Source organism: Eupeodes corollae, chromosome 1 (genome assembly GCF_945859685.1).
Source record: "Eupeodes corollae chromosome 1, idEupCoro1.1, whole genome shotgun sequence".
In the NCBI taxonomy this organism is placed as follows: domain Eukaryota; kingdom Metazoa; phylum Arthropoda; class Insecta; order Diptera; family Syrphidae; genus Eupeodes; species Eupeodes corollae.
This window is the reverse complement of record NC_079147.1, coordinates 1,327,704-1,399,792: the sequence shown is the minus strand read 5'-3', so window position 1 is coordinate 1,399,792 and position 72,089 is coordinate 1,327,704. Positions and strand designations below refer to the sequence as shown.

Here is a 72,089-nt window from a genome sequence, read left to right as displayed (position 1 = left end):
TCATCCATTCAGACTTTGATGCACGTTGACTGCCACTTGGTTCAGTGACTTTATTAACTGTTTGTGCTGGCAAGCAACTCATATCATTTTATCGGTTTTCGACAACTTCTTCCTCTACTGAGTAAAACGTTTCAGTGTGTCGTGTGATTCTTTAATGGTGCTATCATCTTCACAGTCACCAACATCCCGCACTGAATTCGACTCATCTGAGAATATATAAAAATACAAACTTTTATCTAGTTGACAATTCTCGAAAAACACAACATCTCTACTAGTTATGATTTTATCTTTCTCGGCCTGGTATAATTGATAACCTTTCGTATTTTCAGATTAACCGAAAAAAAATGCAGCATATTCTGACTTTGAATCAATTCCCTTACACCCAAACATCGAACATGACTGAGATTTGTAACTCGTCCAGATAAATTTTTCTCAGATGTAACACCAGTTTTTGTTTTTGCAGATCTGTTGATGATGAAAACAGTAATAGAGACTGCCTCAGCCCAAAACTTAAATTCAAGTCCAGCATCAAATAACATGCTGTGTGCCTTTCCGATAATCGATTGATTGGTTCTCTCCGCTAAACCGTTCTGCTCTGAAGTATACGGTGTTGTCGTCTGTAGTTGAATTCCGTTTTCTTTCATCAGCTTTCCTAATAAAGGGTTGCAAAATTTAGTGCCGTTATCGGTGCGTAAATCTTCCACAAATCTTCAGACCTTTCTTTCAAAAAATTAACTAAGATTTTTTTACTAAAATCATCGACTGTTACTGATGTAACATGATATTCTGTTGAGTGAGTCCCCTTTTCCTTAAAACAGTTTGCTTGATGCCCTTCACACAAACTTCACAGTTTTTCTTGTTGACTTTGTTAAAGTTAACCCCAGAAACACAATTCTTCATCTTTATCAAACTATATCGAAGTTAAGGTGACCCATGCGACGATGTCACAACTCACTGTCCTCTGCTTTTGCGTCTTTGACGTTACCATTTGCCATCATACTCACGTTAATATTCTGTTACACTTTTTGTTGCTCTTATTATTAGTAATAATTATTTGAAATTAATTATTACCACACAAAACAAAATCGACGACGGCGGCTGCGTAGCGACGAACCTGCACTCAAATGAGTACGAACGCGACACAAAGGAGAGAACAAAAAAAGTGCAACAATACAGCTCGTTGACGAAGCTGTAACCGCGACTGCTCAGCTGGGCTGGGTTCGTTTAGAAGAATTTGTTTTTATATAAATTATAACAATATTGATCGATTTATAAGAATTAATCAAATTGCTATAATTTGGAAATATATTATTACAAGTACCTACAGTGGGGTACGTTGCAATAAAAATGGGCGCCAGGAATTTTTTTTTTTTGAACCGAAAAAGAAAATTCCAAAACTCTTTGTGGTTAGTGAAGCGAATAAAAAAATAACAAACGTTTGACTTTAAAAATTTATTTCTTTGGGAAACCGTGGGATTGAAGATCCCTGGACTAAAACCCAAAATGTTTTCCAAATAAAACTTTAAGAAATTACAATAAAATTAAAATTTAAACTAAACAAAACAAATTCAAACGGCAAAGGAAAATGGGGTTTTAACACCGGACGCGTACCGTATAAAATAACAAAGAACAAAACAAAAAGCTACTTATCTTTTTTTTCCTATTTCCTTCCTCTTGAAATCCTCACACCTCGATCCTCTATCCTAGAATCTCCAATTTTCTTTTTAATTTCTTCGTTTTCCTGATCTTTTCCTTCTCCTCGATTTTTCCTTTTCCTTTACAAATTCCTCGAACTTTTCCTGATCTTCTTACTGCTCGCTTGTAAGGCTCTTTCTAGAGTGCCTTCCAAGCTAATTCAAAAACTTATCCTTCCTCCCTCGACCATTCCAGACACACACACATTCATACAACACAAGCATCCGTTTTCGTGATTGTCGGTCACGGTATCGCGGCTTCCTGGAAGCTTTACGCTCATCAGGAAAGCCACCGTTGTTGACTCTCAACGAAACTTTACTTCCACACACACAATCACGGTTTCAACAAGTTGTTGGATGAGTTTCCAAAACTTGCCGAAACATAATGGCGAGTTCAGACCCCTTCCCAACTATTCTTATTTCTCGAGAAAGTGTAAAGAAAAACAAAAATCGAGAAGAAGTCTAAACTAGGCATTTTCCTATTACTATTAATATCGCGCGAGGTTCGAGGTGTGAATTTCGTACCAAAATTAAATTAATCGACTTTAAAACCGCGGCGTTAAAAACCCATTTCCTTTTACAAAATATTAAATGTTAATTATTAAATCTACGTTAAAAATTGTAAATGTGAAATTAAAATAGATGTGTTGTTGTTATTGTTGTCTAAGTAAGGGTCCGCCTGACCTCATACTTCTTCGGCTCATCCGCCGGCATTTTCGACCTTGTCGACAGAACTCGTTCTTGAATCCGATCACCTGCTTTTGTTGCTTTTGCAAAAATAACGGCTAGGTACACCTGTGGCTGATGAGACCATGGTTGCCCTCAACTTTGCCGATATTTTGCAGCCACAACGGGAAAAAGAAAACAGCCAAAGGCTGGTTTTTGTTGCGGTAAAATTTACCGTAACAATTCGATCCATTCAACTTGAACATATCACCCACATGCGAAGCGGTGGCAACCTGCTGTTTATTGCTACTGCAAATTGTGCAACCTTTTGAATCGAAGACAAAGGAGTTTTCTTTTTTAACCATCTGGCTTACAGACAGTAAATAAACGCACAAGTTGGGAATGTACAACACGTCCTTTACAGAAACATCTCGGACATTCTTCTGAACAGCAACTGGTATTTTCAACGTGACTTTTTGTTGGCTTTCGTTTGCCAAAGAACACTGTAGATTCGGACTCACTAGTTTTAACATCTTGAAGAAGTTTCGTCTTGATAGCATATGCGGTTATGGGCATATCTAAACTCTCAAGGCCCATTACCATTGGGCAATAATTGACAGATAATCCAGCAAGCAGCAAAGTACCAACCCATTTGTCACTCACTTCCATGGCCACTGATCGCAATTTGTGGACAGTACTTACGATTTTAGTTACATACGTATGACTCCACAAAATCACTATCATCCAATCGTGTTGTGATTAAAGTCCGCAAAAGTCCAACTCTGCGCGTCAGTCCTGAATCCTCAAATGCTCGTTCCAGATTGTTCCATGCTTCTTTAGCAATCCTCGAGACTGAACAGGGACAAAGTTTACTGGCTCGATCAGAAGAATCATTTTCTCTCGTCACTTTCTTCGAATCCGTTGTTGTAAGATCATTATATTAAACGCAAATTGTAAGAGGGCAGTACGTCCTGTGACATCACGAAAAATCTTCAAAAATATTCAGCTTCTTTCAATAAAATTTCAATGGGTATTCAATTTACTTTATTTTAATAACTATATTAAGCATGGACTGGACCCATAATCTGCTAAAAGTTGCTATATATTTAAATAAAAGAATATACGAATATAATTAAGATAGATAGATAGTTTATTGAATTTGTTTAAATTTTACAATGGTTTGTTACCGCACATTTTACAATATAGTGATTTGATACAATGTATCTTTCAGCTAAAATAGTATGTATATAAGTTTTATAAATTATCAATAAGGTTTATATAATTTTGACCGGAGGAAAAAACAATAATTTAATGTCGAATAAAATTAAATTATTTATTTTTGTTTTTTTTTTTTATATGTAAAAACAAAAAACAAACAAATAAATAAAATGATAAGTTGATAGAAATCTAATAAAATAAACAACAGGTTTATTTTAACATGTTCACATTTTGGTAATTAAGATTTTTAAAACTTAACCTTCACGAAATTTACGATACGGACAGGAAGGTTCTTCAGTATGGCCCATCACGGAGATTAGTTCCATTTCATACACGGCTGTTCATACTCCAATTAAAGATTCCGATTTGCCGAATTCTTCAAGTGCACCAAATTGTTTGGAAAGCGATACTCTGGAAGAATTGTTTCCAGCTACGATTTTTCACCTGATTACGGGATCAACTCTCAAAGTATCTCCAAAAAGGATGGATATACTTTTCTTGGACCACGCCACGAGAATGTGGCTACCGAGTGTTCAAATTCGGTATTTATAACAACTTCTCCAAAATATCAGGAGTACCGAAGAAAAATTGTGAAAAGGAGCTACACATATCGGTTGATTTACAAGACTTGTTATTTTATGGACCCGAAGGAAACATTAAAAACGAAGCTTCTATCGATGGCAGCGCAACACCTACAAAAGGTATCTCAATTACGAAAAGGCGATAAAACCATTTCCTTATTAGTACAACGCCCTATACATTGCCAATAATTTATATATTTTCTACATCAGCTTAGTTTAATCCTATTTCTAAAATTTATAATATAAATAGTGTATATTTTTTTTTATATGGTGGCGCAACAGTCCTTTGAGAACTAGGGCCTAGTGACTTACAACTCTCAACCATTCCTGTCTGCAAGTACTTTTGTCAGGGATCGAGAGGACCTACTATTTTAAGCCGAATCCAAACGGCTTATTTGAAAAAAAAAACACTTTTCATGACAAGAATTACTCTGGGAGAATTTGTCAATTCCTCGCAAGAGGCAGTACTCGTGAAAAATACTTTAGATGGCAATTACTGTATTAATTAAAAATTGTGTAAAAATTCCAAAAAGATGTTTAAGTTCACAATCTATTTGTATTTATTGTGATTTGTGAACACCATAATTTATATAGGCAAATCCAATACTGTATATCACAATTTACTTTTAATGTTTTAGTAAATTTTGTAAATCTAACAGCCAAAAAAGTGCCTTAAAAGAACTCTATATTTATATTATCAGCACCAAATGTAGCTTTTTATATATGTACGTAGTTTCTGGAATGGGTAAAAATGTACATAAAATTTTAATAAATCAAGCTCTTGGAAAAGAAATAATTCATATACTTCTTTAGTTATATAAACCAAACATTGGTTTAGTTAAACAATCAAAATTGCGAATCAATGGTATTACAATCTTTTTCCAATTAATTTAAAAACAAACAATGTATACACATATTTATTTAACGAAAACGTTCCCACAGCTTCAAATATTCATTTGATAATAAACATACATACATACATACATACATTTTATAATTGATTACTTACTTACATAAGGTGGCGCTACAGTCCTGTGTGAACTAGGGCTTCACCCAACTTCTCCATTTAGCTCGGTCCATAGCTAGATGTCTCCAGTTTCGCGTTCCAAGTTGGGTGAGGTCATCGTCCACTTGTGCGCGCCACCTGATCCGCGGTCTTCCTCTACTGCGCTGTGCTGTGGGTGTGGATTTGAAGACTTTCCGGGCCGGAGCATTGGTTTCCATGCGCTCTACGTGACCCAGGCATATTAGTCGTTGGACTTTTACCCTTCTGGCTAAGTCCACGTCGCTGTGCAGCCCGTACAGCTCGTCGTTCCATCTAATACTCCACTCCCCTTCGATGCATATGGTTTCTCTCGAAACGACCCAAGGTCCTTTCATCCGCTTTTGTCATTGTCCATGCTTCTGCACCGTATAGCAGGACGGGGATGATAAGGGTCTTATATAGCAACACTTTGGTCGCTCGAGAGGGAACTTTACCACCCAAGCCTAGGTAGGCGAAGTCCTTGTCTACCTCAAAGTTACGTCTGTCGATTGTGACGTTTTGACCAAGACGTCGGTGTTGTATGTCCTTTCTAGATGACAGCATGTACTCTAATGTTGACGTGTAAGCTCTGCACTATTCTTTCAAGCACGATGTTAAAAAAATCACATGACAGCGCATCACCTTGTCTAAAACCTGTTTTGACATCGAAAGGTTTTGTTAAGTTGTTTCCAACATTTATGAAGCAGCATGAATTCTCCATGGTCATCCTGCACAAACGGACTAGTTTTTTTTTCAGGAGCGAGCAAACAATGCGGAGGTTCCATTCATCGGGCATGCTTTCGTCCGACCATATCTTACAGATAAGTTGGTGCATTCTCCTTACCAACTTATCTCCAGCTGCTTTAAAGAGCTCGGCTTTCAAGCCATCCGCTCCAGCGGTTTTATTAAACTTTACTTCGTCTAAGTCAGGATCATCCTGCCTGGCAGCGGAATTTGGTTCGTCGTCACCATTATACAGTCTGCAGAAGTGATCCTTCCATATCCTCAGAATTCACTGCGGTTCCACTATGATATTTCCACTTTCGTCTATGCAGCCTTCGGTTGTAGGTTTATATATACCTGTGAATTTCGTTTCACCTGTTCATAAAACTTGCGAACTTCAGTCTTGCTTTTTTATGATTGATTAATTGATAAAAAAATAACTAATTAAAGTTGTACACAAGCTATAAAGTAACATATTTTGTAAAGTAATTTATCTAGCTTTAACACTTTCTCCATAACCACAAAATAAAATTGTATTGAATCAAATTATGATTGGTAGATACCTATTTTCTTTCGAAGCTTGGAACTGTATTCATTCAAGTGATTTTGTCAATAAATCTGCGAACTGGTGAATTTTGCTGGTGAACTCGTGCAATATATTCCAATCGTACGTCACCTACCAGAAAACGCTCACGAACATAAAGATCGCGAACCTCAATATGCTTCGTTCTTTTGTGAGTTCTTTTTTAGCTTAACAGCACTTGCACTATCGGCATATAATATTGGTGCCTGTTCTTTTGCTAAGTTTGTTTGCTCTTTCCTTCCTTGGTATCTTAAAGATAAGCTGGTAGTACCACGGAGATAACGAAACATTCTTCTAACGCTAATACAGTCTTCTTTGCTAGGATATTCTATCTACGTTGCTGCGGAACTTACTGCAAAAGCCTATCTAGTCGAGTTGCAGCTGCCAGACACATCAAGCTCTCAACAGCTTCACGGTATGGAACTTGTCCAGTTTAATCTTCACATAATAAATTTTTTCATTTTCAATTTTTATCTGCATGCCGAGAAAATTTTCAAGAGTTCCAAATGTAATTTTAAGTTCATTTTTTGAGTGCAAACATAAAATTTTGAAGTTCATCTTCGTTATTTCCAAGAACTAGTCCATCGTCAACATAAATCGCTACATATTACTGCGATACAACAGAACAGGGATCAGCTGTGCTATTTTTCATTTCTGAACCGAAATGCGACACCATTATTTAAAAAACACTAATACTGGAGTTGGAGTACGTGGTATTTTAATATTACATACACATATATTTTACAATCAACATTACGAATTCGTTGATGGTGATGTTGATGTGTTAATGGAAGAGTATAGCTGTAATCTGTTATAGTTTTCCATTGGTACATTTAGATTTCCTTCAAAATTGATTTTTTCTCGTGGCGCATGGAACACGATTGAAAGTGTTATTTTTTGTCATTGTATCAGTGTTACTTCGTGTAGGCATTAACGAGTGCGTTAGAGCTGTCAAATTCCTATTTAAACATTTTTTTTTAAATTGTATTAGAATTGGTACAAAGATGGTAATTTTGTATTTTATTTTCAAAGGATGCAATATAAATAAATTTACATTGTCCGGGTTATAACGCCGGGGTATGCTATGCCCATATGGCGGTTAATGATTTAATGATAATACAATTTTCTTAAGTTTTATATATTAATATTTTAAATACATATATTTTTATCTATATAAGTTAAATATGTATATAGATAAATTATTATTTTTTATTTACAATTTTTAATATTAAATTTAATGAATTTATTACATGAGTAGTTGCTACATTAGTAGATTGTGTAAAGATAATGATTTTATTTTTTTAAATTTGAACTTTATGCTTTGCTAACAGCGGAAACAATTTTCAAGTACTGGTATGTACTGAAGGACCTTATAATTATTTTATGCTGGAAACGTTGCCCCTGAAATGTTGCTTTGTTATTCTGCAGCATTGGAAAATATGTTTAACTGTTATTAGTTCTCTGCAAAAGTTGCATAATGGTGGGTCTTCTTTTTCAAAGAGATGCCATTTGTTAAACATTGTGTGGCCTAGTCTCAATCGTGAAATCTGCACTGCTTAAGATCGGTTTAAGTCTTTGTTATAGGTTACAGTACAGGTAATAAATTTGGCTTATGTGTTCTTAGAAATGATTTTGATTGATTCCAACAATTCTTTGATTCCTCTTGAATAAGCTTGAAAGAATGAATCCATATAGAGTTTGCAAAAGGTGGTATTTTGTATTCCAAAGGCATTATAGTTGCTTGGCGTGTACCAGCGTCTGCTTTTTCATTCCCTGGAATTCCTACATGTCCTGGTGACCATATTAAATGAATACGTGGACATTCTGAGCAGAAAAAATGTGGAACAATTTTGCGTGTCATCCTTGTGCAGGACCCTGCTAATCTTCTCTGTATCGTTCCAATTTTAGTATATGTTCTGCCGAAGCAAGAACCAAAGAAGGTTAATCTGCCGAAAAATCTAGATCCACACATTTATTTTGACAGATCTGGATCAAGAATAAATTGATTTATTTTACCAATGGAAAACTACAATTTTCTAACTTTACTTAATTCCAAAAAAACACTCTAATGAAGATAATAATTCTCGGTAGCTATCTTCCTTTTCCTACAAGCTAAATGTGTGTGAGACATTAAAAGTAATTCCATCTTTAGGTATAGTTGCTCTCTTGTAGGTTTGGCGGAACATTTTTTTTTTTTTTTAAATTTAAAACGCCATCTGTTGTTTCCTTGCTTCAAAAAGCAGTTTTTATCAAAACAAACATAAAGAAAGTTGAAAAATTCTCCATATTTCCGATGAACCCACCGAAGAAAAAGTTCTGAAACAACTCCTAGCAACTTTTAACTACGCCAACCTTATTTCTTACTTACTGCCACACTCACACGTTTAAGCCGATGAGCAGCAAGTTTTAAGCCGATTGAGCCGCAAGTTTTCTAGTGATGAAACTTTAACAATTGATATGAGATTTTTTGCTATGTATTTGTAAATTTTGTAAATTTATACGTTAATTTTGACGTTTCTTTTCTAATATGTGCTAAATTATTTAAATACAAAACAATAAAATAATCGAAGCGGTTTTTGGGGGTGATGTTACTGTTTCAATCTGTGTCGTGCTTTTTTTTTACCTTACATGTGTATTTCTATGTGAAATTATGTCCCATAAAATATGAGACAGCAATATGAGCAAGATGTGAACATAAAAGGCAATAAATGTAACATACAAAAAAACCAGACCAAACGCCACAGTTCTCTACACATACCAAGACTAAGAAAAGGAGAATTGTACACAATATGAGTGAAAAGATAGGCTCAACAAATTGAAATTGATCTATAAATTATGTCTACGTGTAACCAAACCAAAAAAGCTATGTAATCGTGGCCCAATCATCAAATATTTTTCTCCACTGAATGCACTTATCGATGAGTTTCTTTCGTTCAATTTGTCTTTACAAATGGGCGTCAAATGTCATTTCTGTGGATCGAGCTAAAAAAAAATAAAGAAAAGGGACAAGACGAAATAGGTTTGTGTGATGTTGAATTTCTTTTCTTCAATTCAACTTCGTGTCTTTGTTTTTATGAAACCCTTTTAATTTTATTTCAATCAATAATATGAAAAAATATTTTCAGTACGGTGTTGTCTTTTAGTTCATGAAATTACTGTTGTATGTACACGAGTTACGTGCTGAATAACTGTGCAACTGCAACCCCTTGGACTCACAAATTAAATTGCGATTTGGTTGGTGTTCATTTGTGAAAATTCTGGAAGCAGGTATAACATCAAGTCAAGAAATTCCCCACTCCACCGCGAGTTGGGAGAAATTTATTTATTTATGTATTTAATTGAAATTCATCTTTCTTTATTTTCTATGAATGCTTTTGGTTGGATCTGGTCTGGCAGATAATAGAAAATGATGGTAGAATCCGATGGAACAGCCGATGCAACACGTCGCCTTAACGTGAAGAAACAAACACTCGATGATGCCTATGCGGTGCCAGCTAACTTTTTAGAAATCGATGTTGCTAATCCGCTGACCACTATGACGGCTGGCAAGAAACGCTACACCGACTATGAAGTCCGTATGAGGGTAAGTTTTTGTTATATTCTTTTTCTTAATATTTTATCGACGTAACGCGATTTTTATTTCAAAATAAAAGTCGAAGGAGATGTTGATGTTAGGGGAGGGGTTCATCGTTGATTTATTTTTCTAAAATAAAGAAATGACTTACGCTGATGCATGAGTGAGTAATCAGCTGCTGCCCTATTTGCTTATCAGTAAAAATGCTAACTATTTTTATAAGCTTGCATTGCAGCACTATGCAAAGAGTTGTATGTATCTTATGTATTGCCCAATTGAATTAACAGCTTAGACGATTTGAAATGAGGAAAACAAGGGAATTGACCTCGCAAACTTTCTGTTATCGTTTTCATGGCCATGGGCGTAAATTGCTTATATCCCTGTTCTGTGTTTGATTGCTTTAATGTCAACCAATAACACGTCTTTAAAACAAAAATTTGCTAAATGGATCAATTAAGAAGAAAAAGTTTTTGAAACTCACTTACACACAAGTTAAAAATGTGAATAGATAGGCGTCAAATGTTTGTAAGTAGCGGCGGCGGTTCGAACCAAAAGTGCTAAAAATTATTTAATTAAAAATTGTTAATTTCAATAATTTTCTTTAAACTATCCTTAACCCATACACAGGCGTGTCAATGCATATCGTTTGCCTATTCTTGTTATTGATTTGATCTTTTCAAAAATGCATAATAGGTAAAATGAATGGAATAATTTAATTCATTTTCAAAGCCATGACACAAATTTCGAGAGAGAACTCGCCGAATTATTAAATAAGAAAAACAATGCGTGATTAATTTGTTAGTTGACTAAATGAACAGATCGGGATACTGATACTAGGGATCAATTGTGGCCCCTAACATAGTGGATGGTAGTACCCGGGGCATTATAGTGCGTTGGACTGTCATGCCAAAAATCTTGGGTTCAATCCCTGCCTATGCCATCTAAAGTTTTTGCACGGGTACTGTCTCTTGCAAGGAGTTGACAAATTCTTGTCATGAAATGTGCTTTCTCAAATTAGCCGTTCGGGTTCGGCTTTAAACTGTAGGTCCCCTCCATCCCTGACAACACTTCACGCACACAGGAATGAGTGAGAGTTGTAAGTCACAAGGTCCTAGTTCTCAATGAACAGTTACGCCACCTAATTTAATTATTTTTTATTAATCATAGTGGATGAAAACTCATTCAACAATATGCTCTACAAATTACACAGTTGCAAATAATTCAAACTTAAGTTTTTGGAATATTTTAAAAGAAGATAGTTCCTTCTCCCAATGTCACGAATATATTTATATTTATTTGGATAATTGATTGCTGATTTATTGAATTCGTTAAACAAACTAACGTTAAGACCAAAATTACATTTATTCTTACATTTAAATCTACAATGCTTTGAGCAATTTGCATAAAAAAAGCTGCTTAACTGAAGTATTGACAAAATTTACTTTAAATGTTTTACTTTTAAAATCATCGCTTTTGGAATATACCAAAAAGTAATACTTGTTGGAAACTGAAATCAAATCGTTGAGGGGACTGTTTTTACCATAGTTCGATCTGCTTGATATAGGACGTAATACTTAAACGGCTATAAATAAAGTTTAATTGTTTCAAAACGGATGGTGATATGACTGACTAATTGATTAAATTTGTAATAAAGGGCATCTGAATGTCCTCTCTGTGTTTAGAAAGCGATCTAAAATTTATGAGCGTGAGCCTATGATTGTACGCTAGAAGTTCGAGCCTATTGGACCATAGAAAGAAACGGATTCCTTCTATTCTGCTTATATGGACTTAATAAAAGGGAGCCCATATAATGCAGCCATATTCCAATAATGGTCTTACAAATGATATATAAAGAAGTTTAAGAATATAAGGGTCACAAAAATCATGTATAATTCCAAGTGTCTTATTTGCTTTTTTAATAATATAGTCATAATGATTTGTAAAAGTTAATTTTGCGTCAAGAATAATACCTAGGTCAGAGAAAGTAAGAGTTTAGTCAAATAAGAAGAGTCTCATTGACAATTGAAAGTCAAAACATTTTGTTTGCGTGTAAAACACATTGATTTACATTTATTTGTCTATGTTTAGTAAAAGCTTATTTATAAAACACCGTTCGCGAAAACTGTTTAGATCATCTTGTAGGAGTAAACAGTCGTCAAGTGAGTCAATACATTTACATATGGTCCAGCATCTTCTCGTGCTGACTATACAAGCTTTATATCGGACTGCTATTTATTCCAAATAGCAGTTAAGCCTGTCTTTTTGACTTTTTGGCATTCTCCTTAGATTTGATCATGTTTTTGATAAGGGCTCTGAAGTCGTTTCCGTTGCTACCTTTTCTTCGAAGAAATCTGCGACTTCGTTGCTCTAGACTCCAAAGCATTTCGATATCCTATGAAGTTAGACTTTATTCTCCTTGGCAGCTCCATTAGTGTGTTGTTTAGCAGTTGATCTGATTACTTAAACAGAACTGAACTGATTACTTAAAGGTACTCCTTTGGTAGATCCACAATCCTAACACTTCTTTCACCAACTTTTGTTTGAATCCTTATTTAAAAAAGGGACGAATTAAAGAAATTTAAACCGAATCCAAATAAAAAAGTTACATTGCAGTTTCATTTGAAGAAAACAAGCACAGAGTTTGCGTAAGCAACAATATAATTTATATGCAGCCAAAATTTCAATATAGGTTTTTTTTTTTAATTCATTTTTATTTATTCAAACCTATCTTAAATCTAGACAAAAATTTATAAAACTAGCCTAATTATCCATAACTTACAACTAACTAGTATATTATTTTGACACTAATCAGGTAACACAGTTGAGTTATCATGAAGTTTAGGAATCTAATGAATTATGTATGCATATGAACATTTATATACCGTGAGCATAAATAAAACATGATGTATTTTTTAATAAAAAGGGCGTTTGGTTTGTAAACATAGTATAGGCCCAAAATAGCTTCCTTGTGGAACACTAGATAAAATTTGTAATTAATCCTGGATTGATTGTTTCTAAGTTATACACATTGTTTTTGTTTGTAAGATAACAACTTAACTATTTTGAGACCATAACACAAATTCCGAAGAACTTATGTTTTGATATTTAAACTTGTTGACATATTCGATCTAAAAGCTTTTATTTATGGTATCAACTTGAAATTTATATTTAAAGGCCAGCACCGTGTAATTCGTTAGAATATTGTTGTATTCCATATTTTATTGTAGATCATCATAGGATCCTTTACGTCGCTTGAACATCATCGTAAAGTTTCTTATCTCAAGCTTTTTTATCGTTATTTTAACAGTTATTGCTATTAAGAAATTGCCAGCTACATTCCTCCCCTTAAACGTACTGTCAAGTACAGAGATCCGCTCTTAAGCCGTACTACGCGAATGTAGAATGCCTTACCACACTCTGTTTTCCCAGCCATTGCAATATTTAGGAATTCAGAACCAATTTGCACTGAAACCTCCTTTAAACCACTACCTCCCTTTCATAGTGCTCACACTGTGTCTTTACATAATAAGAGTAGCAATATTCCCTTGAGTGTGCGCTTTTTATAAAATATCTATTTTGAAGTTTATTTTTTAAATTTTGCAAAAGCTTCATTTTTAATAAATCTTTAAATTTAGTAATCTTTGATTGGACCCAGTAAATTTAAAAATTTTGGGATGAATTTCTTAAACGAGTTGTTTAATGGCAGCACAGTGGCGTTGCACGGATTCATCAAATTGTTGAATTCGTTTTTAAGGCAATGGCTTTGCATGATTTTGCAACCAAAAGCTCAAAGCTGAGCAGGCTGCTTCATTGTTTTGGTTTTCTATTTGTGTGCTTTGAGTCAATATTTTATTGTAATACCCTTATTTAAGTGGCATCTAACCGTTCGTGTATCGATGCCTAATCTTTTGTATTTTTTTTAAATTGCACTCAACATAAATACCTTATGGATATGGGATTTGCACGTACCAATTGTATGGTGTCCTATTTATCCTATTAGTAGAAGAACACCGCAAGGTGGTGCCTTAGACAGACTAATACTTTCGGCTGATCGGTGTGGACTGGGTGTTAACCCACACAAAACCGATTTAGTCTTATTTTCGAGGAGATACAAAATTCCATTTGTCAACCTCCCTTTATTAAAGGAAACCAATTAAAATTTTTTAGACGAGGCCTGCGTATTGTTTCAGATAAAAACTAAATTGAAAAAGCAATGTACAGGAAAGAGTCAAAAAAGCTACTGTAGCGTTCTTTTGTTGAAAAACAACTATTTGTAAAAAATGGGGCTTACAACCCAGAATCACGCATTGGCTATACATATCCGTAATTAGACCAATTTTAATGTACGGTGTGGCAGTATGGTGGACTGCTTTAGAGAAAGCTATAAACTGTATGAAGTCCAACGGTCAGCTTGCCTATGTATAAGCGGCCTCTAGCTCAAAAACTAAAGAATTACCTACGAGTATTCTTCTTTAACGATATACATCATATTAGCATAATCAGCCTCCCACGTTTCGTAAGAGACTTAATCTGGTTCTAATGAGCTTAGGAGGAAGCCGCAAGATTCATGTGGTATCACAATGGGCCAATAAAATTGCCTAAGTATGTCCGATTCCCCATCATGGACAACAACTTTAACCTAACCTAACATAACCTAAGTTTTCGAAATTGCACGATAATTTAACCGTCAGTAAAGAATACCAGTTAGGCTGTATCTTATTTTTAAAGTTCAAAATTTTATATTTCTTTTAGACAAACTTGCCAGTTTTTAAAGTGAAGGAATCGAGTGTTCGACGAAGATATAGTGACTTTGAATGGCTCAGAAACGAACTAGAACGAGACAGTAAGGTAAGTCTTGGACAGAATTTTGTATACACATATAATTTAAAACCTTTAAAAATAGATTGTAGTCCCTCCATTACCGGGTAAAGCTTGGAAGCGCCAAATGCCTTTCAGAGGGGACGATGGTATTTTCGACGAAAACTTTATTGAGGAAAGACGAAAAGGCCTCGAGGCATTTATCAATAAAATTGCTGGACACCCATTGGCCCAGAACGAAAGGTGCTTACACATGTTCTTACAAGAGAATACTATCGACAAAAATTACGTGCCGGGAAAAATTCGGAATACATAAATACTTGTAAACTAGCCACGGCTTGCTCTTCTTATCTTCTCAACTAAAAACTAAACAAAACAAAACAAGACATAAATATGTATGTAGAAAGTAAAGGTCATCCGTTTTCAAACTCTTTTAAGTACTTTGTTTCTAACAACTTTTCGTTTTTGATATCGATATCGAAACAGCTCGATTACTGAATCTTTCTTAACAGCAGGCAAAAGATAACAAAATTTTCTTACAAATATTCAAAATTTAAAAAATAATTTTTTTTTTTGGATAGTCTTGAAACAAAGGAAGACATTTTGTATAAAGTAATTATAAACAAAAAAAAAAAACAAAATATATATAAATAAACAAAATAAATATGAAAGTATAAATTTAAATATTTAAGTATTAATTTCTAAGAAGAGTGTAGACAAAATTAAACAAGAATTCTCAATACCTATAATATAAAAACAAAAATTATTTCCTTTCCCTTCTCCAATTCTCTGTGGAGTGAAATAAAGCATGTGTTTTGAATAAGAAATGATTTTCGTAATTAGTTCCAATAGTTTGGTATGGACGCATGTTCACATTATTATTATATTGTAAAATTTTAAAATTTAAATAAATTTATTATGGTTTTTCCTTGATTCTTTTTGTTTTCCTTTAGACAAAAAACTTTGATGCATGGAACTTGAACCCTTAACTTTCTAGTTTTTATTTTTTTTAATAACACGAGGTGCAACTTGTAAATTGGAGTGTCTTAGCTCCTGAAAAAAACAAGGTTGGGAGAGAAAAAGTAAATATAGTAGGGCTTTTATTAAACATAATAAAAACGTTAAAAAAAAAAAACAAATTTATTAAGTTGAAAAAAAAAATACAAAAACTAACTTTGACATCAATAAGCTAAGCTGCTTATTTTAACTACACAAATATCTCACCCGAATTTCAAAAACTCTTTTTGAAATCCACCTCAACGAAATTTAACTTCAAATTAGAAGCCAAATCTCGAACAGGTTTAAACAAAAGTGGAGTGGAATCGAAAAAGTATCACATTTTTGATACTTAAATTGACTATTACCGAGTTTCCCGTCTGTGTATGATAATTAGAATTCGTTAATTATGATTGTCATTTATCAACAATCAACTTGGCCGATTCCAATCCTGAGTCTTGATTGAAGTTACGTTAAATAAATCATCAAAGTTGGTTGAAATATTAAACAATTGAAACTCATCCCAATTTAAAAAAAAAATCAAAAACTTTAAACTTGTTTCTTGATCAAAAAAATATAAAGTTGCTGTCTGAGAAAGAGGGAGTTAGGAATTGTTTGATTGTATTGCATATTAAAGTATCTCAAAATAAATACAAAATTCTTTCTGGTTTTAAAATATTCTAGTTTGCGTGCAAGTTTATGTAGATATTATTTAGCTGTAGAATTTTGTTTATACTATTTTAGTGAATGAAGGTAGAATAATAAAATTATTTATTTCAATAGATTAGTACATTTCAATTAAGGACGCTGATATGCTAATGTCTAGCATTGGTTTAAATTGATTGTTAATTACGATTCCGATACTATTTTTCAAACAAACCGGCAAATGCATAAATGTTTGCATTTTAATGAGTTATATAAATAAGTGTAACGAGTTCATAACTTATCGGTTGTGGGTCACTACCTATTTATTTGAGATGTAAAACAGTGAGATGATGATGGAAATTTGTTTATTATGCTAAATGACAATGGACTACGAAAAATTAAATAAATAAATTGATTTACTAATTTTTTCATTTTTGAAAAAATACGACCTTTTTATATGCCCGCTGAAAAAAGTTCCATATAAAATATAATCGCTCTGTTCTAAGTTTTAAACAGTGTGGTAAACAATTTTTCATAATTAGCCCAATTCTTAATATTCCCGGGGAAAACAATTCCCCGGGAGATTTGATCTCCCGAGAGTAAAATTCTCTTATTCCGAATTCCCCGGGAGACAGTTTTTCCCTTCAAACTCGGGAACGAAAATTTTGTATGTTCGAAACAGCTGTTCCGAAGTATTTGACACAAGAATGTACATAATCGTAGGTGTACAAAAGTTTCAGAAAAGGAAAACAAACATTTTAAAATTGATATTAATGCATAAATAAATGCATATTTAAGTAAATTAAATTAAAAAATGGTCAGTATTGCAGCAAGAGTCTTGTTTGAAGAGGAGTTAGAAGAACATCAAAGACCAAGGGTTGTTGGAAGATCCTTGAGGGATAGTTCGAACCCTCTGGAGTTGCCTCAATGGTTGTAAGTACTTTTAAATTCACAAAGATTTATTCTAAATTTGTTTTTCTAGTTTCATTAAACAACTTAATGCTTAGGTTTCAAAAGTATTATAGAGCTAACAAGGTTGTGTTCAAGTATTTGCTGGATATTCTCTCTAGGTCCTGTGATCCAGCTAAAAAAAGTTTTGCGATTCCACCAATAACAAAATTGAGTGCTTGTTTGCGTTTCTTCGCTGAAGGAGGATTCCAAACGGGGTGGGAAAAGACTACAATGTTGGACTGGCCCAACCTAGTTTTAGCAAAGTGCTTGCCGAAGTCTTAAACGTTTTGGAGGAGCAACTATGTCCAGAATGGATAAAAGTATGCCAAACGGCCTTTCACAATGGGCCATTAAACTGGCCTAAGTGTGTCCGTTTCCATCTTGGACAGCCACTATAACCTATATGCCAAACGGCCGCAGAAAAAAGAAGAGTTGCGCTGGCCTTCTACTCAAAACATAACTTTCCTGGCATTGTAGGGTGCGTTGATGAAACGCACATTCGGATCATTGCCCCATCTGTAAACAAACATTTATATTATAACAGAAAGGGAACATACAGCCTAAATGTTATGCTAGTTTGTGATGATCAACTAAGAATTCAATACGTTGATGCCTCCCATCCAGGCGGCTGGACAGGTTCGATTTCCAAATATAGGAGGTATTCTTCAGCAAGCAATTCCGTTGGGGATGGAGAGGAAATGGTCACTTTTTTGCTGGCTCTAAATTTTCTTTATTGGATTTCCTTTTCCTTTCATCCAGCCCAAACGTTGTTGCAGGAACACCTTCTACGGATTCTTTCATTCCAATCAAAACATAGATGGCCTGTTCGTAGTCCGAAAAAGGTTGCTCCTTATTTGGTCCACCACCAGTCCCATTCCTTGCTTTTAGGTTCGCAGCCGCCTTTGATCGAATATATTTTTTCTGATTACTCCAAACCTATGATTATATATGTACATGTAAATATATGTTATTAAAAATAAATCTACTGAATTTTTGTTTAAATGTTTATTTTTTTCCATTCTGTTTGTGTTTTTCTTGGTGGTCCACAATTCAGCTTATTTTCCACCATTTGCCAAAACAATGCGACTTCCTCCTTTGTTTTCTTGGGAAAGCCACACGCAATATCGCATTGAGCCTCCATCAAATTTAAAAGGATTTCAAGCTGACCGGACCCTTGTTTGCTGTTTTTGACCTTAACATATTTGAAATGTTATCAATTATTATTGCAAAAAAAAGAAAAACATACATTTTATTTTGTAACTCTCCAGCTCAATTGTTGGGAAATATTTCCCCGGGAATTACCATTTAGAATTGGGCTGAATAATGTTCTTCTCTTGAATCCAATGGTTCAAGTTTATTCAGAATTAATTAATTAGGGCATAGACTCGACTCTATTCTCTTAATACTTGAAGCTCGAATATGCTTCTTTTTCCTGGTGGTAAATGATTTGGATGACTTCTTGTTGTCAAGGTATAGAGGGGATTTAAAATAGAGCTCCCCATTACATGTGCAATTAAATACTACGCGGATAGTAATACATGGGCCTTTATACTTTTACTTTATTTATTCGTGTAATGGAAATGAGATCGCCAAATCCTTTTCCCACCGAGTTACAAGTAACCTCCCCGAAGTTCTCTGCCGCCAACACAATGTATCGAAAACCAGTGGCAACATTGCCAAGGTGCAATCAGAGAAGCCGCCTCTGATGTGCTGGGTTTCAAGAAACCACCAACAAAGAACCCCTGGCTTGATGAGGAATGTCGACAGCGGCGGCGCGGCGCTGCATAAAAGGACGAAGGCTGCTCATGAGCTCTACTAGCAGAAGAGGCAAAAGGAACACCGATTTCTCAGAAGAAAAAAGAGAGGGCATGAGAAGCGTGCGTTCGAAGATGCTGAGAAGTTTAAAAACAGGAATGAAGTTCGAAAGTTTTATGAACTGGTGAAACGAAATTCACAGGTACATAAACCTAGAACCGAAGGCTGCAAAGACGAAAGGGAAACATCATAGTGGATATGGAAGGACCACTTCTGCAGACTGTATAATGGTGACGACGAACCAAATACCGGTGTCAGGCAGGATGATCCATTCAACATAGACGACGAAAGCCAACAATCCCGTCCTCCCAACTTAGACGAAGTAAAGGTTGCCATATTTAAGCTGAAGTCTAATAAAGCCGCTGGAGCGGATAACTGGAATGCCAAGTTCTTTAAAGCAGCTAGAAATAAGTTGGTTAGGAGCATGCACCAACTTATCTGTAAGATATGGTCGGAAAAAAGCATGCCCGGTGAATGGAACCTCAGTATTGTTTGCCCGATCCTGAAAAAAGGAGACCCTCTTAGCTGCACCAACAAAATCTCGAAAAATCTCCGTGTTCGTTTTTACTTCTAAAATCCAGCAAACTTTATCGCTTACGTTTAAAATTAATATCTATCCACTTTATTTTGTTTAATGATCTATATAGATTAAAAACTTCCTATTTATTTTTTTAAGTCTTACAAAATATTTGAATAACATTTCACTTCATTAAGATGAGTTATTACATAGTACTTTCAATCGGGTAACGCAAATTTGTAAGCTATCAAAAATTTCGTGTGATTAAGATCCGTAATAAGAGAATAATTACACGTATATTAAATACACTGATATTTTCTTGGGCTATTTTTTTTACAAATACACGCACAAAATATTAAACTCTTGTTTAAAACGTTTCAATATTAGAGCGGGTTACGATCTGATTTAGAATCGCAGACGTTTTAAGTTTCGCAGCAATCAACTCACATGTCCCGAAAACTCTTTTATTTGTATGTTTATATGTACATATAAAGTGTAATATTGTATTTATCTATTTGTCTTTGCCTTCGAATGTTTCCATTCACAAAACAATTTGCATCTTTAGACTTTTAGTAGATTCTCTGGATATAAAACGTATTATGCTTACAAACGAGAATCTGTTTGTTTATGGAATATTTGTGAAAATATTAACTTTTGTATCTACATACACTGCCGCTCATCTGAATAGCTTCACTGTTTTTTTTAATCTTACTGCAAGGCTCTATGCATATATATGTTAATCATTTGGGTTATGTAAGTAATGAAAGAGAATAATTATGCGCTTAGTTTGGGACAAATAATTTTCTATTAGGGCTTACCGTAATTCTTACTGAACAGCTAATTTAATTCCTTACAATTAGCCAGAAAAAAAGGTAGTTTTATTGTAAGAAATTAATTTTAGCTGGCCATTGGGGATAACGGTAAGTTTTAATAGAAAATAGTTTGTACTAAAATAGACAAATAATAATACTATCTTAATACAAACAAATATTAAACAGAAATGATGGCCATACATATTCAGAGATTCTTCATTTAAAGTATGAAAAACAGTGAACCAAATCAGATGAGCGGCAGTGTATGTGTACATTCTAAAAAATAAACAACTCGGACATTTATTCGAAGCTACTTTTGTTTTTTCTTTCGAGTTGCGAAGTTGGTCTAATTGATTTATCGTTAAAGAGTTCAGATATTTGAATTCGCATGTTTACTGTAGATTCGAAAAAATGGTAAAACAGGGAAAGCTTTCCTTAAGTTCCTGAGTTCTTGGTGTGATTGAATTTAAAACAAAAATCGAAGGCTATTACGCGTTCATAAATTATGTGAACTTTGAATATGTTTTTTTTTTTAATTTTTAATTCTAAAATATTGTTAGGAAAATACAAAAAATTAAACACAATGTTGTCCAGTTTATTATTTTTAGGTAATTTTGAAATCACAATTTGTAAGCTTATTTTCAAAATCTTAACAACTGTGTGATATCATTTTCTGTTACGCCCCTTTTTTCTCTGTGGAATTTGCTCTTCATCTGAACTATTGGATTCTTCAATTACCCGTATGGACCGTCTTGATTTTTGTTTCGATGAAGATTGTGTGGGCTTTGATGAACTTGGTGCTGGTCTACGTTCTTCCTCCGAAGACGTCGTTTCCGCAGAACTTTCTTCACTTTCTGATTCTTCTTGAACTTTTTTGCGACCTCCCTTTTTAGGCTGTTTCTTTTTTGTTTCTTTCCTATTTACTTTTCTGTTAGCATTGGTGGCTTCCGCTCCCCGACTTTCGGCGTTTTCACTCAAATTTGGGTCGGCAATATCATCTCTTACCTCAAGGCATTCATTAAGGCGACTCTCGAATTCTGTTATTATGGCTTTAAGCTCCGGCTTCGCCATTTTCGAGGTATTTGTAATAATCGTCTTAAAAGCTTGATACACCTCATCAACCTGAACTTTGTCCTTAAACTGTTGAATGTTGTCAATTAGTTTCTTAATGGTTTTTTCGTTGTAATTCAATAAACTTAAGCAGAAGGAAATGTCGCGCCACTGCCTCTCCTCAGTTGTTACTTTGAATCGAAGACACAACTTTTCAACCAAACTCTCGACTTGTCGGTCTTTTTGAATGAGTCCTAAGATGTATCGCATTATAATTCGATATTTCTCCTCTTCGATGTTTATGTTGGTGTCGCTTAGTTTGGAAATTATGTCAGGTAGTACGTTATATAGGATATTCGATTTATTTGCTATTTCTTTGAAGAATTGTTGAGTTATATCCTTGATTTCGTCATGTGGATCAACAATACACATGGCCAAGTCGGCTATCTGACCCTTAACTCGGATCATTTCGTGCAGAATCAAGTGACTTAGCATCTTAACGGCGGTCAGTCGAATCTCATCGTTAGATTCATGTAGCGTTGAATAGAAGTGACCGGTCCATGGTTCAATAGCGTTTGGGAAACGGAAAGTAAGATCGGAAAGGCCTACAACAATGTTGCACTTGATTTTGGTGTTCTTTGTGCAGTTCAGAATGTTCATCAGAAAAGGCATTCGAGTCTCGCAAAACTTCGACGAAACCGACATAAAACGAATGAGAGTCAACGTGGCTGCCTGCTGCAAATGCAAATCTTTATACTTCGAAGGATATTTGCAGATTTCCGTCACATACGGCACCATTTTGGCCAAAAGACTCTTTTCATCATACAAAATGACATCTTCGCATATGTGATTAATAAGTTCTGCAATGCTGTCTTCTGCAGTTGCTCCAACAAGATCATCGTCAGGCTTAAATATATAAAAATAAATAAATAAAATCAATTAAAATTAAAACTATTCTGTACCTCCTGTTGGGGCTCAGCAGTAGTTCCCGAAAGTCTCTTCAGAGATTCGGTTGCGGACATGTTATGATTGGTTTTTCTTTTATTCTGATTGAAAGCAGCGTTTTTCTTTTTGGCATTTTTCTTTTCCTCCGTGAGTTCTTGTCGGAATTTCATATTATTATACACATCAATATCGAGGAATATCATCTCTTTCATTGTCATGTGCCCGATGAGGAACATAAAGCGAGATAGTAAGAATGTTGGCATTCGCATTTTCACAGCATTCGGCTCTTCAGTGCCACTTTGCTGGCTATCGGAAACCTGGGAAAATTGTGTGGCACGCAATTCATCTACCTTGATTACAAATTCTTTGAATTTACGCGACAATTCAACAACTATGTTTTGTGAAATGATATCAGGTTGCTGACACAGATGGTAGAAAAATTCAATCGTTTTCATTGTCAATTTGTCAAAGTCTGGAACTCGTGGATGGAAGAAGAACTTTTGGAAGTACGTTACAACATTCTGGACGAGAGGATTGTCGGCTTCCATCCGTTTGTAGTATTTTGAGTTAGTCGATTGATCAACTGAATTCAAAAGGAACTCCAAACAACCGGTATAGAGGCGGGGATCTTTTTTAGACCGATCACTCAGCAATATCGTTTCGATGGTGGGAATGTTCGACGATGCAATGGAGGATTTGGCATTGGAAGCCATTATAAGCAGTTGCAATGCCTGGCGAGATTCGTTTTCGGTTGTGTTTTCGAGTTTCAAGGTAAATCGCTCAAAGAGGACTTGAATAATAACAGAATCAATATCGTCACTTAGTACCCATTCTCGCACTAAACACTCCATTGCAGTATAGTGTCCGTAGAGTAAATCGTCAAAGAATCTACACAGATTTTGAACAGCCTTAATCGCGTGAGCTCTGTAACAGAAAAAAGGAAATACACATGTTTTGTTGCTTAGATACATTTCCATACCTTCCTGTCTCGTCGGTGGTAAACAGAACTTTTTTGTAGGCGTTTGAAACAGCATCCCGTTTTTCTTTATCACTTGACCACACCAAGTACAACATGCGGCGCATTCCACACTCTGTTCCTTTGATACCGAAAAGGTATCCAGTTGTGAAAAGATCAACTGCTTCGAACACATCACTGTTTGTCTTTGAAAGTAGCATCTCTTGGATTTTTGGCACTGCTTTTGTGATAACCTTTGAGAATTCAATGGAATCTTGAAGAAATTGAACCGTTTTTATTTGTGTTCCAAACTCTTCGTTCTGTAAAAAAAAAAATATTTCGACGTGATGAAGGCGATATTTAAAATAACATTAATTTCAAATAGTCTAATACTTTTCTAGGTGAAATAAATATTCGATATATTTTTTTTCGAAAACGACGTGTCCATTAGTTTCATATGCCTCATATTCAAAAATAGCGAACTTATGTCCTGCAGAAATCTTGGACAAGACATATGAGCAGTGCCCTGGCTATGACATTAAAATTGTCTTAGGAGATTTTAATGCCAAGCTAGGAAGAGACGACATCTTTGGTGGGATAATCGGGAGATACAGCCTGCACGACACTACCTCCGACAACGGATTCAGGCTGGTTGATTTCGCTGCGGGGCGAGACGTTCTGGTAGCTAGTACGCAGTTCACGCATCTCAATATCAACAAGGGGACATGGAAATCACCTGATCAATCAACCGTCAACCAGATTGACCACATTGCGATCGACTCACGACACTTCTCCAGTATCCAGGATATCCAAACATTCCGAGAGGCCAACATTGACGCGGACAATTACCTCGTTGTAGCCAAGGTACGGCTACAGATATCCCGATCCAAGCCAAAACAAGGAAGTACTGTGAGAAGATTCGACGTTAGACGGCTACAATCGCAAGAGACTGCCATGTCCTTTTTCGATCGAGTCTCTAATAACCTCTTAAGGAGTCCTATGCCTCCTGCGTTAAGCATTGAAAACCAGTGGCAACATTGCCTTGCAGCCATCAGAGATGCCGCCTCTGAAGTGCTAGGTTTCACACGGCCACCACAGCGAAAACCCTGGTTTGACGACGAATGCCGGCAAGCGCACGCAGCGAAACAAGAGGCATACAAAACGGCGCTGCACAAAAGGACTAGAGCTGCTCGCGAGCTCTACGAGCAGAAGAGGAGAGAGGAACACCGGCTTCTTAGATGGAAAAAAAAGAGAGCACGAGAAGCGCGCGATCGAGGAGATAGAGGGATGTCACAACAGAAATGAGGTTCGTAAATTTTACCAAAAGGTAAAAAAACCTCCCAAGGGTACCAGCCACGAACCGAAGCCTGTAAAGACGATCAGGGGAACATCGTAGTAGAACCGCAATCCATGTTGAGAATATGTAAAGATCACTTCTCCAAATTATATAACGGTGATGACGAACCGAATTACGCTGTAAGGGAGATAGAACCACTCAACCTCGGCGACGCAGATCAACAATTCCGCCTACCCGACCTTGACGAAGTGAAGATAGCTATATCTAAACTTAAGTCAAACAAAGCTGCTGGAGCTGACGGCATCGCTGCCGAACTATTCAAAGCAGCAGGCGATGACTTGGTACGGAGCATGCACCAACTCATGTGCAAAATATGGTCGGAAGAAAGCATGCCCGATGAGGTGAATCTCAGCATAGTGTGCCCGATACATAAGAAAGGAGACCCTCTAAACTGCGCCAACTACAGAGGCATCAGTCTCCTTAACATTGCGTATAAGATGCTCTCTCCGAATTATGTGAACGTCTGAAGCTATTCGTCAACAACCTGATTGGTCCTTATCAGTGTGGCTTCAGACCAGGAAAGTCCACTATCGACCAAATATTCACACTACGGCAGATCTTGGAAAAAACCCAGGAGCTTCAAATCGATACCCACCATCTCTTTATCGATTTTAAAGCCGCGTATGACAGCATCTATAGGGAAGAGCTCTACCCAGCAATGTCTAGTTTTGGCATCCCTGTCAAACTTATCCGTTTGTGCAGAATGACGATAGAGAATGCACGCTGCTCTATCAAGGTCGGAAAAGATCTTACCGATGCATTTGATGTCAAAAAAGGTTTTAGACAAGGCGATGCACTGTCATGCGACTTCTTCAACATCGTTCTGGAAAGAATTGTGCAAAACTCAACCGTCAACACTAGAGGCACAATCTTCCAAAAATCCATCCAATTACTCGGATACGCAGATGATATTGACATAATTGGAAGATCAAGAATGATGTCTGTGGAGCGTTTTTGAGCATTGCGACGGAAGCGAAGAAGATGGGTTTAGTGGTCAATGAGGGCAAGACCAAGTATATGTTGTCATCAAAAAAGGACACTGAACGACGACGTCTTGGACAAAACGTCACCATGGACAGCTATAACTTTGAGGTAGTTAAGGACTTTGTCTACCTAGGCACCGCAATTAATGCAGACAACGACACCAGCGCTGAAATCAAACGAAGAATAACTCTTGCAAATCGCTGCTTCTTTGGACTTAGAAGGCAATTGAGAAGTAAAGTCCTCTCTCGAGCATGTAAAATCACCATCTATAAGACACTCATCATCCCGGTTCTCATTTATGGCGCTGAGGCCTGGACCCTGTCAAAGAAAGATGAGAGCGTCTTAGGATGCATTGAGAGAAAAATTCTTCGGGTGATTTTTGGTCCCGTACGCATTGATAACGACGAACTGTACGGGCTGTACAGCGACAATGACCTAGTTAGCAGAATTAAAGTCCAACGGCTTAGATGGCTCGGTCATGTAGCGGATGGACATCAACGCTCCAGCCCGGAAGGTCTTCGAATCCAATCCCGAGGGACGGCGCAGTAGAGGAAGACCGCGACTCAGGTGGCGCACGCAGGTGGGAGAGGACCTCAACCAACTTGGCGTGCGAAACTGGAGACAGCTAGCTAGGGACCGAGCTGGCTGGAGACGCTTGTTGGTTAAGGCCCAGGTCCGCCCGGACTGTAGCGCCACCTTAAGTAAGTAAGTAAGTAGAGCTGCGTGGAGAACAGGATATACGAGATGTTAAAAGATGTGGATGTAGTTCAAAAAGTTAAAACACGTCGATTTTAATAGCTTGTCCACATCGAGGGAATGGCCAAACACGCTTCAACTAAGACGATCTTTGTACCCCATCCCCAAATGGGCCAGAGCAAGAGTTCAGTTTAAATACGAAGCCATCGCCGATGCCGTTGGCCTTGATCTGGATAACTAGGATTGTAGAGGATATATGGCAGTCGTGTCTCAGCTAGAGAAGCTTCATGGTTAAAGAAGCTGATAAAGTAAATTAATATAAATACACTTTAACTTACACTGTCACTACATCCGTTTGCCAAAAACATATACGATTTAAGTAGAGCTATGTAGTACGCACACTGTTCTTCTAGTTTTAGACTATGCCTATTTTGAAAGAAAATTTATTATGTTTTTTGTGTTTAATTGAAGTATGAATAATAGAATCAAATTAACCTTAATTCAGAATTGCCAGCCACAAAATCAGCTTTCCTCACAAGCCCGACAGCATCTTTATATTTCTTCTCAATCAATAATCCTGAAATTCTGGAAACAAGATCTTCATAATTTTCTTGAGTCTCGTGTGATTCTTGAGTACCTAGAAGAAAAGAATAAGGTTGAAATTAAAGAACAGATATTCCAAAAAATAGTACTTACATTGAACAAGATTTTCTTCGACAAACGGAAACAGCTCTGGTATTATCGTATTCCATTCCTCGTCCAATTTTTCAGCTTTTTTTCGTTCCTCGGCCAAAACTTCACTGAGTTGCTCCATTTTGGCACATTCTTCTTCATGTTTCTTAATTAATTCTTGCAAAGTTAGCTTAGCTGCAAATGGATTTCGCTCAAGAAACGATTTAATTAAAATCACTGCATTCTTTCTAACACTGGAAGTTTTATCCTCCAAACGATCAACCGTTTCACTGAGGACTTTATGCTGAAATGACAGAGGCACAGCGTTTTCCTCCTTCATATGGGTCCAGATTTGTAAAACTTTAGCACGAACATGCGCCGAAACGTCGTTTATGTGAAGCAGTAGATTCTCCAAAAATTCATCTCGCGCTTCTTTCAAATCTTCGGTCAACTCTTCCGAAGTCAGTTCACCGATTATGGCTTCACCCATTATTTGTAATATACAATTACGGAGCACGTGTGATTCACAATTCAATAGCTCTTCGCTCAGTGTTGATAAATGGGGAATCATCATTTTAGGCGATGTGCAACTCAATTCGGTAAGAAAATTTGAAAAATTTCTAGAGATCGCTGTGTCTGCCGACTCAACAGTCAACGATTCAACAATGTCTCGGATAAGAACAGAGAATATGGTCGATATGCCATAGTCTTCGTGCAAAAGGTGTATGCCGTTAGCGATGGGAGCTGCAGCGTTCTCACAAGTTCTTAAGATTTGTAGAATACGCACAGGAAATGTTATGGCGTGATTAAAACGCTTAATTGCAGTACCAAAAATTTGAAACAATGTATCACTTAAATGCTTTTCCCGAGTCGCTGAGGTTTGCATTTCAAGCGTACGATAGGAAATGTCTGTGAGTAGGCTGTAAAATATATTAAAAGAATTTTGTTTTAAATGAAAAATACATACAACTATTCATAAGAAAAGGAAAGCTATTATTATTTGTTTTAATACAAAAGGGCAAATCAAGAGGTAAGAGTTTCCTTAAAACAAAAATAAGACGAGAGTCTTTGGATTTATATTATAGGGTAATAGCATTTAAAGTCAGACGCCTTCAACAGTAGCCAGACAGACTTAGGAACATACACTACCGGTCAAAAGTTTGAGACCACCTCTGAAATTTGAGAAATATCGAGTTTTAACCCCTAAACTGAAGTTTTAGGAAAAAAGTTAATACGTAAAAAAATTGAAGAGCATGTCTAGTTGTAAATGATAGAAAAATATAAACTAGTTTTGTGCTAAACATAAATGTATTTATTTAAAAACCAATAAAAGCTCTAAATTGAGTTTTCATCAACAAACCCTCCTTTAAATTCAATAATTTTTTTTACAATTCTGGGCAATCTTCTTACAAGGTTTTGTATTTTTTCTTGTGGAATATTATTCCAGTAATTTTGTAGAGTTTCCCAAAGAGCAGATTCCGATGTTATGTGGTGATTCCGGACATTTCTGTCAAGCTCTTCCCATAAGAGCTCAATTGGGTTAATATCTGGAGACTTACTTTTAGAATTTCCTCATCTTCTTTTTGTTTCAGGTATCCCCGACAAAGTTTTGAAGTGTGTTTCGGGTATTTTCTTTCTGGAATACAAAACCTTCACCGATTAATAGGAGTCCAGATACCAAAACGTGGTCTTCCAATATAGTTTTATAGACTTCTTTATCCATTCTTCCGATCACTCGTGTGAGATCTCCTACTTCATCGAAGGAAAAAAATACCCACACCATTACTGAACTGCCTCCATGCTTTACAGTTGGGACCAAACAGTCTGGTAGCATCTTCTGTTCAGCACTGCGCCTGACGTACACTCTGCGATTTGTGCCAAATATCTCAAACTTAGACTCATCGCCCCATAAGACTCTGTTGAAGTCTTCATCTGCCCAATTCTTATGGGTTTTGCCCCATTCCAAGCGTTTGTACATGTTTTGGGGTCGTAGAAGTGGTTTCCGCATTGCAACGCGCCCAAAAAGTCCAGCATGCCTTAGCTTTCGTTGTATCATTGATACAGATAATGGTTCTTCCCAAATTTCATTGATCTCGGCGCGTATTTCTGGCGCTGTTTTCTTCCTAGAACGCTTGCTAATGGTGATGATATGCAGATCTTCGGCTTTCGTCGTAACTCTAGGTCGTCCTGACCTCGGTTTATCCTTAAAACCGCCGGTACTAGAGTAACGCTGTATGGTCCTGATAACTGCTCCTTGGGATATCATCTTTTTTGTGGCGATTTCTCTTTGCGAATAGCCTTATTCAATAAGGGTCATAATCGCAGATCGAGTTTCAATAGTTAAATCATTAACTTTTCCCATGATGCGCACTTTGTTTACTGGAGAAGATTACAGTCTCAAATAAATTTTCAAATTTTACATTTTTTTACCTTTTAATATTACCCCAGTCATAAAAAATTCCAATTTGAATGTAAAGTCATAAAAAATAAAAACTATGGAAAAGAAAGAAAGAGTAATTCTTTAAAGAGTACGGAAATTTTGAAAAACTGATGGTCCCCTTAAAGGTCTTTTTTTCCTAATCCATTACACTTCGTCCAACAAAAATTGTATGAAAGAAAAAATTGTCAAAGGTTTCCGTGTTGCATATTATAAAATTTCAAAAAGCTCTGATAAAAATTAGAAGGGCTACCATCAACAAACAATTATTGATCGAATTCTTAAGATGCCAATCACAAAAAATAACATCTGTAATAAGAAAATTACAGAATTTAAAGCTTTAAATAAAAAAAAATGTCTGCAAATGAGAGAAAAAAAATGTGTAGTGTTATAGTTTGCTGGTGAATTGTGACCTTATTTCATTATCCTTTAAAACCCAGCTCTAAATTTAAAACACTTCGTTCGTTTATTGCAATGGATAATGGTTACTTTGTTGAGATGTAGATAGAGCGCTCAGAATATAGGAAACTATTGAAGTTTATTATGTGTGTAACGTGTTAGCTCGAAATTCGCAGTACTCAGGAGAGGCACGGACATTCAGTCGGTCGGTTGGTAAAAGGATGAATGAAGATAAGATTTATACGCATTTTTGAAACCTTTTGCATTTTAGAATCGCTGTTGTAGATTCTTGTGCAAGAGTGCTTTTAGAAACCATTAGTGTTTCAACATTCAGGGCTTACTAGTAAGTCATGTTTGTAGAATTTGTTCATAACATAACTAAAAAAGTTCTAGGCCTATTTTCTTAAACCAAAGTGCTTTTTATTCAGTATGAAGTGCTTCTCTATGTGAACTTGTACTACCTTTATTTATACATTCTCAAATGGCAAAATGGCCCTCAACGAATAATGAACAAGTAGAAAACACGAGGAATTAAATATTTAATTCCATCCAATAACATACAAATAGACATTACCTTAAGTTTCATAGTTATATGTACAGTGCTCGACACGAATTTAGCACATCGAAAAGAGTACAAGTTTTTTTCTAATTTATATTCTTTATTACTTGCAAGTAACGGTTCATTTTTATGTTGTTACTATGGCTACCTTATATGGTAATAAAAATGTGTAAATGATTGAAAAGTTAAATACCGTTTTGCGAAAAATGAATAATGTCTGTTATTTGTTAGTCCGTTTTACAATCAAAAAGTGTATTTTTAATTTTTGTTCTTTTTTTAAGAAAATAATAATTTTTGAGGTAATTAAATAGTCTTTAATTGATCTATATTAAAAAACTTAAAAAAAATGAATTAGTCATGGTGCTCAAAGGAAAAAAGTATGATCTTGAAAATGAAGTCAAAAGGTCGGACGGTAACAGACATTTCTAAGTTGTTAGAATGATACAGGAAGCTGGTTTATAATGCCCTTCGTCATTTCAAAAAATTTGGAGTGATTGAAAACGTTAAACAAAACCCCCGGGCCAGAAAGACAACTACAAATGAAGATAGAATTATTTATAGGTAATAGACATATAAATAATTAAACGATCCGTTTAAGACCTCCAGTTCCATTCGAAGCGAACTTTTAACGAAACATGGAGTAAATGTTTCCTCAAGCACCATAAGACGCCGAAAACAATCTACGTGGGTGCGTTGCTCAGAGAACACCTCCTTGTTTCAAAAAAATATCTGAAATCTAGGTTACAGTTTGCCAAAACTCACCTAGACAAACCAATTAGTTTTTGGAAAAACATGTTCTGGAGCGATGAATCGGATGGGAAAAATACGCCATACAGTCCAAAAAACAGGGAATATGATCCAAGGTAAACCATTAATGCTGTGAAACACGGTGGAGGCAACGTTATGGTCTGGGCTGCTTTTTCATGGTACGGCGTTGGCCAAATAGTAAAAATTGACACCAAAATGGACCAGAACGTGTACAGAGATATCCTGTTGGATCATATGATACCCTACGCAGAAGACAATTTGCCGTTATTATGGCGCTTCATGCACGACAACGACCCTAACGTTTTGAAGTGGCCAGAACATTCACGCGATCTTATCCCGATCGAGAATTTGTGGAATGATGTTGAGCATCACATTGAGCAAAAAAAAAACAACAAATTTAACACAATTGTGGTAGGAAATTCAAAATGCCATTAGTATGCAATTCGTAAATCACCATGTGAGGCTTTGTTTATTTATTTATTTATTTATTGCCTATAAGTATAAACTTTACTTTCAATTTTTGAAACTATTTTTTTTTTACTGAAAGAAACAATAATTTCTTTAAGTTCAGGTATTCCAATTACATATGTTATCATTTCAACTAATAAACTCCTACTGGGTTTAAATTAAGCAAATTTACACCTTTACTTTATGAAAAAAAACCTTAATAATATTATGGGTCGCAATAGGTTTATAGTCTTATTTGGGTACTTACTTAACAAATGCCTCCTCCGGTATTGGTGGATTCCACAAGCGTTCCAAGGGTAACTGCATCAAATTGAATATTTGCACCAGAAACTTATATCTCTTTTGTTCCCAATCTGGATGAGATTCAAGATCAGGACCATTCTTTTTTCCTTTTTTCATGTTCCCGGCTTGAACAATCACTTGATCAATAGCTTTGACTGTATTAACAAAAAGGTACATCGTCATTTTTATAAGATTCAAATAAGCATTCCGATCAGGTGCTCCAGGGACTGCATCAGTGGTTGCCAAGAACTGCGATAATTTTTGTCCCATTTTATCGGCAGTTACAAAAAGCAAGTCGAAGGTCCTCATAAGATAAATAACCTGTGTTGTTGCGGCATTTTCCAAAACCGAAAAGAACGTGTCGAAATTGTCAAATATGTAAAAAGGATCTCCACCATTAGTAATAGCTTTTCTACATTCTGAAAACAAACAAACATTAAACATATAATTGAGAAATTTAAGTAAGATATGTTGTATTTTTGTTTGGCGCAAATTCTCACCTCTTAATTGATCTGGAATATCATTGGGGGAATAGACATGTTTAACATAGTAATTGTCCCCTTCTGAATTTAACAACTCAGAGTTTGAACACGGTATAACAAATTGAAAATTCATTGCAAAATAATACTTTTTACAAGAAATAAATATAAATAAACGAATAACTCCGCTAGCTTGGGTTTGTTTTTGGCTCCTTGTCGCTTCGCTTCGCTGTACCCGTTTTCGTTTTGAAGTTTGTTTTGGAATTTCGGCTGGGATAAGAAAAACCGTCAAATTGAAAAGAATAGGTGTGTTTGATAATGCGAGACTGTGAATTTGTGAACATTTTGGATATCAAGTTACTAAACAGGTCTAATCAAATAAAACAACATTTTTGAAATTGAAAGCGTTCAACACCATGCATTTACCGAACATTTGAGTCCGTTGTTTGGCCAATTATTTTAAAAAGTTTTGCTTTGAGTTCATGTTCATTTGATTGCTATTCAGGGAAATATTTCTTGTCGTTATTACAAGTGTTTTGTTGGGAAATCTATCCATAGTGAAGTAGGATTTTACACGAATAACAAAAACAATATCCATAGTGAGAATAACACCGATAAAAGTTCGTGTAGAATCTCACTATGGATAGGTTTTTGAAAATTATCCATTTTATTAGTTTTAGTTAGTTTTTCTTGTTAAGTTAATTTTGACTTTTGATTTTCACAAAACTTTCTTCTTATTTGTGTTTTTTTTTATTATTATTTTGACAGATCTTCTTTCAGTTGTACCAATTTTTAAATACAAAAATCTGGCCACTGCGGATCGTTTTGTTGGGAATTTCTCACTTTACTATATATGAAATGCGAACAAAACGCACGTATTGAATGTTTAGCAGAAAGGTTGTTTCTATTGTATTGGGCAGGTTGAGACGAAATGAAGGACAAAAAGGTAAGTTGGCTCAACTTTCCATTACCGCAGCATGAATTTCGACTCGCGTTTTTTTTTTTATTTGATAGATATGTGCAAATAAACAATAACTATAGCAATTTTAGAGTGAGGAAACACTTATTTCTATTTTAAATTAATTTTCAAAGTTCATTTTTTTACCTACAAAACACGCAAAAATGGTTGATTTTGACATTTACTCCCTGTTTTTTGTTCATGTTGCCATACTTGCTTTTTTTTGTTGGGGATTTCTTTGATTTTAGTGTTCAAAGGCAAAAAGTTAGTTCACCATACTATGAATTCAAAAAACTTGTTTTGACTCAAAAAAAGAAATAAAAAAGTAGGGTTAAGTCAGAAAAAGAAAATATTGTTTTCTATGACTTAAAGGTGTTTACTCGCCTTAATATTTAAAACATGTTCTATTGCGGTACATGACTGTTTACCTCCGCCGGTTTACCTCTGCCAGTTTACCACCGCCAGTTTACCTCTGCCAGTTTACCTCCGCCGGTTTACCTCTGCCAGTTTACCTCTGGACAGTTTACCACCGCCGGTTTACCTCTGGACGGTTTACCTCCAGAGCAGGTAAGGTAGTTTGAAATGTGGCTTATTTTGCTCACAGGATGCTTCTTAATAAATGCAAAGGCCGATATTTCTGCTTCTTAGTGTTTTATTTTATAGTTGTTACTGTTACTCATAAATGTTTTTATGGTCAATTTCTCATTTTGTCTATTGAAGAAAGAGAAATTTGAGCTTTGTTTGATTAAAAAGATTGAATTCTGTTAAATGTTCAAAAAAAAACACAAAAACTTACTTAAATATCAAATGAATATTTTGCTTTAAAAAAAAAGATTTATGGTGTTGTGGAAGTGTCATAATTCATTTCATAAGTAATACAAATGAAGAACAACACAAAACTAAATGCCAAAAGTTTTCAATTCGATGCTAGTTTTGAAAATAATAAACTACCTTATCTGCTCTGGAGGTAAACCGTCCGGAGGTAAACTGGCGGTGGTAAACTGTCCAGAGGTAAACTGGCAGAGGTAAACCGGCGGAGGTAAACTGGCAGAGGTAAACTGGCGGTGGTAAACTGGCAGAGGTAAACCGGCGGAGGTGAACTGTCCTGCTTCGGTTCTATTGAGACCCCTACCTAACTGTAAACAAATCAGGAGGAAATCGTGCTGCCGTAATGGAAAGTCGCCTTGGTAAGTTTTTATCATTTGTTTGGACAGCTTCCCAAAAATTGACTTCCAATTAAGAAAAATGTCTTGGAAACTTAGTCAAAAAAAGTCTGCTTTACTTTAAAGTCAAGTGGTACTGTGACAAAACATAAGCTGGGACACATTTTTCTCATTTAACCAAAAACTGATATCCCTTACTCTGGGATTTATTAATTTTAAAACTGGAAAATTAATAACTAATAACTTATAACATCATATTGTATGTATTCATTTACAGGGGAAGATAATGTAAGAAAATACAAAGTTATGAAATATAAATTATGAACAAAAAAAATATCTCGGTATTTTGATAGAGATACGGAGATATGCCTTATTTGTGTTTCATACAGTTTTTTTTTCGAATTTGAAAATTATCACTGGCATCAACTGATAAATATGTTGCTAGCAATTGCTACTAGTTGCCCATAACAGCCAGCAATTTGCTCTACAGTATCATTAAGGCTGTAGATCAAATAAACAGCGCACTATAGACTTAATGAGTGTCCACACACATGCAACCATTCTGTCACCAGTTCGAGCAAACTTTTAGTTTGTGTTTTAACACAGTTTTTTGTTGATCAACACCGCAAGACCAGGAGCGCACATGCAACTTTCAGTTTTGAAACTATTTGCTTTCTAAACTGAACACTGTGGACTTATAAGAAAGTCCGCGCACATGCCTAAACCATTCTGTCGTCCATTCGAGCAACTTTTTAGTTTGTGTTTTGACACAAACTAAACGATAACCTCAAACAAATTCCTTAGTTTGTGTCACAAGGAATTATAGGTAACTGCGTGGACAATAAGTGCAAGAGAGAAAAAAATAAGTCAATGTTTTCCTTTCACAAAAAAATCTGAGAGAAGAGAACCACCTTACATCTTAATTTCACTAGTTTTCTCTTTCATACATTGTGTTGTGGATGCCTTCCATTAACCGCATCCTCAATCCTAAGGTAGTAAAATAAAAAAGAATACTTAAATAAGAAACAAATAAATTTCATACTTACCCAAAAGTTGTTGACTCGTTGGATGTTGTTTATTTTGTTATGTAGCTGTCACTTGCCTCATTGTTGCTCTCCATGGAAACTCTCCATAACTCAGTGGAAAGAAATTCCATGGAAAAGCAATGGGTGCGTTCCGGAAGAGATCTGGGTTTGGTGTATTGTCGTTTAAGTTGGTTGAATGGTTAAGTTGCATGTGAATGAAACTTTGTTTTATGTCCGTGTTTAGTTTTCAGTATTGACGTTTAATGCATGTCATTGCAGTGGTTAGGTGATTCGTATTCATACGTTTTGTGGTTACTTTGTCATTATGTGTATGGATTTTTTTTAAATGTTCTGGTTTCATGTGGTTCTGTGTTACAGGTCTCTCCGATTTCGACCGTGGAACACACCCTTAGTTCTTGGGACACTGATACCCCTATTCTGTTGGAAGTGTTCTAATATCTACGTGGTTTCCCACTATTTGAGTGTGATGATGTTGGTTAGGGGTATATGTATGGATAGGTGGATCGGATGATGTGTTCCTGTTAGAGATAGAATACATCATCCGAATATTTTTTTGCCGGTGTGGGTGGGATGATAATTTCAGCACTCCCTCATTTGGCCATCTACCACACAGTGGATTAAAAAGTGAATGATAGTGGTCAAATTAAATTCAAATATTCAAAAAAAAAGAAACAGTTGGACCACCAGACTCGGATATAGTTAGTTTTTTTTTAATTAATTTGTTTTAAACGCGAATATGTATAAAAATTAATTCTTTATAGGAAAGAAAAGATATTTAAGGAAGTGAAATAAGTGGAATGTTAATTGGTGCCAACAATTTTGGATAAAGAAACCCAGCAGACAACAAGAAAAGGTGGTGAGTCTGTTAATTTAGCGAAGAATAGGAATTTACTTAGGATTATTTTTTTTTATAATAGTTTGATTCCCGGCGGCCCGAATTAAATTATGGAGAGCGGGGCCGCCGCCCAAAAAAAAAAAAAACAAAAATTTTGAAATATAAATAAAATTCAAACAAATTTTGAAATTGGATAAAATTCAAAAAAATTTTGAAAGTGAACAAAATTAAAAATTGAACACAAATTTGAAATTAAATAAAATTTAAAAACTGAAACCCAAAGAAGAAAAATTTGAAATTAAAGGAAATAAATTTAGACGGGAACCAAATTGAAGGAGAAAAAAGCAATCAAATTATAAATTACATAAACATATACGTACATATCCATATCGGATTTATCTTCATACCAACCCGGGGGATCTTTTTATGTTTGTGATTGTCCTATATTTAAGTTTTTTTTTTAAATTTAACAAATTAATTCGTTAATTAACTCATCGGCGTGGAAGTTATTTTTTTTTGTTTATTTCCATAATCTTGTTCTTTTTTTTCGTTATATTTAATTGTGAGGTGTGAAAAAAAAAGGTTGGTGTTAATTTCGTGTTCGGTCCCATAATTTTTTTGTTGTATAGGGTCCTAAAAGATACCTCCTGAGAGCTCTTTAGGGGTAGGGAATTAGGGCTCCGTTAATCGGTCGCATTCTCTCAGTAATCAAATACCAAAAAAGGCACTTCTACGCAAAGGTAGAAACAAATAAAGACGTAGGACTACCAACCCGGCTTTTTTTTTGTTACTAGTTTCTTTTTCTTGTTTTTTTTTATGTTAATTTTTTTGTTAATTTATTTTGTTTATCCGATAAATACGCTGTCCATTAAATAAAATTAAACTTCCGACAGAAACGCCGGAAATAGAAAAAAAAAGTTTTTTTATGTTTCGCCCAAGCGAAACGATGAGAGCTTAAGTTTTTTTTTCAGGGGTGTCGAGGGTAGCGGAGTGGACATGGACCTAGGATGACCTGAACCCGATCGTCGACCAACAATCTTGGGGGTATCCAAAACTGGCCACGGATACCTAAAGGTAGGGTGGGTAATGGCCTCACTGCACTAACATCCGCAGTGCCCTGATGTGCCAATAGTCCGTCCGTTTATGTTTCCTTCCTTTTCCTCATTCCTTGGCCTGATATATGTTTTTGTCTGCAGGCGAGGTTGAGTTTCGGGGGCAAGATCCCCCCCCGTCCGACGAGCTGACGCCGTGCACCGCAAGCAGGCCGCATCCCCCGGATCTCAACAATCCCACCTAACCTATTCCAAATCTTCCTATCTCTTTTTCCTACCTCATCCTTATCCTACCCTTCCACTTCAACCACCTCCACACCTCCTCTTGCCTCCCAACAATTGCTTTGCGAAATTTATTAGTTGCTTAAGCCCATAAAAAATGTCTGTATCCTACTATGATACACGTAACTGCGCGTACATGCAACTAAATAGTTTCTTTCGTATGAATGTATGAGTACATTTCAGTCGAATGATTCCTTAAAGTGTGACGAGATTAGTAGGATACTTCCAGACGCGCAGAATAATATATCCTTATCGTAAGTTTTGTTTTCATAATTCAATTTGCTACTTTTTAAACGTCAAATGTATTTATGTACTGAAAGGCGGTGGTTATTATTATTTGTACCTCAAAATAAAACATATTTTTATTTTCAGATTATTATGTACTTCAATCATATCAAAGTGCGTCATCGTTTAAAAAATGGAATAAAGCGTAATCCCTCATCAAACGGCACAATTATTTCAAATGGAATTTTGCCTCTCACAATGTTAAGAGTAAAACAACGCTGTCGCCGTCGAATCCGAATGATATAAACCAGACTGCAAATGGAAATTAATACAATAAAAAGTAACATAAACAACACTGCAACGCAAAAGCAGCCACAGGAGCAGCAGTATCAGGAAGAGGAGGATTCTATGATGATCCTAATCGGAGCAAATCTTCATTCGAACATATCTTGGATTTCACCTGCTCATGATATTGGGCTACACCAATCAATTGATGTGTGACCCAAAAGGCGCGAAAGAAATTAATCGAGAGGTAAGATGACGATTTGGATCGATTTGAAATCCACGAACTGACTGAGTCTGAAATTAGATTTGTTTTTAGGGTTATGTTACGCTTTACGATGCCTTCGAGAGCTCGAGAATGCTGGAATCCACCGATTTGCAGTGTCCCTGGGGCGGAGGTAACACTCGAGGATCTCATAATCAAGGACTACGGTTGGACATTCGAAATCACTGGAAAAACAAGATGTCTTGGGAAAAGAATCATGCATCGATTATACTTGGCATTCGATTGTCAGGAGCCACAACAAAAGTATTCAGAAAACAAAAACATGAAAGATCTGGACAGTGTTCTGCGGTAATGTACAATGAATGGTGAGCCAAAAACAAGCAAACCATGGAAAAAAAGTTGATTATTGTCCAAGGTGTTTCCAGTATGGAGGGTTTGATTGTCCGATTGCCTGAGGTAATTGCATTAATGAAGAAATACAAAGCTTATTTGTATTTGGATGCGGCGCATAGTGTGATCTAATGATATTCTAATGGGCTTTGGTAGTGCTGGCGGTTAAATTGATGAAATAAGTGATTCAGTTGGCCTTAAGTATAAACGTTAACCACGAGATCCTAATCTGATTACTTATTAAGTTAAAGGGAATAAATAAATAATGATAAAGAAAGGAATAAGGGCATTTCATGATTCGTTAAATAAGAATGCCATTTATTTGAGGTATGAGAAGCTATAAGCATAAAGTTAGTTACTGAAGATCTATTATATTTCTAACATCGATAAAATTTTCGATTCTTGGTATTCTCTTTGACACAAGCAACAAGTTTTCAATGTGGTTAAGCCCTAAGGTTGGCAGTAGTTGAATCGAAAGTCACTAAAATATACCTTGAATGCTTTCAATTCAACTGTCACTTTTTTTTAACAGCTGTGTTCCATCTGTCAAAAAATTTAAACGCTGCTTTTGGAATTTTGCTACCTATTCAATATAAAAAGAACTTTATTCTTTCTAAATAAAATATTTTCTTGATTATAAAAATTTATGATGTTACCCTCAGAAGTTGTATCAACCGAAAAGGGTAAATTAACTGAGCAGGACTTCAATTTAATAGCACAAGCTCAGGATGAGTTTAATAAGTAAGTAAAATACTATGTCCATATGAAAAGTCTCGTCTTCATTATTTAATCCTTCGCAGACAGTGCTACGATAAATGCTTGGAAACTCTTCAACAGCTGGAGCAGTCAATGGGCAATATATTCAAGATTCAACACAATAAGTGCATAGCCGAGTTTTATAAAAATGAATCTAGAAACCACGATAAACTTCTGCAAATGCTTCAGACCGAATCAACTGAGGTGAGTTCTAACGAGCACGTAGGCATTTACTTTCCGTGTTAAATGAGATATAATGTTTTACAAGAAAAAGCATTTCATACCTTTAGTTGAAATATGTAGATTTAATCTTGATAATTACATTTTAAAGAGAGTTTCTTGAAATATATTGAGAAAATTGGTCTAGGACTCCCGATCTAGGTAAAACCCTTGAAGGCATGAATCTGGTACAAAGATTTACTACTTTTTATCTCTGGGATCCTTTAATTTGGTTTCCTTGTGACGTGGCATGTGTAGGAGCATAGTATACTTCATTTCAATAACATATTTAATTTTTTTTTTAAATAAAAAAATACATTTTGCAAAGTAAGAGCGCGTGGCATGTCCGGTTGAACCTCGATTTATATAATTTGTTAAGTTTTAAAGTTTCCTAAAAAATGTTACGTCGGAGGGTTATCATAAAAGGTCCTTTTCAAATTAACTGATCGATTTCTGAAATTAGCTGTTAGTCAGAAGACACTAATTCGCCACGAATTGCGCGATCAAATTGTTTTTTAATTACATTTGAAATTAACTTCAATTTTCTGTCAAGTCGGGACAACAAATGATTTGGTATTCGTCACAGGCGACTATACCACTTTTTAAATATAAACTTGCAATGAAATAATTTCAAATGCTTGATGCCACAAAAACGTTGGGTGTCATGATTCGCTTAATGAGCGTTGGCAGTTACAAAAATGTACCCTCGACTTGATTAAAATTGTTAAACTTTATTACATAATATTTTGAAAGATGCATGGAAATATTAATTTTTAATGATCGCTTTTAAAAGAGCCTACAATTTCCAATTGAGTGTATAAAAGATTTTCAGACCATACTGAGGATATTGTGCATCGTATTCGCTATATCACTGCAAATTCAATACCTCAAGTAACTGAATCAATTCACAATAAGACATTAATTATGATAGAAGTCATGCGTCTTTTGATCTCCAATAAAGTAATGCATGATACACTTTATTATGAGCTGCAAAGGTAATGCCATAATAGCCAGGCAATAGCTGAAGTAGTCCGCACGAATGTGCCAAAATTCAGTAGTAACTATGAACAATGGATCTTACTTAATTAAGGTGACACTACAGTCCTGTGTGAACTAGGGCCTCACCCAACAAACTTCTACATCTAGCTCACTCCCTAGCTAGATGTCTCCAGTTTCGCGCTCCAAGTTGGGTGAGGTCACTTCCCACTTGTGCGCGCCACCTGATCCGCGGTCTTCCTCTACTGCGCAGTTCTGTGGTTGTTTCGAACCGACCCAAGGTGCTTTCATCCGCTTTTGTCATAGTCCATGATTCTGCACCGTATAGCAGGACGGGGATGATAAAGCTTTTATATAGCAACACTTTGGTCCCTCGACTCAATTGCTTTCTTAGTCCAAAGAAACAGCGGTTAGCAAAAGTTATTCTGCGTTTGATCTCAGCGCTGGTGTTGTTTTCTGCGTTTACAGCGGAGCCTAGATAGACGAAGTCCTTGACTACCTCAAAGTTACGTCTGTCGATGGTGACGTTTTGACCAAAACGTCGGTGTTGTGTGTCGTTTCTTGACGACAGCATGTACTCTGTTTTGCCTCATTAACCGTTAAACCCATTTTTGCTGCCTCTGTCTCAATACTCACAAAAGCCCCATTGACATCACGCTGAGTTCTTCTGATTATGTCAATGTCATTAGCATATGCTAGTAATTGGACAGACTTTTCAAAGATAGTGCCTCTAGTGTTGACGTGTTAGCTCTGCACTATTCCTTTAAGCAAGATGTTAAAAAAATCGCATGACAGCGCATCACTTTGTCTAAAACCTTTTTTGACATCGAAAGGTTCTATTAAGTTGTTTCCAACCTTTATGGAGCAGCGTAAATTCTCTCTCCATGGTCGTCCTGCATAAACGGACGAGTTTGGCAGGAATGCCAAAACTAGACATGGCTCTATAGCTCGTCCCTGTAGATGGTGTCATATGCGGCCTTGAAATCGATGAAAAGATGGTGGGTGTCGATTTGGTGTTCTTGGGTTTTTTCCAGGAGCTGCTATGTGAAAATTTGATCGACTGTGGACTTTCCTGGTCTAAAACCACACTGATAAGGACTCATCAGGTTGTTGACGATGGGCTTTAGTCGTTCACATATTACGGCAGAGAAGAATAATGGATCTAGTGGAATTTATTTCTTAGATGCTGCCGGGGAACTTTTTTGATATAACTTCTTTATTCGACGTCCATAGGACGTCACTAAAGGCGTCGGATAGAACTGTGAAAGATCTTCGTGTTAACGGAATCTTTTTTGGTGCAGTTATGATATTTTTGTTCGCTTGTCACACTATTCCGGCTTTTCTACGATCAACAGCAGCTGATTCACTAAACGTGTGCCTATATGTAAAATAACTTAGATTAACAGCTTATATGCTTATACGTTTACAAGATAGAAGTGCAGATGTGTTCTCAAAATATTTTGAGATATTTTTGTGACGTGAAAGTTGCGGCTGATGTTTTAAGTGAATTTATTACACCCCATTACGATATTTATAAGTTTGCGGAATCGAAGTAGAAGCTTAATTTGCGTTTTATTCCTGACGTAGCGCTTGAATTCAATAGCTATAATTGGACGAAAGGGCAATATTGGAAGCAGAAAAACAGAGACGTCGATGACCTCAAAACGCCAATTAAAGATGTTATCGCTGGACGGTTGTTTTCTCTTAATTGAATCAAAACTGTTATCAATGAAATTAATTCCTAACTAATTTGTCTATTTGCTGGAATTACCAGGATTACAACCTCACACTTTACAACTTAAAATTGTTTCCGTTATCATCATGTTGCGTAACATTAATTTTTTGTTTTATATTATTCGGGCATTCAAGGAGATATGAATACCCTTATAATGATTAAACACAGTGCGAGCAATTAGGAATTAGAAGGATAGGATTAAAAAGGAGATACCGATGAACATTTGGATTTGAATGTCTATATGTACATTGCAATGAGTGGGAAACATTGAGTCTGGTAAAGCATGCACATTCGTGTAGTGCGACTAAAGAAAGAATCTCTGAACTTTACAGTACGTCCGAAATTGGGCTCAATTGCAAACTAATGACCATTCCTAAAAGAACGTGTATGACGAAGAGGAATGCAACAAGCTATTTTATTAAAGCATTGTTTATGAAAGTAGCGATAAAATAATGACAGGCATGAAACCTTACGACAGTGCTCGAGAGATACAAAAGTTTCAGTTAGACAACGGTCACCTATCAGTTTTAGGGCTCTCAAGTGAGTAATAGGAGCACCTGCCCAGATAAGGGAATTGTACTCGAGTTTCTGACGAATATAGACTTTACAGATTATAGCTTGATCAGAAGGGGTAAACAAATTCTTGCATCTTAGGAGAAAAAGTAAACACTTGCAGCATTTTTTACGATGTCAAATATGTGATCATTCCACAACAAGTGGTTTGTAATGCACATACCTAGGACCGATAGTTGTTCAGTCTCCTCGATGCAAGTACCACTAATGGAAAGTTGCGATAGTAGACATTAAATTCAACACGGCTTTGATTTTCCATTGGACAATGCTGTCAAGATCAGAACTTAATGAGTTTATTATACGCTGCCATTGGTTGTCTACATCCGAAAAACAAGGATGCGAATCTAAAAACGAATATAGAAAGCTAAGGGTACTGTCATCAGCCAGACAATTTAGTGGGTTAGAAGTTTCAGACACAAGATCATTTATTAAAATAACAAAGCGCGTTAGAGACAAAAACGAAGCCCTGGGGCACACCACGAAGAAGAGATTCATCAATACCAAAATCACGCATTTTCGATAAAAGAGCTTGATGCCAAACTATCAAATACCTTTGAAATATCAAGTGCAATAATTTTACTTTCTCCAAAACGATTAAGATTAGTTCCACTGTTCGGTGATATAAACCATGAGATCACCAGTGGTTCATTGCTAAGAAAGCCGTACTGCGGGTCGTTAAGAAGTTTTCGTTCTTCAAGATGTATCTTAAACTCGAAATAGATCTGTAGAATAGAACAGCTTATGCAGTGGTTTTACCAGCGTTGAAGAACACCTCTTCAGAACAATAGAGGGAATACTATCCGGACCAGCGATTAGTGTATGTCAAGGTCTTTAGTATTATTGCAACTGCACGAGTGTGAAAGAAGATTTGTTTCATAGAATCGTTTACGCTCTCAAGAACAGGAAGACTCATGACACTCACCGGTAGCATCGAATTCGTAGCAAACTGTGCTGCAAGCAAATTGGTTTAATCTATCGAGCCCACGTAGGAAGTGTCATTAAGGACGAGCGTTGGAACTGAGGATGACGTGGTGGTGACCAGACATTTTTACTACCTTTGGAATATTGTAGTATTTTTTCTCCTAATTTATATTCATGCAAAAATTTGGTTCGTCGAATATGACCGTTGCAGGGCTTTCTAGCTTTTTTAAACTTATTCCGGTTTTCCTCGATGGCGTTGGCTTTCCTTACAAATCCGAAACTTACCTCTTTGATCCTAATAACCTCTTTACCCCTCGAATCAAATCATGAGTTTTCCTTGGATTTGATAGATTTTATCCTATTCGGAATAAAATTTCTCATTCCACAAAGAATTAATACCTTTATTACGAGAAGCGAATCGAACGTTCGACTTAAAGCGAACGTTTGTGAAATCCAATACAGAGAAACATTAAGATGAGTGAATTTCTACTGAATTTTTCCAAAAAAGTTAACTTATGAAGTAAATATTAAAATGGTATTCACGAAATGTACGAAATGTAGTACCCGTGGCATGATGGTTAGTGCGTTGGACTTTCATGCAAGGGGTCTTGGGTTCAATCCCTGCCTTTGCCAGCTTAATTTAAAAAATTAATTTTCGCGGGTACTGCCTCTTGCGAGGAATTGACAAATCCTTCAAGAGTAATTCTTGTCATGAAAAAGTGCTTTCTCAAGCTAGCCGTTCGGATTCGGCCTTAAATTGTAGGTCCCTTCTATTCCTGACAACAGTACTCGCACACAGGAATGGTTGAGAGTTGTAAGTCACTAGGCCCTGGTTCACAACGGACTGTTGCGCCACCCCATTTGATTTTTTTTTTTTGATTCACGAAATGAGTTACTTCAAAAACGTTCGCTTTTAGCATAACGTTCGATTCGCTTCTCATAATAAAGGCATACATTTGTTACCACATCTGCGCTGGAATCGACGTCACTATCGAGGAAGCATAGTGACCAGTTAAAGGTCCTGAAGAGTTCATTGAAACCGTCCCAGTTGACTTTCTCATATTACCGAACGGTTCTCTTAGGAGTTTTTTCTTTAACTTGTTTTTTTTTGACACGAGAAGTTTGCAGAAATGATACAATGGTTTGATGATCCTAAAGGCGATAATACACTGGTCGTATATTTATTAGGATGAGAAGTAGGAAACAATTTATTGTTGGCGGATTGACCTGCAACGTCGAGAATCCGAGTTGGCTCGACAACGAACAATTCTCTGGATAGAGTCGGACAACGCATCTATTCTAGACTTCGATTATGTAATAGGATGTTTATTTATTGACTTCGTTAAACAAACTAACGTTAGAACTTTAGACTAATATTACATTTATTCTTAGATTAATAGATTTAAGCAAAAACTGAATTATTGAAAAAAATTACTTTGAATCATCGCTTACGGAATATACAAAAAAGTAATACTTGTTGTAAACTGAAATCAATTGGTTGACGGGACTGTTTTTACCATAGTTCGATTTGCTTGATATAGGACGTAAAGGAACTTCTCTTCTAATACTTGAACGGCTATGAGAAAAGATTAATTGTTCCAAAATTGATGGTGATGTGCCTGACTCATTGATTAATTTTATAATAAAGCACAGCTGAATGTACTCTCTGTGTTTAGAAAGCGATGAAGATTTATGAGCGTGAGCCTATGATTGTACGGTGGAAGTTCGAGCCTATTAGACCATGGGAAGAGACGGTGGCAGAAGCGCATGAAATTTTTTTGTACTCCTTCTATTCTGTTTATATGGGCTGAATAAAAAGGAGCCCATATTATGCAGCCATATACCATTATTGGTCTTACAAATGATATATAAAGAAGTTTAAAAATATAAGGGTCGCGAAAATCACGTGAAAACCATTTTCTAAATCCGAGTGTCTTATTTGCTTTTTTAATAATGCAAGTCATAATGATTTGTAAAAGTTAATTTTGCGGCAAGGATTATACCTAGATCAGTAAAAGTAGAGAGTTTAGTCAAATAAAAAGAGTCTAATTGACAGTTGAAAGTCAAAACATTTTGTTTACGTGTAAAACACATTGATTTACATTTGTCTATGTTTAGTAAAAGCTTATTTTTAAAACAACATTCGCGAAAACTATTTAGATCATCTTGTAATAGTACACAGTCGTCAAGAAAGTCAAAACGTTTGAAAATTTGCATGTCATCAGCGTAAATTAAAACAGATGAGCGTTTTATAATAGAAGGTAAGTCGTTAACGCACAAAATAAACACTAAAGGTCCTAAGTGGCTACCTTGTGGTACGCCAGAGTTGCTATAAAAATATGATGACCGCTCATTTCTAAAAACTACGCTGTATGATCTTTTATATATGTAAGTACGACGAAACCCAACTAACAAATTTATCGTTAAAGCCTTGGGATTTAAGTTTGGAATTTAAAGTTTTATGGCAAAATTTATCAATGGCCTTAATAAAGTCTGTGAAGACACAGTCAACTTGTTTCCGTTTTTCACACGAATCTAAACAAAAAGAATTGAAATGAAAGAGGTTAGTAACTGCTGACTTATTTTGAACAAAACCATGTTGACTGTCACAAATGATAGACTTACAATTAAACGATTTGACTTTATAAATAATGGACTTAAAGAACTTAGGGATGACAGTTTTGCAATGGGACGATAATTTTGTATTTCATTTTTACTACCCTTTTTATGTATCGATGTTATGAACGAACTCTTCCAAATTTCAGAGGATAGGATAAATAGGGTGCTCATTTTATAATATAATAAACATTTTATAAACAATATAAGAAGGCTATACCAAACGTCAAGTTCTAAAGCTTTGCGAACGATGTTATCTTCAGAGATCCAAAGACTAATTGAATTGAAATAAGGGAAATTTTGTGAGACGGCCAATGACTCAGGCGTTTGACAGGAGCTCGCTGCTTCGAAAGCATCTTTCTTTGAAAAAATTTGCAAACATATATGAAATTTATTCAGTCATGGCTAAGTTCGTTGTTGAAAAAGATGCAGTTTGGATAGTTACTAGATGAGATAAGCTTGAATGGAACGGCCGAATTTTTAAATCATAATTTATTTGTTTAAAATGTTTAATAAATAACTATATATTTCAAACAGATAGTCAATAGAGTCACCATAAATAAATAAAAGGTTGTAGGTGATACGAAGTTTACAGGCTATGCTAGTTTATAATACAATTCCTACTAAGTTACTTCATAGCAGAAAATAAAATGCGAAACGCAGGAACTTATTGTGTACAGTTTGACTGTTGCATTTATTTCTTTAAATTTCTAATTAACATATTTATCTCATTTCCCATCTCTTTAGCTTCGTTCCCAATTATTTGACAATCCTTATTCAATATCCTCAGCTGACGAGTACTTTCGGTAAGAAATCTATTGGATTTTTCATGAAAAGCCTTTTGACGCTTTTTTAATTCATTCACCATTTGCTCACTTCTTTTCAAAAAATTATCACGTTTCTCGCCTTCAAAAAATAATGTAATCAGATCATAATTACTATGTTGAATTTGTTTTCAAAACTTACATTCATACAAATCGTCCATCTTTCTTATTTTTATGTCTTCTAAAACTCCATTGCAAACCATATCCACATCTGAACTGAATTCCATTCGAGCATTCTTGAGCTTGTATTCTTCGTGAACAGGATAATTGTTCATTGCCATTGAAGTGTTTGCAATTATAATGTTTTCTTGGGAAGCCGATGAATTGCCAGTTATGGTATACAACGTTATTTGATTCCCATCTTCGTTCTCCATTTTATTAATTCTATTTAAAATATAAATAAAAAGGCGTTCAATTAATAATTTAGGACTGCAAGCACATTCGACGACTGAAAAAATACACATTTTACCTTTGAAAATATCTTTTGAACCAAAAATCTTTCTTTTTTTTAAATAATAATTAATTGTTGCTTTCAACCAAATACCAAAAGTCGAAAAAAAAACAAAATTGCAGAACGAAATGAAAACGGTTGTTTCAAATAATTTATTCCTAAATTAAAATTCTCTTTTATCTGTCAACTTCCTGTTCGTGTCCCTTCTTTGCTTTTATTTGAACAGCGCTGTCGTTCGAGAAAATAATGTTTCACAATTTATTTTGTCATTATAGTTAAATCACAATAACACGTCGGCTAATTTTGTCGTAATTGCGTATTGAATTATAACAATTCATTGTTTTTATTCAATCAAGTCTTTTTCGTATTCGTTAGGAAAATGGGAGAATAATCCCGATCGTAGAATTTTGTCTGTTAACTGTAACAAAATCGTGAAGTTTGTCTTGCACCCTGAAGAATGAAGTTCGCTTTAAATTATCAAATCAATGGTATCTTTCTTGGATGACATGACGTTTACTAATTCTTTTCAAAATATTTGAGCATTTATTTAGCTTTGTGTGTTTTATTTTTTTTTCTTCTTTGAAAAACTTTCAACTTTAAATTTATTAAGGCAACTTTAATGGAAAGTTGACTGGAAAGTTAGTGAAGTAATAATTTCCCTAACTATTAAGTCAAGTCTACTTCTATCAAAATGACAGTTTATCGTGTTTTTTAATTCAACTTTAAGTTGAACTTTATTGCTCTATGACTTATACAAAACAGAATTCATAATATACTTGTGAGAATGTTGTATAGATAGTAATGTTGTTGGTACTTACTGCAAATAACAGAACAAGTCAAGTAAAGTTCCGAGTTCGAAATCGACCACATTTTAAAAATTAACTTGCTGCCTTGGTCTTATTTTGCGTTCAAAGAAAAAATAAATAAATAAGATAGCGCAACAGTCCGTTGAGAGTAATGTTGTTGGAATGAACCTACAGTTATAAGGCGAATCCGAACGGCTGATTTGGAAAATTTGTCAATTCCTCGCGAGACGGAGTGCTCGTAAAAAAAAAAAATTTAGATGGCACCACAGGCATCACAGTCCAAGCCACGAGTACCACATTCAGAGAATGGCTGCGTTCAATCTCAGAGAGATAGTGATTCTGGATACATTTTTGTTATTGTTTTACGTGTAAACGAACAACTAATCCAAGGAAAATTTAAACTAGGTGCCCTTTCTACAGAACCTAAAAAAAAAACAAATATTTAGTTTTCTAGTTTTGACTGTAAAAGAAACCTCTCTCAACCAACCTTAAAAGTAAGGTTAAAACCGACGAGAAAATCATTTTTTTATGGTTAAACGATGTTTCCTTGCCATTTCTCACTACTCACTGTACAAACAAAAATCAAACCTCCTAGTGTGCGCTATTAATAGAAAGTCGCATCAAATTAGGTATGCAACTTGTTAAAAATAGTATTTAAAAATCCACTATAGCCCATTTAACACAAGATTAATACCCCTATTACCATTGACGAGTCGAATGAATAAATGTGTGAGTGTGAGAAATTTGTATTACCGTTGCGAATTGAGAACCATTGATTGGACTTAAATGTCATACATTTTTCGAAGATTGATCTCACTCTATTGTCGTTATCGAATGTTCGTTGATTTGAACGTCATTCGTGTTATTACTTGTCAAAAGTTAATATTGTGTGAGTAAAGGTGGAAGCTTATGTAAAAGAAATGTCGGAAAATAAAACAATGCAAGTTCATACATATGTATACATATTTCATTTTTTTATAAAATTACATGAATCAATGCATTTTTATTCAGCTGCAAGAGAATTAATACAAATCAGTTCAAAAATTTAGTTGAACTGATGGAATCGAACCCGAATGAGTTTGGTTCTTCAAAAAAAAAAACTAAAAGGAATTTTGGGACGAATTTGCTACAACCCTCAACTCACTTGGGCCACCTACTCGCGATGGATATATATATAAATACTACCAAGGAACATTGAACGTTCTCCTCTTTGGTATTATTGGAGTTCCATACAAAGGAACTTGGGTTGATCGAGGTTATCTTGAGTCAACATAACGAATACATGTTTTATAGTCACACGTCTTAAAAACTTGCACTTAAAACCAAAAGCTACTCCCGATCAAAAAACTTACTATCACTTTAATATCTTTTTCTGCTAAGGTACTCATGGCGCAACTCAATCGGATCAAGGATTCCTATATGGGTTCCGTCAACACATCCTATTACTCCTGATAACCTGGCCGTTAAAAAAAACTAGTGTCGTGTGTTTTGTGTCTCATCGAATGACATGTTGAGACTGATCTAGGTTGGACATAATTTGTCTTCAATTGCACACACACCTTCTTTTAATACTAAGGAAACCGGGGATTGTGACAGGCCTAAGTCAAAATCTTATTCTACGCTGCTCCGATAATTCCCACTAGCAAAAAATCCAAGGGCAGAAACAAATTTTAGTATAGCAGTGATTAAGAAGGTGTTTGCATTTTTAAATTGGCCTTCCAACTTGTTTAATACGAACAAACACGCTTCCTTATTCAGTCGAAAATATGATCTGAAACTTAATTAGAATTTAAAGAACTTCCAGTAGGTACAAAATATTTGTTCTTATTAGAGATGATTAGGGAGTTCCAAGAAATTAGAGTTGTCTCGAATATTCTTGCGCAGTCGAAGCATTCTTACTTTTGGTTAGAAAGACTATTTATAAATCAGAGATCCCATTCCTCGTCCTTTATTTGATACATCGTTTTGTGTAGGGTTATGCCGTCGTTTCGGCCATCGTTAGCTCGTCCCAGTGTTCAGAGATCAATACCTGTGGAAAAAAAAAAACTTAAGACTACAGAAGGTAAAGAAGAAGGAAAGAAAATGCTACTTAGCAAAAACACTCTATATAAAGATATAAATCCTCGGTAGACATCTTGGTTTGCCTACAAGCTTAACCGGAAATCAGCCTCATAACTTTTTCATAGTGTGCGTGTAATTTCTCCTCTAATTTATTAAATTTCCCCAAAAAACTCAGTAAGTGTGTCTTTGTATGCGTGAAAACACGTCAATTTTTCTCGTTGTATTCGTCCATATTACAAATACAACAATGTAAACAATTGGGTTTTGGAGGGTGATATGTACGAAGGATTTACATATATCTTTACTAGAGTGTTTTTGCTACTTAGCTTTGGGCTCGGGGAATCCTGCCACTCCCGGGTTAGAGTTATGAGTATTAGGTTTCCTTCCTTCCTTCTGTAGATTCCTTGTTCTTGTTTGATGTTTTGGTCCGCACTCGTGCTTGTTTTTATACCTTTTTTGTTAATGTAAATTAAAATATTGACCCAGAGGCACTTGCGCACAGAACCAAAATAGAAGTAAAATAAACAAAGACTATCTGACGTCTGTCATAGCCGGTTGACAAGTTAGCGAGGGCACAAACCCAAACTAGATTAGCTAATGCTAACTGATAGAGGGAGTAAATGGCTCTATCGGAATACACAACCGACGGCGGGACATACCCATTTTTTTTACCTTTTCCGTGGAACGTCCCTCCGCGCAGTGAGAAAAAAAGAAGTTAAAAAAAAAGAAGTTAAAAAAAAGAAGTTAAAAAAAAGAAAAGGTAGGGAATAAGAGGTGAGTCCCGGTTACGGTAGCAAGACCCCCCCAACATCCGACGAGCTCAGCTGTGCACCGCAAGCATGCCGCAGCTACCGTAACGGACATTCCTTCCTCCACCCAATCCCTATCCTAGTTCCCCATTCCAGAGTTACCTTCTTCGACCGACCCGATCCTACCCATACCTCTCCCATTTTTTCTAACGACAACTAGCACCCAACCTCGTTATGAGATAACACCCAACGTCAGTAGAGAGTGCCCTACCTCAATGCAAAGGGCACCCTACTCCGATACCAATGTCTCCCGATTCCTCCTTCCTTCTTCCTTTTCCTCTCTCTTCCTCCCCACCTCATTATACGTTTTCTCCAAAAAAACAAATCTATGTTGCTTATCATTTTGGTTTATTTTTGTATTTTTATTAAATATGAAAATTATCAATTAAGGAACAACAGTTTTTTCTTGAAATTTTATGAGTTGACGTTTATTTATGCCTGTTATTTTTTTTTGGTATAGTAGCACTATATACATATCTCACTTCGAACGTTCGATTCGCCAACCATAATAGGGGTATAAGCGTGGCCAATGCAGTTTAAGTCAATATGGAAATCATAAAAATTCTTAAATTTTGTCAAAACCGGACAGAATTGTGTATGTTTTTATCTATTATATGAATGTCGGCTCTCAGTTGTTATAAAGTTTATGATAAACTTTACATAAAAGTAGGTTCCGTTTTATATCTGATTTTCATAAAATTTTATACAGACACTCCGAATTTTTTTGCCCGCAGAATGGTCTGACATAGAGAAACCGAAAACCTCGTTTGCTTGATACCTACTGATTTCTGTCTTTAAACGAATTTAAACTGTGTATTTTTGTATCTTAAAAAGAATAAATTACTTTCAATAAAAATAGAAGGGTTTTAGTGATCCGTCAAAAAAAGGTAATAACTAGCTTTGAATGTTACTGGAAGCCGGTACGAGCGCTTATACGGCGAATGACTATGTTAGCTTACCAACGTTCAAATGGAATAAGCTCAATTTCAGCTGGAAAAAAATTGAAATTCAAACAAATCTGAGAATACGGAAACCTTTGAGATCTTGCAAATATAAATTGGTCAAATCATAAATATTTCTATGTTCAATGTCAGAAGTATAAAAATTGATATTGTCGATGCATTCAAATACAAAATTGTTTTTATTGTTATCCTTACAACTTTTTTTATGACTTAATTAAAAAAAATAAAAATTCGTTTGTATTTTGAACATCTTCTCTATCCCATTACTTCGGAAAAATGGACGCACTACTTATGTCTTTCGGTTTGGGTTGTATTTCGGTGTATAATCAAAACAAATTCAAACTACGGAAGCAACCATTGTTTCCCTTTCAATGCCGTTTTTTTCTAATTTTACTAATAAAGGTTAATTTTCACATTTCTTAGGCAACCAGACCACGGAGTCCAATTGTCACTTATAACAAGGCAGTTATCTACTACCACAGGCGGAAATATTTCAGTGCTATTGACATCCTTATGCCATTAGTGGAAAGGCTAGACGAGTTAGAAGAATCCATTGTTTTGAATGTTGGTGTACTTGTTATCAGTTGTCTGCTGGCTACAAATCAACTGAAACGAGCATTGGCTTTTCTCGAAGCTATACAAATCCATTTGGGAATCAACTTAGATACTGTAGCAGGCGAAGACAATTCTTCACCGGAAATCTTGAGCAGCATTGATGGTTTCAATCGAATGTTTAAAATGATAGCAATGATGACTAATGTTTTGAATAGGAAAACCGTTGTAATACCTGATGATGGGGTAAGCATTAACACATTTATAATTGTGTCGCATATTCTAACTAAAAATGTTTCATCTTTTCAGACTGCAGAATTTGCTGCGCTCAAAGCACATCAATACTATCTAATGAAAGATTTTCAGATGGCTGCTAAGCAGTTGTCCAAAAAGTTTACTCCCGGATGTTATGGCGTCGAGTAAGCCAGTTTGTAATAAGCAGTTTGAATATTTGTAACTAAATATGCATTCTATATAGAACCCATGGTGAAGATCTGGATACCTGCATCGCTAACAACATGGGCATTATTCATTTGAGAGTTCGTCACTATGCTGTGGCTGCGAAGTTCTTTCAGAACGCTATATCATTTGATAGTAAATTCTCTAGTAATTTAAAAAATGTCCCATTGCATTATTTGAGTGCACCTCGTTCGCGAGAAGTTTTATACAATCTTGGTATATCGATGTTACATTTGAGGCGGCCTAAAGAGGCATTCGAGTGCTTTCTCATTGCTCTTAAGACTTATCACAAGAATCCTAGGCTTTGGTTTAGACTTGCGGAGGCTTGTATTATGTTTAATGAAATGGTAAGTTTAGTTTATTTTTTATTTCTAGGTTTATTTTTCTTATCTCCTGAAAAATTATGAATTAATAATTGTTTGCTTTTATTATATTTCAAGACAAATTTAGAAAATGATAAAAAGCCAATTATAGCCGCAATAGTATGTCCTGGGTCTCGGAGGAAATTTATCTTTCAACCTACTCCAAAACTTGCCTACCCGTAAATAAAGTCGATATTGATTGTAGATTCAAACAGGTTAAAGTGTAATATTAAATTTCTTTAGGGAAAATGTACAGTCTGCTGCGATTCCTGAAACCAACTTGGAGTTTGCAGCTTTATGTCTACGTAATGCTCTTTATCTGCATAACACCTACAAAACACAGTTTACTACATCTAACACTGAAGATGCTGATACACAAAGTTGGAGTTCAATCAATGATGACAACATTTGTAATCCTTCCATGCCCATATCCAAGGAATCATTTGCTAATTTAGGCGCTGCTATTTCTGCGGCCTACAGTTACGTTTCGTTGCGTCTAGGGGACTATGTTCTTGCACTGGAATATGCCAATGAATTGCTGCGTATGGACGGTATTTCGGAATCATATGAGTAAGTTCCTACAATTTAAATAAAAAAACAGCAAATGTACAAGTTTTATTTATTAAAGAATGCTTGGACATATGTACAGCGGGGAAGCTTTGATGATGATGGATAAATTATCAGAAGCACGTATTCATTTGGAGCCAAAATTCATATCTGCACCTAACGCTTTCGACTTCGAAACAAAAGACTGGCAAGTCAAATCTATCGAAGCTGCTCAGTCGATTATGACCTACAATCTAGTTGTGTGCATGATAATGCAAGGTGAATTAGACATTGGCAAAGCCTTACTCACAACCTGCACGCATCCAATTGTCAATGCAAAAGTGATGGCCCTTAAGACGTATATTGATATAGTTTCCAAAGGCGGTCCATAATTGGTTGAGCAATTGAAAGTGTGTATCATTGTAGATATTTTATCTATATAATATTCTCCTATTATATAAATATATATTTTAAGCGTTATGTGTTTTATAATTATGTATATTATATAGCAAAATTTATAATTAGAAATAGTATTTAAAAATGAAATAAAAATATATTTTGTAACTCATTTTCACTTATAGATTCTATACAAAATTACATTTATGTAAATTCTTTTAAAAATTTCATCTCAGTAAAGTAGGAGGAAATAATTTCATTCGTATATTTATTCGTCTGGGCAGTATAATACATAAACTGTTAAAAACTACTGAACTAAATCAAGAGAAGTGCACAATTAAACATCGTGGGATTATTAGGGAAAATAAAAGTCTTAGTTTTTTAAATGTTGCTTGTTTATTTTTCGTTTTGGTTTACTTTATTTTCCGGGATATAAATTAACAAAAAAAGTATTTAAAATACCTCAATTAAGAATCCGGATTATAGTGGACCTGTTTGTAAAGAACAGGAACATAACTATCATAACGGGCCTGAAAAAAGTCCGCTGCCACAGGCACATTTTCCATTTTATATTTTTGTGTGAAATTTCTTGTTGAAAAATGTTTCCGTGGATCGAATGAATACTTATCAATGGGTTTCTCATCAAAGTTCTGCTTCCCTTTCTGTTTGTAAACTAAAAACACATACCGCGCTAACCCTGCGTTCTTTGAAGGACCTGCTCCTATATACTCTGCCAAGACTTCTCCCTTATTGATATTGTTTGCAGGAATATTTACAACCAGCCATTTTATAACTTCTCGGTATTTAGGATTTGCGCGACTCGGTCCGTCCGGTGCCGTAAAGATTAAAGTATAAAATGCATTATTATCGAACTTCCAGCTTACTATGTCTGGCTTATTCTTGGTTTGAGTGGGAGTAAGTACATTACCCAAATGCACGGCCTTACGATCGTATTTGACCTAAGGGAATACAAAACTTAAAATTTTACAAATTATTAGTTATCAGTAAAAACCTTACTCTAAGTTCTGCTTTTGGACCTTGAGAAACAACGTCCGGTATGACTTCGTTTTTGCGCATTGCTATAGTAACTTGATTTATACACTCAGCATATGCCAACAGTGTTGCAATCGACAATATAAAAAATGCGGCCTTCATTTTACATCCAGTTAATATTACAACTTTGGAAATAATGTTCAAGGTTTAATTATTTTAAGGCCTTTATATAGAAAATGGACCCATAAAACAATTTAAATTTAGTTTTTTTTAGATCTTATTGATTGAATTTTTTAAAAATACTCTAAAGGCCAAGTCCAGCATCCATAATATTGAAAACGTTTAATGGTGTGATATTAAAACAGAACCGTGTCTTTTTTTTTTAATAGGAAGCGAAGCAGTTGACTGTGAATATTTTGCTTCTCTTATTAAAATAACCAAACGCATTTTAATTTTTTTTCGAAGTAGGTACATACGAGTAGCACTGTACAGTTGATACGTGTCCTTATGTTTTGCATGTATTGGACCAATTAAGATCTTGTCATAATAACTAGATTATATTTTATTAATATAAAAATAATAACATTAATTATAATCATTTGTTTTGAAATTTAATTTAATATTCTCATTTTTATGCAATAAAGCTGTATGGAATAAATTGATTTAATAGACAATTTACAGTTTTAATTAGCCTTATTTATATATAACGAATAATATAATAAGGTATATTAATTATCAGAAAGTATGTGACTAGTGCCATTTATTCACTGTAGTTCAATCTCCTTTATTTTTTTTTTTTAATGTAAAAAGAAAAAAATTAAATTAAAGAAATAGTTTCAGAACTATAATATAACAGTCTTGCAGCTTTTTTGTAAAACCCGTAAATAGGTTAGGTTGTGATTAACTAGGACACACTTAGACCAGTTTAATGGTCGCATTCACAAAGCTAGTGGCTACGTAGTCAAGGGGTTTTGATTGGCTAAATCTAACTACAAAAGTAGTTGAAATTTCCCCTCTGACGTAGTGTATAAATTTCGGCTACAAAGTTAGTGCACACTGGTTTCGACGTTTCAAAATCAGCTGCTCGGTAAGGACACAAGAATTCAAAATGAAATGGATCTTTTGGTATTTAAATACAAATATAAATCAATAATATTACATTTTCTATTTGGTTTTGTTGAATTTAAAAAAAAAAAAACAATTTAAAGTTCTGAAAACACAAATGTTTCTTATTTTATATATTTGTATTTGTCATTAATGTGACAGTTCCGGATTGACTAGCTTTGTAGTGCAATTTTGCATTCACAAAGCTAGTTCAATTTTCACTATGTAGCCACTAGCTTTGTGAATGCTCCCAATGGCCCATTGATATACCACAGACCGTAGCTAGTTTTACATCGAAATTTTGACATTTTACTAATAAAATTTAAACAAATCTGTCAGTCTTTGTTTAAGCGGACATTTATTTTGGGATTTAATATTCTCAATTTAAAAAAAAATCTGTTTTCGTGTTTAATTGGATTTCGTTCAAATTTTTTTTTAAAAAAGATTCTTCTTTTCAATTTTTAAATATTTTTTCAGATGCACATAATGGACAGGTTCAATAGACATAAGGGACTTGAAAGTAAGGCAAGTTTCTAGTATCTGATTGGCCAGCTGCCAAAAAATTTCCTTCCAGTTAAGGACACTTTATTGAAATGTTGACTGAAAAGTTAGTCAAGAAAAATTTCCATGGCTGCGTTCAATCTCGTGTTGGATAGGGTATAGGGATAAGTGGATTTTTAGATACCTTGTTAAACGAGTTGGATAGCTGTTCACAAAAAGCAGAGAAACGTTTAAGCTTCGAAACCAAAATTGTTTTAAGATCAAACATTTAATCTATTCTTTTAGGAATCTATTCTGTCTATTATGTACAGAACATCCTCAAATACAACTTCAACTAACATTTTGTATCTTTTTGTTTACCAACAAATACAAAAAGCTGAAATCAATTGTCAAGTTTCTTGAAATTCAACCATGTGTTGAATCAGCTGTCGGGTCAGATACCTATGTATATAACCCAGAAATTCTTGGATACCTTTGGATTCTTTTTTGGACATCTCAGCTGTTTTTGATCAGCTGTTATTTTACACGTAAAATACTAACAAAAAAGTATCCGGATACCCTATTTGTCTGAGATTGAACGCAGCCCATAACTATCAAGTCAATTATGCTTATGTCAAAATAACGGCTAATCATAATTTTTCATTCAACTGAAAGCTGAACTTTATTACTCTGTGATTGATTAATGTTCTACCAATTGTATTTGATGTTTTAGGAAAAGCGTTCCTTGTAAAATTGGAAAAAGAATAAGTATCATTTCTTTAAAATACAAAATACAAGTCAAAATGGATTTGAACCTTGCCTGAGGAGTGTTTTGTAGACAATCATGTTTTAAGTAGTTTTTTGCACGATCAATTGAAGGTAGAGGTTAGTGAAGTAAAGTTCAGAGTTGCCTAGTTCAAAATTTGCGTTCAAAGAATGCAGTTGACCGCAAATAAAGTCCCTTTAGTTGCCTGAACCTACCCAATTCCAAAACTGGCGTCTTATCTTCTATTTGGTTAGACTTTTATCTGGCATGTTGTCGTGAATGTTGACTATTTTATATTGGATGTTATGTATTTCTCGATAGAGTTAAAATAGCTGTTATGTACATATTTTTGTGCTCGTTGTCTTTATAAGCGCTAATGTGCATAGTATTCTCAAACCCTTTGTGTGTCGAAGTTCTATCTCAAACCGGAATCTAAATCAAAGTTTCAAAACTTGAGAACTTGGTGATGAAATGCGATAAAGCTCAATCGAGTTCTAATTTATCAATAAATCGAATTTCAGAGGCTACAGCTTTGTCACAAAATTATCAGTTACTTTAATAACTACGGGAACCTAAGTTTATTTTAAAAAATATTCCACACAAATGAAAATATTTTGAACTTTTCATCCTCGTCATCGAAATCCGTTCAACTGTCCAAGCCTTGCTTGGAAATAGTTTTAGAATTTTAGAGACAATGAAATATTGTATGTACTTATACAATTGGAACTGTTGCTGACATATATACATATGTAAATATGTTTCATAAATTATGCTCAATTTTTGTTAAACATACATTTTTTGTCTTTTTTCCTATTTAATTTTGAATACCATTTATTTGTGTTTAGCTGATTTGTTGTCACTTGAAAAGCCATTCTTAATTTCTTACGCTGCTGTCAAAATTCAAAACCTCAACCTGAATTGTATGCTCTGAACATTTTTGGACTACGGTTTATTTTAACAAGCCTAACTATTTACTTACTTGTTGGTTGACAACATTTTTTTAAAAATTGAGATTGCCAATACTTCAACGTCTCGAATTTATTGGCATTTTGTATTTGGACCTACTTAATGATTGTAAGCTTGATTTTATTTTTAAGCAATCAATTATACTTAAGTCATGAAAACATCACAAGCTGATTGATTGGCAGACATAATACCTCTGTGTACACTTGAAAGCATAATGATACATTTGAAATATACATATGTACAAATTTATTTCATGGGTAATCTAACTCGCCAAAAAGAGTGTTGTAAATAGTATTTACGTATTTTATTACAAATTACTCGTACATATGTGTTTTAGACGCAGATTTGAGGCTTACGCTTAATCAACGCTAAATCACACTTAAAATTAAATAATTGTAATATACTAATAACCATACCGTTTAAAAAGTAAGACAAACATTAATAGACCGTCAGGTGAGTCCCAATTATTAGTTTTGAGGAGGAACAGGGTATTTACAAATAGTTTATTTCTTAAAAAGAGATTTTGTAAAACTTATTGTAGACAGAATAATATGTCCGAAAATTCTAGCCCATTGAATATGCATTAACACAACGATTTACGATGTTCCGAAATTATGTCCTTATTTTGTACGAGATAGAAACTGCTTAATTATATCTCCGTACATTTTAGCCCAGTAAAAGCTTAAATTTGCATAACAAACGAATCTTTTGTATGATACCAATCCTTAAGATATCAGTAAAATACCACCTTTTTACTCACTAATTATTGAAATTTTGATTTAAAATTATATGTGTCGTAAAAAGGAGTGTCCTAATGCTCAAATTGTTCAATAAGACCCTCTCTTGAAACATACCTGTAACAAACACTATTTACACACTACACCATAAGTTGTTTAAATAAAACTCACGTATCGCGTTACTTTTATGCAACGTACTGTGTAAAAAGTCGAAACCGTTATGCAGACATTAAGTATTCACAGCACTTATTAATTTAATATCATGAGTCAATTCATTTTCGAATAGGGCTAAAAATAACAAACTGATAGCGATCATACAACCTACTTAAAAAACAAATCTCACAAAACCCAGAAGATATAATTGTACGTACGACTACGTCAGACGTCTTGAGTTAGCCTATTAATCTAAAGAATAGAGGTCAATATTAACTATGTTTACATTTTATGTCTTACATCAGGCAGTCATGTTGTTGACCTGCTAATTGGTTAAATTTGTTTAAAGAGCTCAAACCAGAAACATCACTATTTTTTAAACTAAAAAAAAGGTAGGTACTTTGTGATTTGCATAGTTGAGGAACCTTGACACTGAATACTTATGTGCGCAAGTGTTAAAACTTAAATTAATATTTGAAATTAAAACAGTTCATACTAAAAACGATGTAGCAAATTATATTGGTTCCTGTTTTTTAATTTGGAATTTATTCAACGACGCGACGCGTCATTTGTCGTCTCCAAGGTTTTAACTATTAAAAATTTAAAAATATCATGGACTGTAAGTTTTAAATTTAAATATATGTCTTAGACCAGTTTAAGTTAATTTGTTTTATATCACATTTACATACATACATATATAACTCTAATTGAGCTCATAAAAATTGTTTCGTACAATGACATATTTATTTTTCTAAGATGATATTATGTAACAGCTCGAAAAGTTTTACAAATCAATTATTCTTTTCCTAAATTTAAACCGATCAGAAATGGCATTTGGGTTGTTATGTGGTGTTACTAAAATATTTGCTGCCGGAGATAAACTTAAGTACCAGATGAGTTTTAAATACATTTTGCCAAATATTAATACACGACACTTTTCCTCATTATCAAATAAAGCTGTGGTTCATCCTCTCCCGAAAAAGGGAAAGGACAACTTCAACCCGTCAAATCTTAGGTCGATAAGTCTTCTTCCGAGCATCAGCAAAGTTTTCGAAAAGATCATTAAGTGGGCTGCGGACAACAAAATAATTCCGGATAAACAGTTCGGGTTCAAGGCGGGTCATGACACAATTCATGCTGCGTCTAAACTCGTTTCTGATATCCAATGGAATAAATCAATACAACAATGCACAGGTGCTGTTCTGGTTGATTTGGAAAAGGCCTTTGACACCGTATGGTTAGAGGGTCTTTACCTAAAACTGAGCAGGCTTGGCATAAGCAAGCCATTGTTGTATATACTTCATGATATGCTTAACGGTAGAAAGTTTGTTGTCAAAAGTGGCAATGTAACTTCTACCACAACATTCTCAATTAAAAATGGTCTTCAACTGGGAGCGGTGAATTCGCCGATTCTCTTCAGCATTTACACCAGAGATCTGATAGGTAGTCTTACAAAGGCAATTGCGTACGCGGACGATCTAATTGCGTACAGAACGGCCCGAAAGGTTGAGGTTATTAGAATTCTCTTGCAGCGTGAGTTCGACAAGATTCAGCGATATTGTGACGACTGGAAACTGAAAATAAATGTCCAGAAGTCGGAGACAATTCTGTTCCGGATTCCGTTTGCTGGGGCCACGAGGGATACGTGCAAGAATTGGCGCAAGATGGTCATCGTTGATCTTCACGGGCAGCCATTGGCGAACAAAAGTGTAGTGAAGTACCTCGGTATCTGGTTAGATCAGTATTTATATTTCGACAGACATATAAATGCTGCTCTGCAGTCGGCTTGACCCCAGAGTGAAGGTAATTTGCTAAATGCCCCTTATACGGCCAATGATCGTTTATGGTTGCCCTGTGTGGTTTAACGTTGCCATTTTCCAGATGGAGAAGTTTCGGGTGTTCGAGCGGCAGTGTTTACGACGCTGCTGTACCGGTTTATATCGAACAGCCTTCTTATGTGCATTACTTTTCCAACGAGGTCCTATACAACGGGGCTCGAATCAACAGAATTGACAATTTCGTTGAAAACTCGTTCGAGGTCACATTGCAAGAGCTATGTCTTCAACCAACAATTTAATTTTCGGGGCGTCGTGTTCGTTACATACGAGTAGCACGTAGTTTATTTGAATCATATAGTGAGTTTTTTACTTTAAGTATCTACATACAAGGCAAAAGTTAACTACGTTTTGTAATGACTAATTAAATTTTCCCGACATTTTTTTTATATATTCTCCTATACACCCAAATACTAACCGAAATGGAATTAAATGACAGCGGAGTGATCTCGAGTGATGGGCGATAGTGACGATGTAGTTTTGCGATGGTAAAGGTGTTTTGTAGTCCTAGGCAAGGGCTTAAAATTTGCCATCTTAATTCGCAAAGCTTGTTCCCTAAAATAGATGAGTTTATCTGTCTTATTTTGCCTCAATGCTTGGTTCTTTAAAAATTGAATTCGTGGATAAGTCAAAGAACTTAGGGTTGGTATTCAACCGAACTTTGACATGGAATGACCATATTAATGAAGTTGTGGGATAAACACATGGGGTTCTTCGAACTTTATGGACAGCTCAAAAGTTTACACCACCAAAGACAAGATTAGTTCTCGTTAAGACTTTGGTTATACCAGTTCTCTTGTATGGTTGTGAAATATTTATATAACTGTAATACTGAAAGCAAAAGAAAACTTCAAGTAGCATTCAATAGGGCTCTGCGCTATATTTACAATATGAGGAGATTCGACCATTGTAAAGCTTTGTAATTTAAATATTTTTAATTTTCACAAATTTATAAGTATACTCTTACTGTGAATTGGAATATAATAAAAAATAAATCGAAATCTAAATAATAAATATAGCCTATGATGATGGTTATACTTAAAAGTGGAAGAAATGTAATTGATTAAGTGTTTTCCAAGAGATTGGTATTCAATTTAAATGCGATATTTTGAAGATACATCTGTATAATAAAATAATCAAAACGAACATGACATGTAAGGAAAAAGTGGTGGCTTTTAAAAGGAATTCTATTAAGGGGATATTTGTGTTTATTACTTGGGGAGGAACACAACCCCTCAGAAGGAAATTTGCATAAGTAAATATATTTTGTAATTTGTATCTCGAAGGATTTTTTTTAATTTGATTAAAACAAAACTATATTTTTTGTATACAAACATGCAAATAAACAGATTATAACGCATTATCTGTTACCGCGTTTACAAGGAGAATTGAATCCGAATTGAATCAGGATTTAGCGCCGTATAGACCTGGATCGGATCGAAATATTACTACTCGATCCAATCCCACTGAAAGAGGTGAATCGAATCGAATGGTGTGTGAGGTTTTGCTTGTTGTGTGCGTGCGATAAGCGTCTTTGTGTTGAGAGCATTATTGTTATAAAATTTGAAATTTATATACTTAGCAGTACGCACACAAATAAAACCTAATTGTCATTTCGATTCCTCGATTCAGTGCCACCATATACCTGGATCAAAATCTCAATTCGATTCGATTCGATTCCTCGATCTCATCTTCTAATCAGGGTGTTTAAAACTAACTCCTCCACACAGGTTTTTCTTCACAAATTTTGACTCGACTCCGATCCCCTACCAGAATCGAGGCGAATCAAGCTCATTTCAACTCGATTGAGGTATATAAACAATTTAGGCGATTTTCAAACTCGCTTCAACACCACATGATAATATAGTAGGTAGTCTACGAACAAACCCCTTTCTTAAAGTTTTTATTTTATGTCAAATTGTTTGGTTAAAACTTTCAAATCGACTACCACATTACACAAACGTATTTTCTTGATTTTGATAGTCAACTATCAAAAATCAGCGTAAACGATTTCATTACTGGTCTGAATTACGCTATTTTTTTTGGAATTCTTTGATAAATTATTCTGGCAAATATTTAATTGTATCAACTTTCAAATATAAAAACTGGACTACTGCGGATTGTTTTTTTGGCAATTTCTCACCGTACTGTATATGGAATATAAAAAAACACGGCTAATAACAACGTTTTTTCTTGAAATTAAAATTATATTAAACCTACAAAAACTGATTAAATTTGCCGATACAAATTATTGAAAGTTTTTTTTACAAAAAATAAAAACATAAAAAGTGAAGGATGATTGTTTAAAAGCTATAAGAAAGTTTTTCAACAAAAACACAAAATTCAGAAAAATGCATGAAATATTTATTTGAATCGATAGTACGGTCCATATACGAGTAATTTAATGTTTGAAGTTTATTTCATGCAAATGGGGCGCAGAGTCAGAAGTCCAGAGGCCAAAAGTCCATAATTCCATTATGATCTTTTGATCCACCCTAGTGAGTCAAAATTCCAGAAAAAAATTGGGTCATAAGTCCATTATGCTAAAAAGAAAATTGGTCAAAAGTTCATAATTTATTTCAATTTCAGAAGAAAAAAATCAATGTACCATCAATAAAAAAAAGAAAAACAAAAACAATATATGTAATTGAGTTCAAAATCCTTTACAAAAAAATTTGTGTGCTATTTGTCACAATTTGCCTGCAAAATGGACATAGCAATTCATTTTTGTTTCGCTTTACCTTGTCCTTAACAATTTCAAAACAAGTTTCGTTATTTTGAAGTCGTTACACGGGATGAGAAGAGTATCCCTCTGATTTTGGAAACAAATGGCGCAATTCAGCTCATTTCCACTCGTACTCTGACTATTGCTCTCATGTTCGTTATTTTCTTCGTCTTCTTCTTCTTCTTCACCGGTAAAATTTTCAAACTCAAAAATTTTCAAGTCCGTTTTCTTGGAACATATTGAACTTAATTGACTCAATAGTTCCGTTAAAGTGATCTTATCTGTTTCGAATTTAATGGTCATGGACTCAATTAACTGATTTCGCAGTTGAAATTTGGATTTAGGCAATTGTATGTTCCTCATCAATTATTTGGTCCACAAAGTTGAAAAAATGTCCGTTTTTTGGCAAAAGTTTTCCCAATTTTCCGTTGTACGCTTCCAACCTACTTGGTGTGCGAACACTTTTTCCATAAACAGAAAATTGTTGTGACATACCATATCTAAGACAGACATTTTCTTTAAGGAATATTTCTTTAACTTCCGAAAAGGTTTTCGGGGTTTGAGGAAGAGTACTAATTTTTATTCTGTTGAGAGTCCTTTTAAGGATCTTGTGGTGGACTAAATGTGCGGAGCCCGTTGTCTTCATTCTTTTCTGGTCAAAAACTTGCATTGACGTTGTTTTCCTTTTAAGGCTGATATCCAAGCAATCTTTTTTCATACTGTTTATTAACTCCATTTTTTGGTACATATTATATTGATCCGGATGAGGGTGAATAGCATCGGAAACATTAACAATTTTATTCAACATCGGGTCAAATGTTAAGCCTGCTTTGCAGGATTTTATGTAGCAAATATATCTGTCAATGTTTTTATATGTATATTTTTTCGTATATAATTGTTTTTCGTTTTCTAAATATAAGACCGAACTGTTCTATCTTAAACCAATGATAAATTTAAACTTTATGCACGTGTTTTCCATGTTTTAACAATCACTTTTATTTTCCACTTTTCTAATGAGGTCTTGTTCAACTGTACACAGCACTTGTAATGATCAATGTGAATCAATTCTTCAAAATCTTAACGGAGCACAAGAAGTGCTTGTCTTAATTTTACTCTATAGTTTACCGATATAATCTCCGCCTCTAAAACTAACTCTTGCGTATTGCTTTTTTTATGTTAACAGTTAAAATCAAACAAAACAACAAAAACAATCAAATTTCAAGGTTGTTCATTATGGACTTTTGTCTCACCTAAGTGAGTCAAAAATTCATAATCAAGGGGTCATTAGTCCACAAGAATTTCTTCTGGAATTTTGACTGACTAGGGTGGGTCAAAAATCATAATCATAATGGAATTATGGACTTTTGGCCTCTGGACTTCTGACCCTGCGCCGCAAATGGACCTTGACAGCATCCATCCGCTAAGTCCAATTATGGCATACTCTTTCCAACATTTCGGCCGGTATCTCACGAATAAAATAAATGTTTCAATGTTTTCCTCCAATGCGTTAATTGAAGCGGGCTTGTCTATATAGACATGAGTTTTAACATAGCTCCACGCAAAATAGTCTAAAGGCGTTAAATTGCACGATCCAATTGACTCGCATCATCTTTGAAGAAGTACGGTCCAATGTGACTTTTGGTAGATCTTGCAATGCTTCTGTTTTCTATTCACTCCAAAATCAACAATTCTGCTTATTTACGTATGTATGTACCTATTGATACAAAAATGAGCTTCATCGTTGAACACAATATTTCGGTAAAAAAGTGGATTTTCGGCCAACTTTCCAAGAACCCATCCAACAATTTTACGATGCAGTAGGTCGTTCAGCTTCAATTCTTGCACCAGCTTTATTTTGAAATTCATTACACCTAAATCCGCCCGCAAAATTGTCCACGTTGTTGTGTAACAGAGGCCCAATTGCTACGAACTGCGACGAATGGATAATTGATGGTCACCTGATAAGAAACGGTTTTCGAATCAAGTATTTTGAGAACAATGAAAGCTATTGACTTTAAACTTGTTTTCTCTCACACAAATTATTGTTATTAATACTTTCTTAAAGTTTTAGGCATATCGACAGACGTGTACTGATGGGAAGTTATGAGTGTGGGATGCATCCCAACCTCTTTTTGCTTCATCAGTTATCTTGTTATTGATGCCATCGAAACAGTAAAAATTAGAACGCAATCAGTGAAACGAAATGGAATTTTGTTGTCATTTTGCAGTCAGCTTAGGGCCGGTTACAGCTATCAGTAAAATCCATCAGTAAAATTTGAAAAATCAATCAGTAAATTTATGTCATTAATTTGTTGTTTTCTTTTGATTATAACATCGAGCTTCGCGCCTCGGACATTATTTTACTGTTGCTTTTATCAGTAAAATGTTTAATGATGTGACATGCGACTTGACATTAGAATACATCTTATTGCATTCAAATATTCCTGAAAATAGAGCTCGAACATCTTCAAAAATATAAACAAACTTTTTAATTGAATGCTCTTACTGATTAGCTATAACCCCCTAAGTGGATCGAATTTTGTAGCTGTCAATTAAATGAAAATTTTCTATAATTTTTAGTGCATATGTATGCATGCATATTAAAATGTAATCAAAAGATGTCATGAATGTAAGTACATACACATGTACTATTACCTGTTGAATACAAAGAAAAATAAATAAAACAGAACTTTAATGATTCACCCAAACCTTAACTTTTCTTTAGTGTCACCAATATTCACCATGGCACTGAGTCAATCTCAATAGTCATCTCAATAATAAGAAAATGACGAAAGGTTCAAGTTTTTACTTTTTATTTCGATATGTAATATTCATATATTTGTATGTAGTTTTTACCAAGCACTCTCTCTCTCATCTCTTTTTGTAATAAAAAAAAGAATAAACCACGTGCCTATTTCCGGATACATATTTACATGTTTTAAATCTAACGTCCGTCACAACAAAACATAGCTTGGAACTGAAAAACATAAAACACGCCTCTAGATCGCATGAACGTGTTTTTAATATGGCTCTAAGTATCATATTATTAAAAAAAATTGTAGGTACCTTTTAGTTTTTATAATTTAGGTATGCATATCCAAAATTCCAAAATGAAAAATTTCCTTACATTTTCTTTTTATCAATTTTTTTCGGGATCTTTTTTTGGGCCAGAGTATGAACGATGAAATATGGACTAAAGAAAAATACCATGTTTTTGAAACTGATTCAGTTTTTGTACCTATTAATTTTTTTTTTTTAATTGTTTATCAGTTAAATAAATCACAAATGACAATCGACAGGTGCAACCGACATTAAGGACTTGAAAGTAAGGTAAAGTTTCTAGCATCTCATAGGCCATCTCCTAAAATATTCTAAATAGTGAATAGTTGACTAGAAAGTTAGTCAAGAAAAATCTCCCTAACTATCAAGTCAATTCCACTCTTGTTAAAATGACAGCTAATTATAATTTTGAATTCAACTGAAAGCTGAGCTTTATTATAATGCGGGATTTATTGACTGTTCCCTGTTAAATCGGAAAAGGAACAAGTAATATTTCTTTTAAATGTAAAATACAATTCAAGTTGGACTTGTAGTTTGTCTGAATTGTGTTTTGTAGACAATTATGTTTTTCGTATTTTTTGCATGATCAACTGAAGGTATGGTAGGTTATAGATAGGTAAAGTTCAAAGTTTGAAATTTATGACACTTGAAAATCTAAATAGTTGCCTTGTTCAAAATGCCCAATAACGGTAATGAAGCCTAGCAGCCAGAGGCTATAAAGATCTGTTTGTCTGCATAATGCAGCATGTTAGTAATTATACCTTTTGTCAGTTATTAACTTAAAATTAACCACTGAGCATAAAAAAAATAATTAAGCTATAATTGCAATTACAATTGTAATAAATTCAAATACCTGCATAACACTTTTATTGTAATCATTTCAAAAATCTGTTATTATTTTGATTTCATGTTATAAAAACGATTTCTATTGTACTGTCTTCTAATTTTCAAAAAAACTGATTGGTTAGTGCCAATTTTTTAAGTTATTATCGATGTTTAAGAAATGTTAATTTTTGTGACAAAAAATAACAAGTTTCATTTTTGGGATTGTGTTTATTAATTTAGTAAATCAAATCCCACAAATAAATGCAAATAACCCAAACCATAAGATAAACAAGAAAAACTGAATCGCAAATTTGTCGGACAAATCCGACTTTAAAATCAATCTATTACATCAGCTTTTTGAGATAATAATTTGTAATTCTAAAAAGCCTTCAGTTAGGTTCTTTGGGGCAAAGTAAATTTGATTTTTTTTTTGTTTTTCAATAAAATGTGTAGTAGTTTTGGAAATCTACAATCCTGCACTTTAATACACCGTGTAAAAATGCTCAGTATCTTACTTATATATCAAAAAATCAACATCAGTTGCAAGTTTTCACCTGCCTAAGTCATTTATGTTAAAATGGTTCTTAACTGAAAAGCGCGAATTTTGATTCTTTTACGAATTTGTAGTCCTTTGGTTAAAGTTCAAGTTTTTGGAATATATTGAAAAGAATGTTTAAAACAGATATTTCTGAGTTTGGGCACATACAGCTTACATTTATTTTAAAACGAAGTATTCCAAAACTAAAAGAATAACATTCAAGGTTTTTTTTTTTAAAAACGTGATATTAAGTCAAATGACGACCTAAAAGTCGTCTCATATCTTATGAGAAATTAAAAAAACTTAGTATTATAACAAAAATTAAAAAAAAATTAAAGACTTGTACTTGGTTCAAACCACCATACAAAATATTGTTTAGAGATATGAATGTTGTGATTTTATTTAGCATTAGAAACCTAGTTTTTGATTATTTTTTATATTTTTAAAGCTCCATGTTTTTAAAACCTGATGTGGTAGACAAATTTAAAATTGAGTTTCGAAGTTAGGACATCTTTATCCTTTAAAAAATTTAATTTTGTCGATTGGTGTGTTATAAAATTCAAATTTATAAAATCGTAAATTTCGAGACTATCATTGTTACATTTTTATATAAACCGCCTCATTTTAGTACCAATTTCATACAATCTTGTCCCAACACTTTTCCTTTAAACCTACATAATTGTTTTTTTTTTTTTTACATGAAACTAATACTTGCCACATAGAGGAAGAAAAAGGTGAATTGCAAAGGCATGACATACTTTTACAAGTGGGCTATAAACAATTTTTCTTCCATTCATATACATTGTATGTATGTACTTACATTTTCTTTTTTTTCAAGCCAGATATTTATTTTATTTATTATGTTTTGTGTTATAAACAATAAACTTAAGTGCTGATAAAAAGGGACAAATAACAGAATCCCGCGCACATATATTGTTGCAATAGACATACAATGGCAAGACTATGCTAGTGCTTCTTACAAAGTTCTTTATCTGAACTATGAACTTTGTAATTTGATTTATCTAGATTAAGATTAATAATTGAATTGAGGTTAAATATATAGAAATCCTTTTTATTGTTCGTATCTCAAATAAAAAAAACTATTTGTTGTTGTATTTTGAATAATCATATGAATTTGCGTTTGCTGTAAGACCAAGAGACCACAGAATAATGCACTTTACCTTTATAACCGATATAAGGTTACAATCCCACAATCTTTGTGGGATTATGCTTGGCTTTGACACAACGTCTAACCATGACTTCGTGGTGGGGAATTTAAACGGGAAAGACATAAAGTATAAAATAACATTTCTGTCTATTGTAGTGACATTCGAACATCATCGTTGAACCTACAAATATTTTCCAGCTTCGAATGGACTTAGGCGATTCGATGTCTATAACATTACAATTATTACAATGTAACCAAGACACTATGGGCTTTGAGTTCATAATGTGTAGGAAGATTATGTTGCTGCATGGACATGGAAACATGTTTATTATCTGAGAATCGTTCATGTCTAGTGGATGCGCAGGTGGTATCAAAGAAAGAAAGGCCAAAGGCGCTAACCCTTTATAGCAGGGGACTTATTCATATGATCAGATCTTACAAGAGACTTAAGCCATCCGCAAAATTCCACTTGCACTAACGATCTGTACATTACCATTCTGCAAAAAGTTACTTTTATTTAAGATAAAACGAATTCAAAAAAGAGCCTGCGATTCGACCCACATCCCATCCCGTCTGTCGATTTGTCTTGCTTAAAAGGTTTGTTGTTTGTAGGTTATTGAGTTTTGTTAAAAAGTCGTCAGTTGAATTATTCTAAGCAAATTAAAAATTACCAACAATATTTTGCACATTTTAAAAGAGTTTGATTTCAAAATCTGTTTTAGTTGACGGAGATTTTTATTCAAAAACCAATTTTTACCAATTTTAGTAGCGTTTTTTGTTAAAAAATTCTATTTCTTCTAAAAAAAATATAAATTAGATGAGCGAAATTAATTTGAAGTCAATATCTTCTATTGTTCACGACATATCGAGAACCGTACTATTTTTGCATACTATTTTTTGTAGATTTAATTTTTTTATAAAAAACTTTTGGATTTTTATAAAAAATTATCTGAATGTTGAAAACAATATTTTCTTGGAGATATAATTAGTTTAAAGCCAATTTTTTTGATTTTTGAAAAGATATTTGATTTGAAATTCAATTTTTACCAATTTTTAGTATCGTTTTTTTTAGGTTTACAATTTTTGTAAAAAAAAACTCTCAATTCGGTTTTTCTCAAAATTGAACACAATATGTTAAGTTTTGGAAAGATATTTGAGTCGAAAATCAATTTTTACCAACTTTTAGTAATGTTTTGTTTAGTTTTTTTTGTTTAGTTTTTTTTTTTAAATATATTATTAATTTTATCATGTGAATAAACAAATCTTAGCTTAATAAAATGTAAATTAGGTTTTGGGTTGATAGAATAAAGTTAAAGTCTTTTTTAAAATAAAGGAAGTTATTGACGTTGAAGTAAATGTTGATATTGTTAATTATAAAATTAACAATAAAATTAAAAAGTAAATGTTGATATTGTTAATTATAAAATCAAAACCGCACTGCGCATAAATTATATTTGTAAGGCTGAAGTATACAAACAAATTTTAAGCAAAACAAAACCTTATGGCTTCGTCTTTCCATTCTATCTATGAGCTCCTGCTAAAGCTAGTATGGCAAAACCATATGAAAA

The 72,089-nt window shown here is 34.6% G+C and overlaps 5 protein-coding genes and 1 pseudogene across 6 annotated transcripts; 2 read left to right on the top strand and 4 right to left on the bottom strand.

Annotated features, from left to right (window-relative positions):
- Positions 1-8,322: 8,322 nt before the first annotated feature.
- LOC129943623 (U6 spliceosomal RNA) lies at positions 8,323-8,421 on the bottom strand (annotated as a pseudogene).
- Positions 8,422-9,425: 1,004 nt separating this feature from the next.
- LOC129941476 (sorting nexin-12) lies at positions 9,426-15,814 on the top strand. The gene is made up of 5 exons (XM_056050112.1): positions 9,426-9,508; positions 9,615-9,756; positions 9,886-10,072; positions 14,816-14,911; positions 14,967-15,814. Exons 3-5 carry the CDS (start codon positions 9,896-9,898, stop codon positions 15,195-15,197), a joined length of 504 nt encoding a protein of 167 aa, XP_055906087.1. The 5' UTR covers positions 9,426-9,508; positions 9,615-9,756; positions 9,886-9,895; the 3' UTR covers positions 15,198-15,814.
- A 5,377-nt stretch (positions 15,815-21,191) lies between these two features.
- On the bottom strand, positions 21,192-32,910 carry LOC129940670 (condensin complex subunit 1). The gene is made up of 8 exons (XM_056049072.1): positions 32,690-32,910; positions 32,155-32,608; positions 27,301-28,196; positions 27,100-27,241; positions 26,943-27,030; positions 23,592-23,887; positions 22,630-23,536; positions 21,192-22,573 (listed from the first exon to the last, which is right to left on the bottom strand). The coding sequence occupies exons 1-8, from the start codon at positions 32,802-32,804 to the stop codon at positions 21,284-21,286; spliced, it is 4,188 nt and encodes a 1,395-aa protein (XP_055905047.1). The 5' UTR covers positions 32,805-32,910; the 3' UTR covers positions 21,192-21,283.
- Positions 32,911-39,669: 6,759 nt separating this feature from the next.
- LOC129940434 (CCR4-NOT transcription complex subunit 10) lies at positions 39,670-55,343 on the top strand. The gene is made up of 8 exons (XM_056048778.1): positions 39,670-39,868; positions 39,928-40,087; positions 53,280-53,654; positions 53,718-53,827; positions 53,887-54,214; positions 54,308-54,408; positions 54,473-54,799; positions 54,858-55,343. The coding sequence occupies exons 1-8, from the start codon at positions 39,774-39,776 to the stop codon at positions 55,165-55,167; spliced, it is 1,806 nt and encodes a 601-aa protein (XP_055904753.1). The 5' UTR covers positions 39,670-39,773; the 3' UTR covers positions 55,168-55,343.
- LOC129940436 (uncharacterized) lies at positions 47,610-48,987 on the bottom strand. 2 transcript variants are annotated; one of them, XM_056048780.1, is made up of 3 exons: positions 48,237-48,987; positions 47,910-48,151; positions 47,610-47,849 (listed from the first exon to the last, which is right to left on the bottom strand). In XM_056048780.1, the coding sequence occupies exons 2-3, from the start codon at positions 48,139-48,141 to the stop codon at positions 47,638-47,640; spliced, it is 444 nt and encodes a 147-aa protein (XP_055904755.1). In that variant the 5' UTR covers positions 48,142-48,151; positions 48,237-48,987; the 3' UTR covers positions 47,610-47,637. The 2 variants fall into 2 exon arrangements, with proteins under 2 accessions (XP_055904755.1, XP_055904756.1); XM_056048781.1 differs by lacking the exon at positions 48,237-48,987 and having other exon boundaries at positions 47,910-48,230.
- A 205-nt stretch (positions 55,344-55,548) lies between the features above and the next one.
- LOC129940435 (protein D3-like) lies at positions 55,549-56,372 on the bottom strand. The gene is made up of 2 exons (XM_056048779.1): positions 56,189-56,372; positions 55,549-56,130 (listed from the first exon to the last, which is right to left on the bottom strand). Exons 1-2 carry the CDS (start codon positions 56,324-56,326, stop codon positions 55,639-55,641), a joined length of 630 nt encoding a protein of 209 aa, XP_055904754.1. The 5' UTR covers positions 56,327-56,372; the 3' UTR covers positions 55,549-55,638.
- Positions 56,373-72,089: the final 15,717 nt, after the last annotated feature.

Coding starts and splice junctions, on each gene's coding strand:
- LOC129940434 (XM_056048778.1), top strand. CDS start 39,774: ATGATGTTACCCTCAGAAGTTGTATCAACCGAAAAGGGTAAATTAACT. Junction 39,869..39,927: donor GCTCAGGATGAGTTTAATAA/GTAAGTAAAATA, acceptor AATCCTTCGCAG/ACAGTGCTACGATAAATGCT. Junction 40,088..53,279: donor TTCAGACCGAATCAACTGAG/GTGAGTTCTAAC, acceptor CACATTTCTTAG/GCAACCAGACCACGGAGTCC.
- LOC129941476 (XM_056050112.1), top strand. CDS start 9,896: ATGATGGTAGAATCCGATGGAACAGCCGATGCAACACGTCGCCTTAAC. Junction 10,073..14,815: donor ACTATGAAGTCCGTATGAGG/GTAAGTTTTTGT, acceptor TATTTCTTTTAG/ACAAACTTGCCAGTTTTTAA. Junction 14,912..14,966: donor AACTAGAACGAGACAGTAAG/GTAAGTCTTGGA, acceptor CTTTAAAAATAG/ATTGTAGTCCCTCCATTACC.
- LOC129940435 (XM_056048779.1), bottom strand. CDS start 56,326: ATGAAGGCCGCATTTTTTATATTGTCGATTGCAACACTGTTGGCATAT. Junction 56,131..56,188: donor GTCCAAAAGCAGAACTTAGA/GTAAGGTTTTTA, acceptor GTATTCCCTTAG/GTCAAATACGATCGTAAGGC.
- LOC129940670 (XM_056049072.1), bottom strand. CDS start 32,804: ATGAATTTTCAATTTGTTATACCGTGTTCAAACTCTGAGTTGTTAAAT. Junction 32,609..32,689: donor TATTCCAGATCAATTAAGAG/GTGAGAATTTGC, acceptor GTTTGTTTTCAG/AATGTAGAAAAGCTATTACT. Junction 23,537..23,591: donor ACCACCGACGAGACAGGAAG/GTATGGAAATGT, acceptor TTTCTGTTACAG/AGCTCACGCGATTAAGGCTG.
- LOC129940436 (XM_056048780.1), bottom strand. CDS start 48,141: ATGGAGAACGAAGATGGGAATCAAATAACGTTGTATACCATAACTGGC. Junction 47,850..47,909: donor GATGGACGATTTGTATGAAT/GTAAGTTTTGAA, acceptor TATTTTTTGAAG/GCGAGAAACGTGATAATTTT.